At 36.6% G+C, this 72089-nt stretch overlaps 5 protein-coding genes across 5 annotated transcripts; 3 read left to right on the forward strand and 2 right to left on the reverse strand.

Moving 5' to 3' along the window:
• Window positions 1–4156: 4156 nt before the first annotated feature.
• On the forward strand, window positions 4157–7617 carry LOC143542249 (ribonuclease H2 subunit A-like). The gene is made up of 8 exons (XM_077034883.1): window positions 4157–4295; window positions 4369–4440; window positions 6464–6587; window positions 6676–6763; window positions 6840–6977; window positions 7070–7157; window positions 7234–7353; window positions 7439–7617. The coding sequence occupies exons 1-8, from the start codon at window positions 4211–4213 to the stop codon at window positions 7615–7617; spliced, it is 894 nt and encodes a 297-aa protein (XP_076890998.1). The 5' UTR covers window positions 4157–4210.
• Window positions 7618–15478: 7861 nt separating this feature from the next.
• LOC143542250 (small ribosomal subunit protein eS25-like) lies at window positions 15479–17103 on the forward strand. Its single transcript, XM_077034884.1, has 4 exons — window positions 15479–15502; window positions 15582–15656; window positions 16625–16759; window positions 16864–17103. The coding sequence occupies exons 1-4, from the start codon at window positions 15500–15502 to the stop codon at window positions 16975–16977; spliced, it is 327 nt and encodes a 108-aa protein (XP_076890999.1). The 5' UTR covers window positions 15479–15499; the 3' UTR covers window positions 16978–17103.
• Window positions 17104–18754: 1651 nt separating this feature from the next.
• Window positions 18755–21273, forward strand: LOC143542251 (gamma-tocopherol methyltransferase, chloroplastic-like). Its single transcript, XM_077034885.1, has 6 exons — window positions 18755–19085; window positions 20031–20200; window positions 20424–20528; window positions 20610–20813; window positions 20910–21012; window positions 21095–21273. Exons 1-6 carry the CDS (start codon window positions 18755–18757, stop codon window positions 21196–21198), a joined length of 1017 nt encoding a protein of 338 aa, XP_076891000.1. The 3' UTR covers window positions 21199–21273.
• A 695-nt stretch (window positions 21274–21968) lies between these two features.
• On the reverse strand, window positions 21969–24498 carry LOC143542252 (uncharacterized). Its single transcript, XM_077034886.1, has 4 exons — window positions 24325–24498; window positions 24181–24253; window positions 22383–22548; window positions 21969–22303 (listed from the first exon to the last, which is right to left on the reverse strand). Exons 1-4 carry the CDS (start codon window positions 24488–24490, stop codon window positions 22199–22201), a joined length of 510 nt encoding a protein of 169 aa, XP_076891001.1. The 5' UTR covers window positions 24491–24498; the 3' UTR covers window positions 21969–22198.
• A 39807-nt stretch (window positions 24499–64305) lies between these two features.
• On the reverse strand, window positions 64306–69574 carry LOC143542227 (uncharacterized; the record flags this gene model as incomplete). Its single annotated transcript, XM_077034864.1, has 15 exons — window positions 64306–64834; window positions 64933–65164; window positions 65788–65845; window positions 65924–65988; window positions 66076–66150; window positions 66239–66823; window positions 66912–66974; window positions 67072–67160; window positions 67246–67308; window positions 67385–67473; window positions 67557–68246; window positions 68322–68498; window positions 68578–68852; window positions 68981–69221; window positions 69303–69574. Coding segments are annotated over 15 exons (3393 nt in total), but the record flags the coding sequence as incomplete, so codon positions are not given.
• Window positions 69575–72089: the final 2515 nt, after the last annotated feature.

Here is a 72089-nt window from a genome sequence, read left to right on the forward strand (position 1 = left end):
GATGTCTGATTAACCGTCCGTCACTTTTAACGTTATTTTCACGAGATTAGTAAAATAACGTCAAAATTAGTGCAATTTCACTTTTGCCCACCCGAGGGTTCACACATATATACATCATATGTGCGCACCGCAAGCAGGGCTTTAACATATTTGCTTTTGGGTTCGTTGTGTCAGCAATATCTATGATCCTTCTGCCACCGCTTTTCAGCAGACGATTCACATAGACACGCCTAATCTGATTAAGTTCGACTTATGTGACATCTCCTGTCTCACCACCGTCAGGTATTCAATATATTTCTTTCCAATTTAAAGACTATCTTTCCAGCTTAAAATTGTTAATTTATGGTTTTCTTGCTTATCTGGTCGTCACAGTTGATTTGCAATTGGCCAGCAATTAGGTTATTCGATAGCCGCTCTTTCAGTTTATGATTGATGAATTTTATGACGCTAAGCCTCGTTTAATACTTTTTTTCAGCTTTCTATTAAGTAAATACGAGAAGATCTTATCAACCGAAAACAAAGCAACATAAGAAGGTGTTGTTCCTGCTGAGGCATCAACACTCGCTCTATGTGAGCCAATGGACATCATGCCAGTTGGTGACCGTTCTCAGTGCAAACACCCTTGGCGAGTGAGCTGGTTTGTCCAAGATTGATTATGACCGCAAGGCAAGGAAAGTGTTCTTACTTGTGAATGTTTCTTGAACATGAGCAACTAAACAAATAGAGCTTCTTGTTCGTGTTCGTTCGTTAAGAAAATTAATGTGTTAGTGTTTGTTTATGTTTTGTCTGTTAATAGTATACGTGAACGGTTCACAAACGTAAACAAATGGATAATGTTTGTGTTCGTTTTCTTAGCGTTAACTGAACAAACAATCGAACATGAGTAGCTAAACAAAGTTGTTTGTGCTTATTCTTTTTTAAAGCTCATATGTTCATGTTAGTTCATTAAAAAATATAAACAAATGGTTTATAAACATTGATGAACGAACATATCTAAAAATATATGAACAAACAAAACTGAGCTAAAACCAATTAAATGTAAATGTGAACAAAGAGTTGGGCCTGATAAAGTTATTAAACCTAGACTAAATTGTAGCGGGATTTAAAATTTTAATTAAAGCATGTAAACTAACAAACTTAAATAAATGCAAACGAGCGAACTTAACTAAATGAAAACCAAGAAACATAAGTAAACGTAAACTGACAACTCAAATAAATGAAACTAACAAACATAATTAAACGTAAACGAACGAAAATAGGTGAATTTAAATGTACAAGCTTCCCGACGAATGGTTCATGAACGTTGTTCAGTTCGTTTATAGGCCTAACACTATGTAACATATTTGTGACATCTCTTTTTAATTTCATTCTTATTTACAATTTCTAATAATTATGACTGACGTCATAAATTTACAATGTATACTATTATTCTTAATCTTTCAGTATAATGCAAAGAAAAAGGTATTTCTTGTTGAATATGAAGTTGGAACCGAAATCGTTTGACTTTCAAAAGTCAACTATGAACTCTTTTATGTTGGTGTTGTATTGTGAATTGGTTTCATAAAGATTATTTGGTTGTTGCGATTAAGTATAAAGATAGGCCCAAACTATTACTCGACACGACTTGATGTTAGCGGATACGAAATATGTGGTATTTTATGGAAATGCAGAAGCTGAAAGGCCAGAAGCTTACCTGGTTAGAAACTTACAAAGTTTGATAATTTTTTTCTCTTTCAGTTTTTGATAGAAGTTTGACCGTTTTGTTGACTTTTAAACATCTTGTTTCACTTTTGAAGGAATATTGTACAAGACATATCAATGGTTTCTTTGTGAATTCAGAAGCGGAGAGACAAAGGGTGATCCAATGCCTGTAAGCCGCCATAAAGAGTAGAGTGCCTGAGGTAATAATAATACTAATTAGCAGAAATATGGCACTTTCGGTCAACTCTGTAGAAGTCAAACGTCGTTTTCGACTTTATCTTTATGATCCCGAAAAAGAACCTGTATTAATACGTTTTTATGTAGTTGCCTCGTGTTGCCATTTGTTAACAAAGAAAGAAGTATTTCTTGTCTAATTTGTAGTTAAAACCGAAATTGTTTGACTATCTTAAGAAAACTATGTACTCTTTTTATATTCATATTTGTCATATTAAAACTATACACATTAAATAATTATGAATTTGATGATAACGAGGATTTATATAGTAGCTCATAAGTAACAATGTAATTGATGTTCTCGTTTACATGTAATTTATTTCACTCATTTATGTCCGTTTATGTTTATTCATCTATATTCAGTTATGTTAGTTCGTATGCATTCGCTAACCGTTCGTTTATACCGTTAATCGAACGTACATAAGCGAACACATACACTCACCCATTTTCTTAACTAAAAAAACACGAAATCCATGTTCATTTAATTTAGTTGTTCCTGTTTGATTGTTTCTTTTAGTTAAATTTAAACGAACAACACATGAACAAAACATGTTCTTATTCTTTCGGTTCATTTATTGGCAGGCCTATTTGTGCATTATCTATGAGAAAATTATTTTTTTGCTGTATGTTCCTAAGTATAACTTTCAAGTTATTATTTCTGCTTAGTTTTTAATATGAAAATTGCTTTTTTTGTTGGTCGGAGTAGATACTTTTTACCAAAATATAGGTGTTTTGCTAAAATATCAAAGCCTAAATTGTGTTTCGATAATGACCCTATAGAATCACCATATATTAATCATTAATCCTTATACAAATAACACAATTTAATAGTTATTGAAATAACACAATTATTATGTTATTTAATTTCTCATGTTTCGTATCGTAAACTATAACGAATAAATTTTTCTATGGTAAGTGCTGGTAGGATAACGAACCAAACCCATACAACCGAATCTCCGCTGCAGCGGAAAAGTCTCGGTTTTGCATCCAAGTAAAGCAATTACTTCTTTGCATATCTATTTATGAGAGATCTTGCTATGAGTTGTGTAAAAAGCTATATCATTCTTTATAAAAAAATATATTCAAAAGAGTTCTTCCTCTTTTGTGCTTGGCTTGAAGATCATCATTTGTCAATGTTAAAAGTGTATTACTATTGCTTTTTACAAGACTTGAACTCTACATTATAAAAGTATTAAATCAAATGTCATTTGTTCTCTCTCATAATGAAGTTTGGAGATTGATTAAACTAAACAAGGATTATCAATGAGAATCCTACGACCCTGTCACGAAGCGTGGCTTCAATGCTAGAAATATATACAAAAATAAATCGCATAAAACCAAATATGGGGTAACCAATATTTGTCAAATGCACTATGCTATAGTTGAATTTATAAAAGGTTTGTAGTTTGGAATTTGGTTAAAAGCAGTAGTTTGGGCAAAAGGGTCGTTTGCCTCCCTCCACCGGCAACTCGCAACTAATGTTGGCACCATAACGGATCAAAACGCCGTCAACCAATTTATGTTGTCCCGCCACAACGCGCGGACACTCCTACTGGTATAACAATATTTGTTTTTCAAGTCATAATATTATGGAGGAAATTAAGACAACTTCCATCATTTGAGCGAATTATGGAAAAACATTATCCACTATATCATAAGATTTTGATGTAATTTAATTTTTCTAAGTGACAAAGTTTTGACTGGCCCTACTTTAGCTCCTTACTAAGCCGCCGTTATATCTAAAAGCTAAAGCCGTTTAGAAAAAAGAAAAACGCATTGATCTCTTTTATGTCGTGATAAAAACTAAGTTTGATTAACCTTTTGTTAAATGACACCTACACTTTGTTTGTTGTATTTAGAAATTAAACTCATAATGATTTTTTTTAATTGTAACTATTTTATTGCCTTACTAGAAAAATAGTAGTTTTCCTCTTTTAAAGTAGCCTATTACTTTTGAGTTACTTTAAAAAAATATTTAACTAAATACTATTAAGTTTGCAAACATGTAAATATTTAAATAAAGAGTATTAAGTGTAATATTTTTTCTCTAGTAGATTAAAATTGTCCAACTCTAAAAAATAACACAAAATAAAATATATATTTTGTGTAAAAGAACTAGACCATGGCCCATCTTGAAACCCGCGGGAACAAGATACATTAATACCCCTTTATGGCGGGAACTGGGTCAAGAAAGATCGAGAGGTATTGCAGTGCAGTATTATTGTAAGTTTATAAGTATTGGACGATATCATCTGCTTGTATTGTAGCCGTTGAAATGGGATCGGAGGCTCAGATTCCGGACTGGGCTTCGACGCCTTGCATCATGGGCATCGATGAAGCTGGCCGCGGCCCTGTTTTAGGTTTTCTTCATTCATCAGTCACACAATGATTTGTGGTTGCTAATTTTAGTTTTATTGGATTGATTGATTTCAGGTCCCATGGTTTATGGATGCTTGTATTGTCCGGTTTCGTACAAGAACACTCTCTCTACTTTGGAATTTGCTGGTTTGATTGCCCTCTTACTTTTGTTAAATTATGAACCCTAAATCTGGATGTTTTATTGATCTTACTATTGTGATGATAAGAAAGATGATGGGGTTGTGTGGCAGAAAATGGATGGTCTTATATAGTTATATAGGGTTTAGGTGTGGCAAACGGGTCGGGTCAAGCGGGTCAGAACGGGCTCGGTCGGAAGGGGTCGATTAATAAAGGGTTAATTTTATCCGGGTCAGGTTGAAAAGTGTTTGGGTCAGAACGGGTTCGGGTCGATTAGAGAAGGGTTAATTTTATTTTCGGTTCAGAACGGGTTACGGGTAGGGCCGTCATAACATGTCGGACACGACACGATGACTTGTTGTGCTAAACACAAACATGACACGATAACTAATCGTGCCATTTTTTCCAAACACGAACCTGTATAGTAACAGGTTAACCTGTTAAGGGACCTGTTTAAAGACACAATTAATGATACGTTTGTAGCGAAACCAAAATTTTCAAAACGAGCATAAAAGTCTTAATAATTAATAGATAATTCATAACATATTTGAAACAAAAAACCACAAATCCATAACATACTAGAAACAAAAGACAACAAATACATAGCATACTTGAAACACAAAACCATACAAGCAAATCATAACATCCATAAAAAATATAATATCGGGTTCTGACGGGCATTAGTGAAATGTCGTTTGTAAGTATGACTTTAGGTTTAAGACTTTAGGAGTGTATATATATTTATTTTTTTAAGATAAAAATCTACACAAGGTACTAACAGGTTAACAGGTCTTTACCTGTTGGGACACAAATTTAAACATGTCTTAAACAGGTCGACCTGTTTAAGACACGGAAACCTGTTAAGCTCAAACCCAAACCTGTTAAAACTCCTGTTGTGTCGTGTTAACAGGTCCGTGTCATAAATTGACAGCCATAGTTACGGGTTCGGTTCAAAAAGGGTGTTTAAAAAATGGTTATTTTGAAAATACGTGCTTCTGGTTTTCGGCACCAATTAGGCAATTACATGGGTTCAGGCGTCGGTTGCACGTGTTTAATGCCAGTTAAGCGCATTCTAATGCCTGTTACGCCAGTGTTCAGGTGCCGGTTACTTGCGCAGCTTCTGTTACGCATGTTTACTCTTATACTCCTATTTTCTAATTGTGTTTGTTTTTGACCTATAAAACCTTTAAAGTTTATGGATGGTCTACTTGCCTCTTAACTTTGAGTTTACCTTTTTATAAAGTTAAATGATAGTTTTTTCCCTCCATTTGTGAGATTGGTTGATAATTTTACAAAACTTATAATCTAGTGAATTTTATGAAACCAACAATTTAGCAGCATAACCGTATCGAGAATGCGTGATAGGAGTGAATAAGGGATGTTATGACTACAGAAAATTATGATTAGAGCTTTCCGTTGAAATAATGATTAGACCATCTTATTATCTTGCAATGTATTTTACTCCTCACCAGTCACACCTGTTCTTATTTGGTTTAAAGGGTTTTAGTGTCGCGTTTCATTTGCTTACAGCTTGATGTACTTATATCATATTTTGTTTGGTAGCATTGTAGAGTTGCAGTGTGTTCAGATGAATGAGTAACATTTCTGATAACCTTGCAAGGCCGCCTATGAGGTCGGGCCGGATGGTCGACCGGCCCCGGCCCGACACCCTGATAGGCCGAGTTTTTATTTTTTAAAAAATTATATAATTTTTTTTTTTTTTGAAAAAAATGTGTTTTTAATGTTTAAACCCAATTACCCAACTAATTTAAGACCCAATTTCTTTTTCACCTTTGGTCCAAAATTTTTTCATGATTCTCGGAGACGGCCCTGTAACCTTTTATTCAGTAATGGAGAATTTTCTAATCTTACACATCATTTTCAGTGATGAATGTGAGTGATTTATTTCAGTTGCCATCACATCTTCATAAGCTTACGATGTTTAACGTTTTATCGGCATACCGCATTGCTTCATCTATAAGTTACTTGGTTTTAGTATATGCATTTAGTTTTCTGTCTATGTTTTATTCAGATTCCAAAACTTTAAAAGAAGAGAAAAGAGAAGAGTTGTTTGAAAGCTTAAAGGCTGATGCAACAATCGGTTGGGCTGTTGATGTCATTGATCCTAGAGTGCTCTCGGCTAAAATGTTACAAAAGTTAGTTAGTATGCAACTCTCTTCAATAAAAAATCTTCCAACAGTTAAATTGTTGTAACAGTTTATCTATTTTGGCTTGTCTTAACAGAAATAAGATTAACCTTAATGAGATTTCACATGAATCCGCCATGGGCCTTGTCAAGAAGGTGCTGAACATGGGACATCTTCTAACCGAGGTATAAATTACAAGATATTATCTAGACTTCAAGACTGATTGCGGTCCACAGTTCTATCAGTTATTTGCTTTTACAGGTATATGTTGATACGGTAGGAGATCCTGAAAAGTACAGAATTAATCTCACCGAGAGATTCCCGTCTATTAAGTTTGTGGTTGCAAAAAAAGCCGATAGTCTTTATCCAGTTGTTAGTGGAGCAAGTATAGTCGCCAAGGTAAACTTCAGATTAATTGATTGTCTTATTATATCTTCAGTTTCTCGTTTTTATATCTAATTGGTTATTTATTTATTTATTTATTTATTCAGGTCACGAGGGATCATGCATTGCAAAACTGGATCTTTGATGAAACTGCCGAAAATATGCATAGAAACATTGGATCAGGATATCCCGGAGGTGAGAATAATTTGATTTCACTAGTCTTCGTATTAGCTTGTTGTCGAATGGTTAATTACAGTTGATATTTATGTAGATCCCATGACCAAAGATTGGTTAGAACATCACAAACACTCGGTATTTGGTTTCCCGTCACTGGTCCGTTTCAGTTGGGGAACGTGCGAGTCTTACTTCAAAGGCGGTGTTGAAGTGTTATGTTGAGTCCTTGTTCAAATTTTCTAGAGGGCGGGTTGGTCAACTGGTCAAAGCGGGTTCGTTTTAAACATGTTTTTGTTTTTACAGGGAAGCAGATGAAGCGGATGACGATGGGCCTTCAAAAAAGACGGTTAAACGACAAACGAAGCTGAGTAATTTAGGGTTCACCGGGATGAAGAGGAAAAGTGAAGATATTGAGTCGAGTTGTAAAGGTCGATGCAAGTTTTTTCAGTCACGCAAAATCGAGCAGCTTTTTCAGTTTTAACACCAAGGTTGATGCATTGTCTCATTGAGTTTAGCTTTTTGTATCATTGATTAATTATTAATGTTAACCCTTCTATTTCGAAGCTTTTATGTTTCAAATGTTGTATGAATTGAGTAGAGTTTGTATAATTTGAGTGAATACCGAGTAGACATGGCGAAACGGGCGGGTCAGGCGGTGTGTCTGGTTAGAATAGGCAAGGTTAAGAGAAGTCTTATTTTGGTTTGGGTTAAGTGCCCGTCAGAACGGGCCGTATCATGATTATTCACCAACAGAATATTGTTTTTTCGATCATTTCTTTTGGTGTTCTCTTTGATCTTTTTGGTTGAAACATCCAACTTAAAAATGGCTTTTAGACTGGTTGTATTCGGATATCTGAAAAAAAGAAATACGAACCGAAATCAAAACCCGAATAATCCGATCCGAATTCTTATTCGGATTCGGATTGTATTCTGATAGGGATTTAAAAAAAATCGGATAGTCTGGATTATTCGGAATCCGAATAATCCGAATAAATAACATGTGCTTTACTTATTTTAAGTTTGAATCTATTCGTGTAATGTGTTAATTGAATAATAATTTCTAGAATCATAATGGATCATGGATTTAATTGGACTTATGTTTGAATTTTGACTTTTGTTTGTGTACGTTTTATTTTAATTTTATGGTTTTGTATTTTTATTTAATTAGATGTTTGTTATTCGGGTTATTCGAATTATTTAAGATTATCCGAAACCGATCAGAATCTATCTGACATCAATTCGGGTCAGATTCTGGTCGGATAGGAACATCCCTAATTCGGATCGGATTTTGGATAGGGTTCTAAAAATTTGAAATCCAAACAATCTGAACCGAATAATCCGCTATCCGATCACATCTTGAATAAATTCAAGGACATATTCGAAGAAATTCTGACCGCCGGTAGGAATGGTTTGTGGGTTCTGATCGACTAAAGTGGCTAAAGCTAATAAGATAGCAATTACAACCCAAGAAGTAATAAGTAATCGGCCGCGGACCTGGAAACCCCCGATTTTCCAATAAAAATGTTGGCCTCTTCCACACTGGATAGATCGTATAACCCATTTAGTGTGTTGATGGAACATGACAGAACATTAATATTGTCCTCTGAAAAAAGTAGAAATTGAAACAGAATTATTTTGATTCACTAATTGCAAATACTAATTTGTTAAAAATTAATCATATTGAAGATATAGCATCATCATTCGCCGGAATCGAAATACCTGTGAGATGAGGGTCACAATTTGTATCAATTAAACAAATTGTTGGAATTCTCAATGTGATACATTTTTGAAGGGCCATGGGTGGTTAGAAGTTAGATAGTTATATACATAAATTTCCTTAGGCTAAAAATTGCTTATGAGGCCCAAGTCAGTAAAGTCCGTTTGATATGTCCAGTCCATGTCTAAAGCCCAACGGAAAATTAATTCTTTTGAGACGACGTTATTCCAAAGCGAAGATTAATTAAATTATACGGAACTGAATTAGGTTCCCTTATAACCCAACAGCCGACGATCATCTTCTCCTCATTCCATCACCGTTCATTAAAACAACATCAAAAATATATATTACGATTATGACGAACGTAGGTAATGACGTTCTACACAGCATACTTACTCGACTTCCCGGAAAGCCTTTACTACGCTTCCGATGCGTGTCAAAGCATTGGAATGCTCTGATTTCAGATCCTTATTTTATGAAGTCGAGATCACGCCGAATGATCCTTTTACAATTTACCCAGCCTCTCGTGGCTATAGATGACAACGAGGCTCATCATGCGGTTGAGTTACCTCATTCTCCTTTAGAACACGAGGAAGGACGTATACAAGTTTCCATTGTTGGAACATTAGACGGCATTGTGCTTTTGGCTCTTATTTATTATACGTGGTGGCCTAGAACCTCACGTTTTAAGCTGGTCCTATATAATCCCTTAACTTGTGCATCGAAGACAGTTGCGGTAATGGGTCAACCATTAGTATGTCATCACCCCTATGTGTTTGGATTCGGTTATGGGGAGACTAAAGATGACTTAAAGATTGTTAGATTTGAATATTTTTCTTACCTTCCAAATGGTCGCCAGTATAAATTTGATGTTTTTGATCTTAAAACTTGTTCGTGGAGCACGCAACCACGAGACATCACAATAAAATATTACTTGCATTGTGCTGCCGGTATGTTTCTGAAGGGCTTTTTGTATTGGCTAACTTTTTCATCCAGTTCAGAAATCTTGGCCCTCAATGTTAAAGAGATGGTTTTTTCGAACATAAAACTGCCTGACGAACTCACATTAGTAACAGTGACTCTTTTGGGATCCATTGGCGGGTGCCTTTGCGTGGCTCACAAGTTTGGTGGCACTAGATTCGACGTGTGGTTGATGAAAGAAGAGTGCTCATGGATGAAGGCGCATTCGTTCACGTACCCTTTGGAAAGACAAAGACAGTATTTTTACCCCGTTTGTATTTTGGATAACGGACAAATTCTTATTAAAAGTACCTTACACGAGTTTATCATCTATGACACATCAAACGATTCACATAAGCCGCTCAACGGTTTTCCAACTCTTGATGATATTAAGGGGAAAAAGACGTCATCGGACATGAGATACATAATTTCTCATTACTATGATTTACGCGCCATCGAGTATGTGGAAAGTTTGGTTTCACCTTCTGATATGTGTTTTAATTAAATTGGTTTTCTGATACATGGTTCAATCTTAGGATTTAATGATTTGAGTTCTTTTCTATTTTTTGAATTCTGTTCCAATACGTTTTTTAACATGTGATATGATCTTTTCATATATTACGTTTCCTGAATGAGATTTTAACTTTGGTTTCATGAATCATGTGATGAAAGCAATGAGTTTGTTTTAATTTTTTTAATATCTGCTTTATAAGTCAACTAGCTAACGAGTGATATGTTTAAGAGATTACATGTAAACAAGTTTGCGATTATGAGTACGAAGAGTTTTGTAAGTTTACACCTCTCACCTATTAAATTCATATGAGAAAGGATAGCATTGTCCTTTTGCGCTTGTTTTTCTTTTTTTCTTGAGAAAACTGTTATCTTCGCGTCTTACCGGGTCATAGTCGGACCGGACGTTAAACTAGATGACGCCATAATTAGTTTTAAAATATTCAAATATTAAAAATTAAAGGTCGAATTTATTAATTGTAGAATATGAATCTAATGTAGTAGTCTCTTAAATCATGTTTCAGAATTAACCTTTTTTTTCGTGCAAACATACTGCATAACGGGTTTTGACTGTCCCATTTGCAACCATTTCCTTCACTCAATATTAACATTTGAAAATGATTTCATGAGCGAAAATCAACACTAAAAAAAGTAGGAAAAAAAAGGAAAATATGTTACGAACACTAGTAAAATGTGGTGTGAAAACTCGTGTCCATATTAGTTAGTCAACTCACAAGTAACCAAAAAATATTAGTCTTGTTTATCAATTGGGTCCGTTTCCACCCCAATCGCAAAAAACTTTGCTTCTCAAAGTTAACTTTGAGTTTGGAAGCAAAGACAAAACAAAATGTGTGGATCCAGCCATACTTTAGAGCAATGCCATAGATTATTTCTATCAAATAGTTTTTTCTTGTGACAACGTTTAAGGCTTCTACAACAATAATATAAATGAGTAACAAAAGTGGATCGCATTATCTCACGCTTCTTTTCTTTTAATCTGAGACTAACTTGTTTAAATATGTAGCCGAGGATAGGCATTCTGTCTACAACATTTTCTTCATGTGTAGGAACTGCTGCAGCTTGCTACTACCTTAGACACATACAACTCATATATCATAGTATCCATATTCAAGCACAACAAAAAAAAATGCCTCCTACAACAAATAAAAACAACATCAAAACACTAAATAATTTAACGGTAAGAACTTCATAAAGGCGCAAATAGAAAGCGAAAAACATAAAGAAGAGTGCTCATGGGTCATTGACAATGGGCAGTAAATGCGTTCAGGTCAATACAATTAATTTTTGTGCCGGTAAAGATTGGTGTTGGTGACTTCAGTCTTTCGTAGTAATCAAAGACGAACCGACATCTGTTCCGTCAATACCAGTTCGGTTCAAATTGAAGATAGGTCAATACAATTAATTTTTGTGCTGGTAAAGATTGGTGTCGGTGACTTCAGTCTTTCGTAGTAATCAAAGACGAACCGACATCTATTCCATCAATACCAGTTCGGTTCAAATTGAAGATTTAAATCCAATAATCGCAAATTTGGTACTGATTGTTTTATTTTTTTTTTAGTTTGCTATTGCGAACTTTACATTTAACCACAAACACTTTAATTTAGATAAAATTTGTTTAAAACTTAAATATGTTATCACCATGTTAATGACATGTCTAACAAAATTATCAACATTTATTTCCTCCATTGTGTGTTTAGGTATCTTAGAAGAGAATAATAATCATTTAAGTTATTATTCACCAATTGAAACATCCGACAGCAGAAAAACATACAACAGGTAAAAAATTAGGGGTGCAAACAAACTGAATACCCGAGACTGACCTCGATAAAATTGAGCTCCGCTCGTTTTGACTTTCAAGAGTTTGAGATCGGCTTTTTTGGGATATTTTTCTAAATCTCAATTTATATACATGTTAATTAGTTTTAAATATTTTGAGGAAAACCTTAAACAAGCGTCAGCTCGGGTCAGCCTCAAGAACAAAACAAGGCTTTATTTGAGGACCAAGCTTAGTTTGAAGCTCAAAGAAGATTATTACAAGTGTTGCATTTATATAATTACCTTTAACTGAAAGATTCACCAAAAAAGCATTCCCTCTATGCTTCTGCCAAAAGATAAATTGCTGTATGTTAAGATAAACAATCATATAAAAAGGAGGCCTTAAAAACTGTGTTTTTTTCTATTTTTGCAAAAAGCTAACGATCGCTGTGTGCATTGTAACGTAGTTGCTACAAACAGTAATTTTAAACATGCATAAAATGTTCACCAATTTTTAATGTAGCCAGAAAACGTTTTCAGTTTCATCTATTTTCTTCCCTAATTTCGTACTCGAAACACCTGTTTTGTAAAGTGGATACTAAAGCTCTCCCCTAATATTAAAGTAGCATGAGGATTGAGAACCTGGTGCACCACATATTCATCCGGGGTCCAAGAGATGACATCTCATTTGGTGGTTGTATTCTTGATAGCATCCAAAGGGTCAAAAAAAGCCACTTAAATAATAATACAAAACAATACTTGTACTATTTCATCATAAAAATTGACTAACTAAACAAGCCTGAGTCCAATATTTGCAATTTTTTAGTATGTTACAAAATATGGTTTCGTGGAGCCCGTTGTTAAGACTGTTTTACGGTTTGTGTAATGTTACCCAAATTCTATTGTAGAGCATGCATGTACTTTTGGTAGGTGTTTTGTTTATGTTCGTTCATTTATGTTCGTTAACCGCCACTTATAATATCAAGCAACGAAATAAACACATCCATTTTCTTATTGAACGAACATGAAGATGAAAACCCGGTCATTGAAGCGTTCATGTTAGTTTATTTGTTTGATTCCCTTACAGGCTGAAGAATTTGCAACAATAAAGAAATATTAATAAAATAAACCTTAAACTTTTGACTCATAAACAAAGCTTTAATTTCCTGTTTCGTAAATCTTCATCAACTCAAACACAAATAACAAATAGATTCATAGGTATTTTAGTCAATGTAATCCATCAAAACAAAATTTCTAGAGCATTCCTGTCCAAACAGAATATCAAATTGCCTTGATTTCAGGTTATAAAAGTAGATTGTGTAAGTAGCAATTCGATTCAAAACCTAATTGAAAAGTTGCAATCACAACAATTGAAACTACCTGCAATTAGCTCCAACAACAAATGGATTTGTGCAAAATTGCGAACACATACCTGCCATGGGCTGATGTTCAGCGACTTAAATACTGAAGAATTGAAACCACAAATGGATTTGTGAATGGTTGTAACGGCAAGAAGCAATGAATGCATATTAAAAAATGCAATGAATTGAGCAATTATTGTAAAATAGGCGTGAGTGGTGAATTAGGGTTACAGTAGGTATAAACACAGAGACCAATCGTCGGTAGGCATACAAGAAATCTAGCCATTGATTGCAGCAATTAACCATAGACAACGGACCTGCCTTCAATGATTGTGATTGGAATGGTTTGTTATTAATAACCCTAAATTAACGTAGCCGGAGATGGGATGGAAGGTCGCCTGAAGAGGAGTGATTTAATTTTAGCGGCGTCTCCTTCATTTATTTTTAACAGGGTCTTAAAAGTGTAAAATGACTATTATGTAATATAATATAGATATAGATAAATAATTAGATTAAAGAGCTCATTTTCGAGCTTTAAGTTATCACGTAAAATAAAGTAAACCATATAAACTAAAAGAAAATTGCAAGAAAGCTTATTTGTAGATATACTAATTTAATAATGTCTATTTCACACAATTTTTTACAGCTGTTTATTACATGCATTGAATCATAAGTATAAACTTTGTATTCACGTAATATCGTAAATATTTTGAAATATGCAAGTCCAACCAATATTTTTATCTTCATACAGTGATTTGTTATTAACATATCAATTTTAGTTTCTTAAACGCTGATCGAGTTGTATGTCATATAACATTTTTTATGCCACGAGATATAAAAGGATCTGTGAAGCTTGTTTTGGCGTACTTTATGACTATAGATGCTTGATGTGAACCTAAAAATTGGTTGTTTCGCTAACATGATTAATGACATAATAGTGAACTTAAAATTGTTCGAACATCATTTAAACTCATGTTATTTCACAACTCTTTTTTTTATACATTATAAAGTTGCTTTGCTTCTAGTAAAATTTCATATGTATTGGTAATTCCCTAAATATGTTTTTCTAATTAAAAAATAAAAATGAAAGTAAGTAATTGAATGGTTTGACAAATGTCAATGAATTGATGGTAGAGTATTAAGAGAGAGATTTGGTGTTTCATGTGATACCCAAGTTCAATTCCTATCCCCACAATGTGTTTTGGCGGTACCGGGTGATGATGGAGACTAAGCGAGTTGATGGCGTTCACTAGTTGGATCCTTGAGCTGAACGGATTTTACCTCACCGTATTGTTGTGCCTTCGGGCGAGTGTTAATGGCGTTGGCCTTGGGTGAGGGTATCTAGGGGTGCAAACGAGCCGATTCAAGCCCGAGCTCGGCTTGTTTAACTTACGCAGAGCTCAAGCTCGTTTCAAGCTCTATTTTCAAAGCTCGAGTTCGGTTGTGAGTAGATTTTTAAGCTCGAGCTTGGCTCGTTCACTATATATCAACTATTTTTATATAGTTAGAATTATTTATATATATATTTTTTTCTGTCATAATTTTATGTATAAAGTAATATATATTATTTAGTTATTTTTATTTATGTTTTCATACATTATATATATTATTTAATAATTAGTAAACATATATATTAAACAATTGTATAAATAGCAGGCTCGTTTAGGCTCACGAGCCGGCTCGAGCTCGATAAATGAAGCTCCGTCTCGAACTCGTTTATTAAATGAGTTTACTTTTGGGCTCGAGCTCAGGTTCGGACTCGTACTCGATTAAGCTCCGCTTAATTGAGTTTTTTAATGAGCCGATCTCAAGTAGCTCGACTTATTTGCACACCCATAAAGGAATCTTAATATAGTGAATTTAACTAATTGTCCATTTATAAGGTTTGTTGACAATAAAAAAAAGAATGGTTTATCAAATAACCCGACCCGATACCCGCAGCCCGCAAACCCTAGATATAAATACACACACAAACTCCGTCACTTGTTCTTCGCGCAGCTTCTTTCTTCAGACCCAAAACTTTTTATAGATCAGATTTCATGGTAAGCTTGAGTTTTTCACGTATCATATCATATTACTTTAATTCGATCGGTTAACAATGCCATCGTGTTATGAATCCAGGCTCCGAAGAAGGAAAAGGCTCCTCCGCCGTCGTCTAAACCCGCCAAGTCCGGCGGTGGAAAGCAGAAAAAGAAGGTCAATTTTCTACCTAATTAATATGATTCGTTTATAATAATTTATGGTCTTTATATCTGTTGAATTATTAGCTTGTTTACGCCTCCTTTTGTTGCATCTGCTTTAATTAGGGCTTGTTAGGTCAAATGAATGAGCCAGATTTAGCTATAATTAGGGCTGTTTACGAGCCGAGCCAGGGTGGTTGCGAGCTCGAGCTCGAAATTAAACAAGGCAGCTCAGCTAGGGTCGAGCTCGATTTTGAGCCTAAGATCGAGCCGAGCTTAGGTTGATTTTCGCTTGTTTACAAAAATGAGCCAACTCAGCTCAGGTTGTTTCAAGTTTTTTAGCTGAATTTATTTGAGCTTTTATCGAGCGAGCCTGAGCTTTGAGCTTCAAGCTTAGGTTGATTTTCGCTCGTTTACAAAAATGAGCCGGCTCAGCTCAGGTTGTTTCAAATCAAGTGTTTTTAGCTGAATTTATTCGAGCTTTTATCGAGCGAGTCACGAACCCGAGCTTTGAGCCTCAAGCTTTTTGAATTGAATTGGAATTTTATATGTATTTTTCAGGGATACCAAATTTTATATTTAGATTTTCGGTGTTGACCAATAGGGATTAATTGGTGATAAGTTTTGGTGGGGGTACCGACTAGCGATTAATTGGTATTTAGGTACAATTTTTACAACCATTCTAATAGAAACTAAACACAGGAATAATCAACTAAACTAAAATAAATGAAATTTAGATTAAAACGTGTTAAAATAATAATAATATGACGATTTAGGGTTGTAAAAATGATTATTAGTTTTTACTCTCTACTTGTGCTACTATTATGCTTCTAATTTTGAAGTTTCTGGCCCAAAAATTTGAACTAAAAAGATTCAGGTTTTATGAGGGTGAATGCCTTATAAGGCTGGATTTGTCCATTCGATTCATGATCAAGGTTATATCTAAAGGTGAAAAGCTTAATATCGTTTATGATTTGGTTTCAGAAATGGAGCAAGGGAAAGCAAAAGGAAAAGGTGAACAACATGGTGCTGTTTGATAAGGCCACATATGATAAGCTTCTTTCTGAAGCCCCGAAGTTCAAGCTCATATCTCCTTCCATTTTATCAGACAGATTAAGGGTAATAATTAAGTTCTTTTAGAACTGGTTCATGCTCTTTTTATAAGTGATTATCTTTTTAAAGTAAGAGTTTGGGTTTAGTCTATACTTTTGTTTTTGTTTTAGATCAATGGATCATTGGCACGAAAGGCGATCAAGGATTTAATGGCAAGAGGCGCAATTAGGATGGTATCTGCACATGCTAGTCAGCAAATCTACACCAGGGCCACTAATACTTGAGAGATGATGCCAAGGTGTACTAGTTTTTGTTTAGGCCTTTTCAGTTTCTGTTTCAAACTTTTGTTCATTGTAAGATCAAGTACTTTTACTTTTTATTATCCTAAGAAGCAATCTGTGTTTTGACTTTTGGTTGTGCATTAGTGACTATTATGTTCAGTAGAGTCATGAATCATTTTCCTTTCCTGTTCCTCATATTATCCATCATTAGTTGATATTACAGTTTTACAGGTATCTAGTTTATTTCTGTATGACCTATGGCGATATATGGTATATTTTATTAAGTGTCATAAATTTTATTGTGGTTAGCCTAAAATCCAAGCATGTTCTTGTCTAGTTTTTATATTTTTGGTTTGGTGCGGTTTGGTTGCATGCATCTTTCCGAGCCTAGCGCTGCCAAAAAATGTTGTAATTACGTAAATGAAATAATAATTATAAAGCTATTTTATATAGTGTCAGTGACGTTTATAAATTTGTGTTTCCTTATTGTACATCGAAAGACCAGGTATCTGATGAACCAACAGCCAAGCGTATTTTCGTTACCTAAATGCAACACCACTGCTTATTAACATTTATTTTAAAATTTTACCATTACTAGTAGTATTTTGTTTTACAGAAATTCTTTACACTGATATGCGTGATATGATCAATATATATGATTTTATTTTAATCTTTACGCCTTATCATATCTGTATTAGACCTCTATAAACAACATTATTTTTAGACCTCTTCATGGGAATAGTCTACGGATTATCAGAATCTTACATGGTTAAATCATAGTGTAACTAGTAAAGCACTCTAAAGGAGCACAAAATTATAAACAGTTAAATGTATTGGTCATCAGGAAGAGTAAACCGCGGTTTTCGTCTCTGTGGTTTATTCAAATCTACGATTTTAGTCCAATAGTTTCAAATTTGCGATTTTCATTCCTGTGGTTTCATTTGACTTGCAATTAAACCCGATCACACTAACCCCGTTAAGTCAGGCCGTTTACTTGAGGGGCAGTTTTGTCCATTTTCTCCCCAAATAAACTCCAACTCTAATTCGCAAGCCCCATCACTTGAGAGGCTGGGATGTATTTGGGATAAAAAAGGACAAAAATGCTCCTCACATGAGAGGCACGCAGATGGGTTTAACAGCCAAACTTAACGTGGTTAGTGGAATCTGGTTTAGTTGCAAGTGAAATGAAACCACAGTAATAAAAATCGCAAATTTGAAACTATTTGACTAAACCCGTATATTTGGACAAACCACATGGACGAAACCATAATTTACTCCATGAAGAATAATTAGGATATTTAGTAAATTCTTTTAAAGTTATTATATGTATTATTAAAACATAAAAATATACCTAAGTTATTGTACGTTAATCATCTACTATCAACAATCTTTATGTACCTGTATCTAAAAATGCAAGAATTTATATTTATTCTAACAAAATATAGAAACCAATAAATTATATATTGTTTTCAACAACAAATTTATTTTCACTTAAAACCCTCTAAGGATTTAAATCGAATCACCTCCATTTTGGAAGGAGGAGCACCTATTGCTAGACCATTAACATTAAGTCCTTTAATAATAAATATTTATATTACTTTTAATACCGAAAAATAAATAGTTTATTTCCAACTTTATATAATAATAATAATAATAAAGTAGAAGCACCTAACCGTCCACGAGTTAAGCAGCCTACCAACACTTCCAAACTGACTACGTGTTTGTACGAACTACGTAACTGTCAGCTTCAAGTAGCAGTAAAACAAAACAATCTTCAGAAATGAGTTCACTATCCGGCGCGTACGCTTCCACGCTCTTCACCACCACCATCTCCCGCCAATCCAGTCTCTTCAGCGGGAGTAATAAACGGCACCGTCTTAGAGGAGGAGGTGCTAGAGTCAAGTGTAGTTTAGCAGTTGATGAGGCGCAGCAGCGGTTGAAGAAAGGTATAGCCGAGTTCTACGATGAGTCGTCGGGTGCATGGGAGAATATATGGGGAGACCACATGCACCACGGCTTCTACGAACCGGACGCCGTTGTCGAAATCGCGGACCACCGGTCTGCTCAGATCCGTATGGTTGAACAGGCACTCCAATTCGCCTCTGTTCCTGGTATTGCTATTATTTGTTAAATAATTTATATATTGTTTTTTAACTGTTTTATATATTTTGAGAAAAACTTTGAAACAACCTAATGCTTTGTAGTATGAAATTATTACATAAAAGTACAAAAGATGGCGAACTTAAAAATACATGGAAGTAAAAGTACTGCAAGTAAAATAGTAAATAGTATTTCTACCTATCTTTTGCTTGTTTTGAGCTACTCTACTCATGAGTTGTTATTTCAAGCTGAGCTCGACTAGTTTATAATTTATTTATTAATTAATTTAGATACGATTTTTTTAATTATTTTTATATATTTTGAGAAAAACAACTTTAAATGAGCCTAAGCTCGGCTCGAACTCAAGCTCGTGTAGTAACTTAAACGAGCCAAAGCTCAGCTATTGAATGTGAAATTAATACATAGAAGTTCAAAAGAGGTAAAACTTAAAAAATACATAAGGCTCGATAACACTTGATGAGCCTAAACGAGCTTCCCGTACAAGGCTCAAGCTTGATTACTACATGAGTTTTATTTTAGGCTCAAGCTCGAGCTCGAAAAAGTTTGGCTTGTTTCGAGCTTTTTATAGATCAGAGCTTGAGTAGCTTGCGAGCGGCTCAACTGGTTTTGAACATGAGGAATTCGGAATTCAGTTTTGTTCATTTGAATTCTACCTACCTTTCGTTTCCTCGAAATTCCATTAACATTTTCGATTTATTCTCTTTCAGTTGGATTCAGTCGTCTGTTGTATAATTAGTAGATATTATTTGATTAAATTCATGAAAACGCTGTTCTAGGGAGACTGTGATGTGAATGATCAATAGCATACACCTTTCGAGAAGCTTAGCACTATTATTCACCAATTTTAAGAAATTGTTATTTTCCTTGAGATATCTATATGTTTTCAGCTTCACTGTAAGATGTGTTCTATGATCAATATACAACATTTCTTGCAGAGGACCCCTCAAAGAGACCTAAGAGCATAGTTGATGTCGGGTGTGGAATCGGGGGTAGCTCAAGGTACCTAGCAAGAAAATACGGGGCCCAATGTTATGGCATTACTCTCAGCCCTGTACAAGTTGAACGGGCTCAGGCGCTTGCGGCTGCTCAGGGACTTGCTAACAAGGTTTGTTCTTTCGTTTAAATACCGAGGACAAGTTTCACAATCCCTACAACAATACAACGCAAAACTTTATTCGTAATAAAGTTAGCAGCGATGATGAACATTTGTTATGCATTACTCGGCTATCTATATTATGCAATTTAGATAGAAAGTTATCTCATATTTTAGTGTGGCGGTGATGAAACTTGTTATATTTCAAGTAAAGTTTTGGGAGTTCATTTTGCAGGTCTCATTTCAAGTTGCTGATGCAATGAAGCAGCCATTTCCTGATGGGAAGTTTGACTTAGTTTGGTCAATGGAGAGTGGGGAGCACATGCCTGACAAACTAAAGGTTCGATTCACCAAGCGTTGTGCATATGAATAAATCTTCTCGTATTTTCACAATATACTTTTTTGGTTTCCAAATCAACAGTTTGTTAGCGAGTTGGCTCGAGTGGCTGCCCCTGGAGCCACAATAATCATTGTCACATGGTGCCACAGGGACCTTTTGCCTGCTGAAAAATCCTTGCGTCCGGAGGAAAAAGGACTTTTAGACAAGATCTGTGATGGATTTTATCTTCCTGATTGGTGTTCTACAGCTGATTATATAAAGATAATGGAATCTCTTTCTCTTAAGGTAAGTTTATCACATGTTTGACTCCATGATGTCAGCAGTATTACTAACACATTTTGAATTAAAGTTGGTTCATTTTGTATTGTTACTTGGATTAAGGATATCAAGGCTGCTGATTGGTCAGATAATGTTGCCCCGTTCTGGCCTGCGGTCATAAGGTCTGCATTGACCTGGGATGGCCTAATTTCATTGCTAAAAAGCGGTAATTTCTAATTAGCTTTCTTAATGAATGAATATGTGTGTTTATGGATATTATTTGACTTCTGGTTTGAATTTGGTAACAGGATGGAAGACTATTAGAGGGGCATTTGTAATGCCTTTGATGATTGAAGGATTTCGGAAGGGTGTAATCAAATTCTCAATTATTACATGTAGAAAGCCCGAATAAGTGGTGCCACTACGTGAAATTGGTGAATGTACTCTCGGATAATGTACTGCTTCTGCCACATTGGTAGCTTAAATACAAGACAAAATACAAAGGAAGAAAATTCTACATATAAATTCAATGGAAAAGATGATCACATCATAGATTTTGAATGGATTAGATGTATCTGTAGACATTGGTCCCATAGAGATCTAATGTCTTAAAAACAACACACTCATAGTAGTCTAAATATGGTATATGGGCGCGTTCGACATTTATAAGGAGGAGACAAGATGTGCCATTTGTTTACACACGAAAATAGAGCTTGAAGTTGATGGTTTTCTAACCTTCTCACATTCATTATTTACCAGAGAACAATAACTGTGTTTAAGGTATTTAAAAAAACAGTTGAAAGTAGCGGAACTTGGCATTTTTATCAAGGCCAAAATCAATCTAACGCAAAACGATATTTTTTATATATTAAAAGCATTGACAAAACTATGCATGTGTGTTTATAAAAGAAATTCAATTCAAAATATATATTCTAGAGGGTAAATACATAAAACTCAGCTCAATCACATTTAAGGTTTTTAAGCTCTAATAAAAGATGATAATCAGCTTTTTTTTTTAATCATCATTTTATCATGTTTTACAATTGTATTGATAATATAAAGAATGATTAACTAAGAAATCTTTAAAATGTTATATAACTATGATAATAAGCAACCCTTAAGGGTTCTGGTTCAAATTGATCTCAATGAAGATGTGTTATATCTCAGCCGGAAATAGGGCTGCAAAGTTTTAAATTTTGTTTATTACTTGTAAAGAATATCCTCATGATGCATAACCTCTATCAAAATAACTATCTAGAATTCTAGACACTTGCAGAATGATCACTAAAACAAAATAATACCCCCTTTCAGAATCAAAAGTTTAAAGAAAACACAAATCTAACGAAAATCTGGTCATTGTATATCCTTCATAGATCTTCATCGTCGCTTTTAATTGAGAATTTAAACTCAGCTTAGAAGGAAAGTCCACTTCTTGGAAGCTTTGTATCAATTTTCTGGACTCTTTGAGGCGGCCAGAGGATGTGTGTAACCCTTCCACGAATCAACCCCAACGGAATCTGCAAAAGAAATTAAAAATATCAACATTTTCAATTCAAATTCCAGTTAGATCTTTGTTTAAAGGTAAAGGCGACATACCGGACCAAAGGATCTGGAGTCAAAGCTGTCAATGGGATTGTCTCCTTCAACCCAACAATGGCCTTGAGGAATCTTCACAGCATCATATGAGAAAGGAGCACTGATCCAATCACCCGGCATGCCAGTTATACGTTTTATTTGTCTCTCCTTGTAATTTATCGGGGAGCTGCATAAACATACAAATATCAAGATTCAAATATGCAATAAAGAAAATTGAAGGATCTAACACCAACTTAGCACAGCTAGTTGCTGTCTAGCTGAACTGAAAAACACTAAGCTGGATGAGTCAAGTTCCCGCTTACCTCCTAAACGAGAACGTGATTATGAACTCCTTATCAAATGAGGAACTACCGATAAATCAGAGGCCGTACTGACGATGTGTTCACAAAAAAATGTGATAAAAAAAACTTCAAGAATTATGCATTGACTACAGAAAATTTAATGCAGCAGCCATTAAAAAACAGGTTTCCTGTATGCCTTATACGGATATTCGACACCTATACATGTGCCTTAAATTCCTCATGATACCAAAGAGGCCACTGTAGACACCTTTATGAGGGATAGAGAGGATACTATCAAGTAACTTAATCATTCTATGTTACAGCTCAAATTAGGATAAGATTAGGGGTGTTTTTCGGGTTTTTGGGTCGGGTTCTTCGGGTTTCAAAGTTTTAAGCCTTGGCCCGAAACCCAACCCAAATCTTTCACGGGCTTTAGGGTTCAGGTTTTCTCGGGTTGGGTTAATCAGGTTTCGGGTATCCAAGAAAACAAAAAAAATAAAAAATAAAAACTACAATGCTAAAATTAAAACAACATATTCTTATTCGCTCGTAACATAAATAACCAATAATAAATAAACATTAGCTAATAAAATAATTCAAAAGAAGAGTAAAACAAACTCCAACCATAGTCGTCTTTTATCAGGCGTGATTTGGTTGTTCGGTTACAGTTGCTATTAATCATAAATGGAAAACATAAATTAACAATAAATAGTCGATCCGTACTAGGTGGAATGACAAAAGTCGACTAAGGCCAGATTCTGCTAACTTAAGTGGCTAAAGCTTAACCTGTTATACCTAAAAATATATTTGGTTTTAAAACTAAAAGTTTATTCGGGTTTTTTTGGGTTGACCCAAAACACATCAGTCAGACCCAAGAACCAACCTGAATTACTTTGGTTCGGGTTCAGGTTAGTCTTTTCTTGGGTTCGGGTTTTTCGGGTCGGGTTAGTTCGGGTACGGGTTTTCTCGGGTCGGGTTTCAGGTAAAAGTGGCAACCCTAGATAGGATGAAGCAACTAGCGGACTTAAGACAAAAATGATAATTCATTTAATGTTGGCGCTTGGTTTTCCTCAAAACTGTATTCGTACTCCCAGTATACACTTAGACCTACTAGATACAACAAGCTTATCCTACTTTTCAAGTGATCATACCTAACCACAAGAATCTCGCTTTCACTGAAAGCCAGCTGCTATTATGGACACAAGGACGGTTAAAAGAGGGAACCGGGCAGCTGTTAAAGTTCTCGTTCGTTGGAACAACACACCATTGGAAGATGCAACTTGGAAGTTTTCAGATGAATTGCACATGAGGTCGAGGATGTTACACGGATGAACATTGTTAGAGCAACTTATAATAGTTGGTAGTTACTTCAGTTGTAAACCTACTGTACTTAAGCAACAGATTGAGTAATTAAGCAGCTAACGATTGAATCTGTTCTCTTACCTATCCAATTCAAAGCTCGAAATTTACATGCATAAATCAACAAAAAATAGCGAAAAAAGAAACCTGAATTATACCAGAAAACTACAACATCACCATGTGAGAACTTGTAATCCGTCAAGCGACGTTTCTCCACCAAGACATGGTCATCTGTAGACAAACCATTAACTCGATAAACAAAGTCAAACTAGCAGACATCTAAATGTTTATAGTTTACATACCGGTAAACAAGCCCAAAGAAGAGTTAACCGGAGGATTAAATGTCGGTGACATGGATAATCCCCGTACATGGACAACACTAGCAACACGGTCGGATACAGTTAGACCTATTAACCCAAACGTAAACGACGATTTACAAACATTCCAGATAAAATTTGTGGTTCTCATATTAGTATAAAAAAAATGAAAAATCAGGTTCAAGATGAAGCAAAATCCATCTGCAACAACAACAAAAACAATAAATCATATGATGAACATAATGTATCGAAAAAAAATTGTGCATATATAAAGTCAGCATTAATGTGCCCTAAATTAACAAAACTCCGTAATATTCAAATTAAACCAGTGTGACATCCCAAATAACTTGTATCCTAATGTTCTACTTCTACATATCGTTTATATAAAAAAATCAGGGGTGATATTAGCTTTTCTTTCTTAACAAGCAAGCAGGAAACGCATTGCAATTCAACAAAATTACAAGTCGTAAATCGTGAGTTTGCATTCGTATACAAAAAGTATTTAAATAACAGAACAAATTGGATGTATAGATTGAGAAAGTTGAGGGAAGACGTACTTGGTTGGTGATGCGGCCGTCTTCACAAAATCGTATTTTTAATGTTTCTTTCTTTTTTTTTCTTTTCCTGAAAATCGTCGAGATAATTTGGAGTTTTTTTTTTACTCATATGGTGTAGTTTGAAAATTATTTATTAAATTGGTACTCCGATGAATCAATGCGATACCATCCGAACAACATCTTAACCCTAAGAATAAAAGATTTCTTTTGGTGGTTTGTTTGGATGACTCGTAGCATCCCAAATTTAATGAACTTTTACAAAAAATATCTCCTAGATTTCTTTTTGTGGTTATGTGTTATTATAGTAATCAAAATCCACCAGGTAGCCCATTCACACAAAAAACAACAAATTTCAAACTTTGACCTATCAAATCCTCAAACCCAAAGTCAATCTGAATATGATGAGTTTGATGATTTTGAATTTTCAAAACACAACCTACCATTACCCAACAAATGATCCCTCAAACCAAAAAATCACCACCTCAAAACCAGCATGCTAGATTTCGTGTAGATGAAGAAGATGGGTGTTATGAGCTATGACCAATTTAGGTATTATGAAGAGTTCAATGAGTTTGTGCCTTCAGTGCCACAATTTAATCAAAGAGGTTAAAATCGAGTCAAGTTGGGTCAGCAAAGTTGTAATGGTGTTCAGCAAAACAATTATGGAGGAAAGCAGGGTCAGGATGATTATGTGGATGAAGTGCCTAGGGCGAATCACAAATCCCCAGTTAGAGGAGTTGCCAGCCATTTTGTGCTTATAGTGCAAAAGAACACCCCACGGATCACACCACCGCATTAGAATACAATATCCTTTGGGGTACCAATTCAGAATTTCTATAAAGGAGGTCAATGATGGATATTACCGAATCAAAAGAATAGGCAAACAGGTCACTATGGGTCGGATGATAACTCCATCAATGCAAAATTGGATACAATTATAGAGTTATTGATAGATATTCAGAAAGGTGATGAGATTAGGGACAAGGAGGTCAAGACATTGTCACAGCAGGTTGGAGAATTAGCTGAAGAAGTAGGCATTAATCAGAAGAGATCAAGGTAAGCTTCTTAGTGATACTTAGATAAATCCAGCTCACAAATCTTCTAACACAATGAATGTCCACATAAATGGGGTAAGTACCCTACCTCTTTCTGAAATATCTGTTGTTGAAACTCATTCACCACAATGTGTTGAGGGTGGGGTGAATAGTATAACTGAATCTAAGGGTGAGAAGGAACATGATCATGAAGTTAAAAGTTTTTACAAAGTCTGAAAATGATTCAAATAACATGTTTACTAAAATTAGTAATTTGAATGTTAAAGTTTCATTTTCCTTAGCTTTACTCGCACCCAAAAATTTTAAGTAAACGAGAACCACCTAAGGGTGAAAGGTGGGAGAGTTTTGAAAAAGTAAAAATAAATAAACCGTTGCTTGAACAAATTAAAGAGAGTCTTGATCATGTTGAGTGTTTAGAAGTGTTAAGTACCTACAAATGGCGTCACAAGTTTCCTAAACAACTCGATTTAACTACTAGTGTGAACGCCGTTTTGATGGGTACCTTTCCCCGAAACTTCAAGATCCAGGAACACCAATTATTTCGATACAAATAGGTGATGTTAAATTAGACAGGGTTTTGTTGGATCTTGTAGCTTTTGTGAGTATTTTATCGGCGAGTTTACATGATCAGTTTGATTTTGGTCCACTACAAAAAAATAAAACCACATTGGTGTTGGCTGATCAAACTCCTACGTGTCCCAGGGGGATTGCAAAGGATGTTATTGTAAAAGTTGGTGAATTCTATTATCCTGTGGATTTTCCTAGTGCTTGATTATGTAAAGAATACACAGCCGACTGTTATTCTAGGCAGACTGCTCTTAGCTACAACAAAGGCTAATTAATTGTGTTGAGGGAACCGTTAGAATGAGATTTAGGGTGAGGAAAATGGGTTTAAAGGTGTTTCCTAATTTATCTAATGTTTTGTGATTGACAGATTAAATGAAGAGAAAGTAAAGAAGTCAAAAAGGTCAACAAATCGATGGAGTTTGATTATTACAGAGAAATGTGTAAATTTTATGATCATGAATGGGAAAAAACTAATGATGAGAGTAGAATAAGTTTAGGAGAGGAAGGAAGCAAACACCCTACGAGACCACCATGAATGGCACATAAGGTATGGTCTGGTTGAAGACCTTAACAAAAACTTAGCACTGACCGGGAGGCAACCCGGATTTTTAGTTTATGTGTACATTTTAGCTTTTTTTTTATCTTTATATATTATTAATTGTTTATTTCAAGTGTACCGTAGCAAAAGGCAAGTGTGGGGATGCCACACCGAAAATCTAGGAGTTTGTGGTGTTCGATGAAGAAGCTATTGTTGCTTGGCTTGCTAGGTCTGTTTGGCTTGCTAGGTCTGTTTGGCTTGCTAGTTAATCCAGGTATGTGTATGTTTTGTTATAATTAAAACTTTGTGGGTGTAGTTTCCTACAAGCCCTCACGAGACCTTACCCGTCCACCCAGGCTACCGGGGGGGTGGGGTTAAAAGGCTTGTTGCATATGCTAAATGCAACCTGATTCCTATGAAAGTGAGTTAAGCTTTTAATATGTTTAACAAAACTCATTATGAAACTTAATATTTGGCTTTGTAATTTTATTTTTTTTCTATTAAACAAAAGAAATTAACAAAACTTTTAAAAGAGCTAAGGTATAATATTTGTGAGAAGCCTGCTTCTACATATTTTTAAGATTTGCAGATTAATACAAGTCTTTGGAGAAGATGGATCATCCCAAGCCAGCAATGGAACTACACTGCTAAATATCAGGTGATATTGTTTCATGCTTTGTTTTGTCATTCTAGTTTATGTGCTAAAAGTGTAATTGTATTATTATATAGCTTGTTTTGACCATCACATTAGGCGCGTTTTAAAATTAATAATATGTAATTTTAACCCTGTCCTCTTTAATGTTCTTTTAAAAACTAATTTTTAACATTAAGGACAATGTTAACCTTAAGTGTGGGGAGGAGGGGAAACTAAAAATTTTTATTGCCTTAGAGTAACTTGATTGTGTGTAAAAGCTAGAATTGTAAATTGTTAATTGCTGTTATCAATGCCAAGTTAGAGAGGTCTTTGGTCGTGGTTAGTTTTTAAGCTTCTCGAAAGTTTTCTCATCAAAAATTTTCAAAAGGGAAAATTAAAATGAATCGTTTTAATGGGGATAACGAGTCAAGGGGACGAGCACACATGTTCCATATCAGCAACTCATTTCCTCCCCCGTGAGTGTGAGTTAGCCTTATGAAAATAATTCCATGATTTAATTTCAAACATATTCGATTTTTATGAAATACAAAACACAAAAGTTCGTTTTGCCTGGGTGGCAAAGGTGTGTTGTTTTAAAGTTTTTTTGCTCATTTGTCCTGGTTCGATTTTTGGGAAAGTTACAGTAACATTTACTTTTTTCCGGGAAAGTTACATTAACATTTAGTTTTTCTCTTTATTGCATCGTTAACCAGGTGACATCAAATTTATTTTTTTGTTACTTTTTTTAACCGACCGAATTCGGGTATTCTCATCGCCTCAAATATTGGGACCAATAATTCTCAGGTTAGAACAACGCCCGGGTTTAGTGATCGCGCCACCCCATTGGTCCACTCAAGTTTTATAGATTTTTCAGTTTAGTTCAAGTATTGTGACGAATATGACCAAACGAATTTTTTTAGTTTTGGTACTGTAATGAGCACTACGTAAACCGACCAAAGTCATGTAGACTCGCCGCCTCAACGATTGTGACTGACAACGCTCGGTTTTACAGACACCCGATTTTAACGACTGACGACACCCCAACTGAAACCTTAACAGACATGACAAAAACTGTCCGAATTTGCGTAGACTCACTGTCTCAACGTCCAAGACCGAAAGCACCCGGGTTTTACCAACATTGCTTATATCAAACGTAACAGACACTGGCCGAATTCACTTCGATAACTGTCGAGTTTTACCATCCTCCAAGCATACTATTTTTTTTATCATGTTAATTTAGCGAACTTTTTTAGGTTTGGTTCCAATATCGTAACAAACGTAGCAAATATTCACCGAATTCACGTCGACTCACTGTCGAGTTTTACCAGCCTCCAAGCATACTATTTTTTTAACATATTAATTTAATGAACTTTTTTATGTTTAGTTCCAATATCGTAATGAACGTAGAAAATATCCACCGAATTCACGTCGACTCATTGTCGAGTTTTACCAACGTCCATACACACTCATTTTTTAACATGTTAATTTAACGAACTTTTTAGGTTTAGTTCCAATATCGTAACAAACGTAGCAAATATCCACCGAATTCGTGTTGAATCTCCGCTACCACCCTCGGGTTTTACCGATTCATTACACTGCGCAACACGCGGGTAATTTACTAGTTTATTAAAATATTTCATGACATTAGTTGGTGAAATTCTAGATCGCAAAGGTGGGCTCGTATAGTACTGGGTTTAAGTCAATTAACATGGCTCAATTATTGTAAATGAGTGGCCCATCAAAAGGAAATCATATGGCAGCCCACTACAGGTGAATTAAAGGAGGAGTGACGTACAAGTTTTGGAGGTTACAAACGGTTGATTTGGGAGAACGCAAGTTTTAGACAACGGAGGCTGGAGGGCAGATACGCAAGGAGGGCAGAGAGCAGCAGCCTTGGTTGCTAAACATGAAAATCAAGAAAGCAAAATCATGATAAGGCAAGGCTAATCTCATTGTAACCAGGGCCGGCGTCCGGTTGGGGCACATTTTTTTCGGGGGGCACAAAATTTTAAAAAATTCCCGGTGTTATATTATATAATACCTGAACACATATAATCCCACTATTTTTATAACACACACACTTTTTAGGACCACTCCACCTATTCGACTTTTCTCTTTCAATTTTTAATGACCTATAAGTCTTTAGGTAATTTAAAAAAATTGGGTCGGGGTAGATACACAAATCACTTTAAATAAAAGAAGTCGAGTAGGCGGATTGGTCCTACGATGAGTTGATTCACAAAATTGCTATCAAGAATGTTATGTGAGTTTCACAAATCCTCAGCTAGCTATTAGCTTATTTAGTATGTCATAAACTCATTTTAATACAATTATTTTGCTAATTGTTATGCTTATTGCCATACTTTAATCGTCGTTTAAAAAATTGTTTACATTATTTAGTACGTTAAGGCTTAGAGGGGCATATTTTTTTCAGTTCGGCCGGGCGCACGAATTATCAGGGCGACCCTGATTGTAACTTTCTTAGGGTGAATGATTCGTATAAGTTAAACATTAAACTTTGTTTTATTTATTTATGTATTCGATTTGTTTATGTGATGACAAACATTTGACAAATTGAAGTATTAGTTAATTACACAGCTTGTTGGTGTTTTGAGTTATTTCTTTACAACTATGTTCCGTTGATGACAAAACCTAGAAACAGGTTGGGTGACTAAATGCGGTTGACTTGATATTAGTATATTGGGTAATTGAATTGTATTAGTTTTAATGACAAAATTCTATCCCAATAGCTACTTTAACTACTTTCAAACACCATGTCTATGTGGTGTGCAATTAATCAAACGATTTCTGTGTGAAACATAAAACCTAAAACTCGGAAGAGGTTGCATTTTCCTTAAATTGTTTAAAATCAATCTTTCAATTTTCACTTGACATCGTTTGCCGGCCTTAGTTAAATTTATATAAAAAAAATCAAACAAACTTGTGTAACATCCCGGAAAATTTCAAATTTATTTTGGATAAAGTTGTCAATTTTGAAAGAGGAGGGATTAAAAATAATCTCAAAGATAAGTAATGAGAAAAATGAGATAAGAAAAATAAAACATCTCATATTAAGGAAGTAAGAAATTTCATCCCACATGAAAGGATGGAAGAAAGTGAAAGCATTCCACATGGGTATAAATATAAAAGATATCTTTCATCCCACATAGAAAGATGAAAAGAAATGTAACCTCTTTATAAGGAAGCAAGTTTTCATAGAAATATTCTTATGTGGCTAATCACTCTTCATAGTCCTAACGGAGGGAGTGAAGCACCCGATGCGTACGCGCACGGACTCGGACTCTGGCGATGGATGTAATGTGGCATTTTTGATGGCGCACTTTGTACGTCGCACGCTCGCATCTCCGCGAGCCGCATGAGGGCCGTTTTAGTAATTTTGAAAAATGGAAGTATGACCAAGAAGTGACAAGTTATCAAAGACAAGGGACTAACAAGTAAAATTTTGAATCCAGGAACCCATCGCGCTAGCGATGAGCCCAGGACAAGGACATCGCGCTACGCGATGGAGTGCTCTGACTCATCAACACGTGTCGCCACAGAGAGACACGCGGCAGAAGCTAGGGCTGAGTCAGCATGCCACGCGCCATTCCCCTGACATCGCGCTACGCAATGCACTAAGAGAAGGGACCATCGCGCTACGCAATGGTACCCAATTTCAGCTATAAAAGGGGGGGGGGTTCACGACACATTCCAACTCACACTCCAATCACACTTTCTCACACACTTAGCCTCGAGTTGCGTGTCGGCCTCGTAGAACGTGCCAAGCCCCGAAACTCTGACAGTCTAAGCTCTAGTATGCGATATAGAGTAGAAGTGCCGCTCGATCAATCATAGGCATTTAACTCCAAATGCCCGTGTGAGGTAGGGGTTCTGTTTAAATATTATTTTATTATTATTATTATAATGGCTTAGACCATAGTTAGTGGTATAGCCCAAACCTTGATCATTGTTGAGCATAATATAGCTTTTCATAAGCAAAGATTATAGTCAAATTATTGTTTCTTCATGATTAAGAAATGTAAACATTCACACACAACGGGTATAGTTAAAATAATATTTCTTTATGATTAAGAAATATTCATTCCCAAACGGTTATAGTTACAGTAATGTTTCTTCTTGAAGAAGAAACCCGATATAAATGTTTCTTCCTGAAGAAGAAACCTGACATATAACTGATAAACAAACAAAAGGACTTAAGGTCTAAATGTTTTATATAAACAAATGATTTGTTAAGGTTAAAGCTATACAAAATAGACTACGGGTCTAAAGCTAGATCGTTGATCTAGATATTTATATAAATGTTATACCCGTGTGAGGTCCAAGATAACAATCAATCAAGCAGAAATCAGAAAACAGGAATCAGTAGCAGAAACTGATTACAGACAGGGGTCAGTAACACAAACTGATCATAAACAGAATCAGTGTCAGAAACTGATTACAATCTTAAAAGGTGAATACGCCCTAAACTTTTGCAACACTTTTAGAGTCTGCCTGTTTGCATAGGATTCATGAATCCTTAAAACTTTGTGTTATAATAATAAGAAACAGGCATACTCAGATAAAGATTTGTCTAAGCCACTTCGTTTCTTGTTAAGACTATACATGTGTATGGATCCATTCATACATGGTGACTCGGAGTTTCCCCGAGGCTGTGCATATAATCAAACATGCCTCTGGAGGTCTATGGGACTATTCAGAGAAATGATATTGTGTATATGATTAATTGTACATGTCTTAGAGTAATTTTATCCCAATTGAGTAGGGCGCCTAATGAATATTGTCACAAAGGTATTATTATTTGTTTACACAATGGTATTGAATTGAGTCAGCGTTATTCACCGGCTGTGTGCTGACGTATTTTTCCCAAACATTTCAGGGAAACTGTAAAGAATAGAACTGACAGCCAACATAGAAGATTGGAGACCTAGTCATTAGAGGTGATCTGTGTAAGGCCCCGAACCCGGTAGCCCTACTTTAGCGTCGGATTTACTCATAAACACAGTTCTTCAAATCAGAGTTTATTAAAACTTTTCGCGGAATATAAAACATCCATCATTTGTTACAAAACATTAAATCTTTTCTTTGATACCAAAACACAAAACTTTATATTTAAAACATCTTTACTTCCTTCGCCAGATGCCAGCCGTTCAATCCATGCCATGTGCCATCCTCATGCTAATTCTATAGTCAGCTCACCTGCATGCATACTAAAAGTCAGCTACGCTGAGTGAGTTCTAGTTAATCAACGCCATACAATACATACACATACATACATATCCAAAGATACATATCCATACTTTACCAGTTACCTTTCTGTTCTACATACGTACTTACTACCATACATACATACATATCTACAATCACTAACCTCAGTCTACCGAGAGTACGTTCATAGCTCACCGTCTATACCTGTACTCAAGGTCGTGAACACGTACCAGGTTCGCAGTCCTTACCTATGTTCACCATTTATGGTACGTACAAGGTTCGCAGTCCTTCCCTATACCATAATACATCCACAACACGTACAAGGTTCGCAGTCCTTCCCTATGTTGCAACCTAACTCATAGCACGTACGAGGTTCGCAGTCCTCCCCTATGCTACAAAACCAGCACGTATAAGGTTCACCGCCCTTTCCTATGCTGACATACATTCACAACACGTACAAGGTTCGCAGTCCTTCCCTATGTTGCAACCTAACTCATAGCACGTACGAGGTTCGCAGTCCTCCCCTATGCTACAAATACAGCACGTATAAAGTTCACAGTCCTTTCCTATGCTGACGCCTATCTACATTTACATCTATCATCTACATCACGTATAAGGCTCGCAGTCCTTAACTACGCCATCACCTGCCGAGTCTATGTCCTACAGAAGTTAGAGGGATTTGCCATCCTAACTTACCATGTCGAACATAGAACTCACATGCCATTCGTGTACCTATATACACATACTTACATTATAACATAAGAACACTCTAGGCATTCTTTACCTCATTCATTTAACAACCATACCCCTTGTCGTTACGTGCAATATCCGAAGATCGTTCACGCCCCGACACGTATTCATTTGAAACATTCGAACATATTCCATATATAATATTCATACCTTCATTTACAACCTGACAGTACGCGCAATATCCGAAGATCGTTCGCGTACCGACAAGAAATCATTCATACCTAACACATATATCACATATGACATACACTTATCACTTAGGATAAATGTATTAACAACACATCGAGTATGCATACAGCCCCGGAAACATAACAAGGAATGGGGCTAGAAACTCACCTGGATCCTGTTACGCTCGCCGTTGATCGTAATTCCTTTCTTTAACTGGGCTCGGCTAACTGTATAATATTTACACATATCAATTAACTACTGCTACTCGTTTGTATTTCTATCAATTAACTACTGCTACTCGTTCGATCGAATAGGAACACGTTCGATCGAATAGGAACACGTTCGATCGAATAGGAACACGTTCGATCGAATAGGAACACGTTCGATCGAATAGACACACATTCGATCGAATAGGAACACGTTCGATCAAATACAACACTCATTCGATCGAATACAAAACTCATTCGATCGAATGAGTTGGAGACCATTCGGTTGCTTCCCTATTCGGTCGACTGGACTTGTTCGATCTACACATTCGATCGAATGGACTGATTCGATCGACTGGTTCGATCGAATGAGTCTGATTCGACTCCTTCAAGCTGGGCGACGGAGAAAACTACGGGTTTTCCAGATTTTCCAGATTTTTGACCCAAAATCGAAGTTTTTGACATGGAAATGCTCGGGATTGAAAGGGCTATCGATTCCTAGTACTTTTAAACACAAAAGCTTCATTTTGACACCAAAACAAGGCGGTTTTTTTGACCCGAAAACTCAAGTTACGAAAATGGGAGTTTTTGCTCGATTTGAGGTCGAAAATGGTTATGAAAACGGATGATTTTCGAGAGGGACTTACCAAAAACGATTAGGAACAAGATTGTGGACTCGGATTTGTGATTTGAGAACTTTCTCTCTCTAGTTTCTCTCTCTAGAATTGAGAGTGTTTGGGTGTGGGAGTGAAAGGGAGTTGGTGAAAAATGGTGGAAGAGTCTTGGTTCTCGATTATATACAAAAGATAGGTTTTGGTCAGCGGTTTATCCTATCTCAATTAATCCAAGTCCAAGACCCATATCCATTACCCAACACTAGCCCGACCCATACCAACCCCTATTCTATTATTATTTCCTGATAACCCGAGTAAACTTTTCATCTATTAATAAGTAATATAATTAATATTACCTTTGAAATTTCGGGATGTTACAAGTCTTCCCTCCTTAAAGAGGTTTCGTCCCCGAAACCTAGCTTATTCCCTATAAAAGGAAATCTTCTTACATTTACACGCTATATAGAATTGCCTTCGCTTTCTGAGTTACCCTTCCTACTTCCGACTTTACAGCCATCGAACGGTGGTCATGTGTTTTAGCTATTTAAGGTAGCTTGTCCATGAGACCCTCGATGTATCAAGACTCATCTCATCCTTCTAAGGATTTCGACTAGTACTTTTAACACTATTGTCTAAAACAACATTTCATCATAACGTAATAATCATTCATAACCAAACTCAAAGTAATTACACGTCACAGATAATCATAAGTTTTAAACCTTAACACAAAACAAGTTCTTAGGCAAAAGTAACTTAATTAAACCATTGCATGAGCAATTATTTCTTCATCAGGGGTTCCTCTCTGCAGTTTCCCAAAGTCTTCATCCTTTCGCACCTACCGCCCCTGATTCCTTGCAATCCCTAGCCATGTGGTCAGTCTTTCCGCATTTGAAGCACTTTGGACGATCAGGGCAGTCTCGAGAGTAATGCCCACCCTTTCCGCACCGGTAGCACCTGTCTGTCCCAATCCTGCATTCCCCCGGGTGCACTCGCCCACACGTCTTACACGCATCCTTGTTCCCAACCTTGGCCTTCCTCTCATCAGTTGTTGTCACCATCTCGCCAGACCGCTTAGCAGAGGTAGCCCATTTCTTCTCCTTCTTTTCCCCCACTACCACATCGTCCTCAGCCAGGTCAGCATAAACCACTTCTGCAAGTTCAACAGCAGAGTCAAAAGTAGCAGGTTTATTTGCCCTGACCAACATGCGGACTTTTTGTGGCAATCCCCTCACATAACATTTAATCCTTTTGATCTCAGTGTCAACCATCTCAGGCACCAACCTAGATAGTCGGTTGAATTCAGTGGTATACTCACGATGCGTCATCATACCGGCCTTTAAATCCAGGAACTTCATCTCCGTCCTTTCAACCTCGGCGTCAGCACAGAACTTCTTCATCACCATGTCCTTCAGGTCATTCCATCCCATTGCCTTGATCTCTTCACGGGTCTTCCTCTGCTCCACACTCTCCCACCAATACATAGCCTCATCTTCAAATGATTGAGTAGCATAACCGACAGCTTGGTCAGGACGGCACTCGCTAATGCGGATAATCTTGTCCATAGCGGTTATCCATTGGAGAGTAGCGATTGCGTCTCCCAACCCGGTCAGCTTTGGCGGGTCGCATCCCTTGAAGGACTTATAGCTGCACCCACCCTGTCCTCCTCTCCTATCATCGACTTTCACCGACTTATCCCCACTCGAGACCCCTCTTTCTCCTTCCCCATCCTCCCTACCATCACCACCCGCCCCTTCAGCAGTTTGTTCACGGTTTCCAGCAGATCCTTCGGGATTCAGGTTCTTCACAGCAGCAACTACAGCTTGAACAATGGCTGCTTGAACTGCAGGGCTAAGTTGAACTTCTTCGTTGTTGTTCTGGTCTCCTCCAGCTGCGCTTCCTTCATCTTCGGTGTGGGAAGCTTCTTCTACCGAGGGTTGCCAGACAAGACGAGGCCTGCCACGACGCCCAGCGCGACCCCCAGTTTCAACAAATTCTCCAGCTCCCGCCATTAGTATTCAACAAGGGAAAATACAAACATCATCACTCAAGGAACTATTTAGTACAAGGATAGTAAGGCTAATAGGTAATAACAGTGGCCAGTTGTGATTAGCTGATCACGTTACTTTCCGTGTCCTATACACTTCCCTTTATGAGTCTATTTGTGCTGGTTCTACTTAAGCAGTTTGTCAAAGTAAACAATCAATTATTCCTATCCCTACCGTTCACATACCTTTTCTTTCTCATTAACATATATCATTTAATCATACACTTTACCTTTACTGATCTTGCTTGAGCGACACATGGCATTCTTGAACTGGCATCTTCTTTCTTTTCTTACTTAAATCCCATTCTCTGTTCGAGTCTAAGCATGTAGGATGCTTAAATCTCTCGAACTTTGCTCTGATACCAACTTGTAAGGCCCCGAACCCTGTAGCCCTACTTTAGCGTCGGATTTACTCATAAACACAGTTCTTCAAATCAGAGTTTATTAAAACTTTTCGCGGAATATAAAACATCCATCATTTGTTACAAAACATTAAATCTTTTCTTTGATACCAAAACACAAAACTTTATATTTAAAACATCTTTACTTCCTTCGCCAGATGCCAGCCGTTCAATCCATGCCATGTGCCATCCTCATGCTAATTCTATAGTCAGCTCACCTGCATGCATACTAAAAGTCAGCTACGCTGAGTGAGTTCTAGTTAATCAACGCCATACAATACATACACATACATACATATCCAAAGATACATATCCATACTTTACCAGTTACCTTTCTGTTCTACATACGTACTTACTACCATACATACATACATATCTACAATCACTAACCTCAGTCTACCGAGAGTACGTTCATAGCTCACCGTCTATACCTGTACTCAAGGTCGTGAACACGTACCAGGTTCGCAGTCCTTACCTATGTTCACCATTTATGGTACGTACAAGGTTCGCAGTCCTTCCCTATACCATAATACATCCACAACACGTACAAGGTTCGCAGTCCTTCCCTATGTTGCAACCTAACTCATAGCACGTACGAGGTTCGCAGTCCTCCCCTATGCTACAAAACCAGCACGTATAAGGTTCACCGCCCTTTCCTATGCTGACATACATTCACAACACGTACAAGGTTCGCAGTCCTTCCCTATGTTGCAACCTAACTCATAGCACGTACGAGGTTCGCAGTCCTCCCCTATGCTACAAATACAGCACGTATAAAGTTCACAGTCCTTTCCTATGCTGACGCCTATCTACATTTACATCTATCATCTACATCACGTATAAGGCTCGCAGTCCTTAACTACGCCATCACCTGCCGAGTCTATGTCCTACAGAAGTTAGAGGGATTTGCCATCCTAACTTACCATGTCGAACATAGAACTCACATGCCATTCGTGTACCTATATACACATACTTACATTATAACATAAGAACACTCTAGGCATTCTTTACCTCATTCATTTAACAACCATACCCCTTGTCGTTACGTGCAATATCCGAAGATCGTTCACGCCCCGACACGTATTCATTTGAAACATTCGAACATATTCCATATATAATATTCATACCTTCATTTACAACCTGACAGTACGCGCAATATCCGAAGATCGTTCGCGTACCGACAAGAAATCATTCATACCTAACACATATATCACATATGACATACACTTATCACTTAGGATAAATGTATTAACAACACATCGAGTATGCATACAGCCCCGGAAACATAACAAGGAATGGGGCTAGAAACTCACCTGGATCCTGTTACGCTCGCCGTTGATCGTAATTCCTTTCTTTAACTGGGCTCGGCTAACTGTATAATATTTACACATATCAATTAACTACTGCTACTCGTTTGTATTTCTATCAATTAACTACTGCTACTCGTTCGATCGAATAGGAACACGTTCGATCGAATAGGAACACGTTCGATCGAATAGGAACACGTTCGATCGAATAGACACACATTCGATCGAATAGGAACACGTTCGATCAAATACAACACTCATTCGATCGAATACAAAACTCATTCGATCGAATGAGTTGGAGACCATTCGGTTGCTTCCCTATTCGGTCGACTGGACTTGTTCGATCTACACATTCGATCGAATGGACTGATTCGATCGACTGGTTCGATCGAATGAGTCTGATTCGACTCCTTCAAGCTGGGCGACGGAGAAAACTACGGGTTTTCCAGATTTTCCAGATTTTTGACCCAAAATCGAAGTTTTTGACATGGAAATGCTCGGGATTGAAAGGGCTATCGATTCCTAGTACTTTTAAACACAAAAGCTTGCATTTTGACACCAAAACAAGGCGGTTTTTTTGACCCGAAAACTCAAGTTACGAAAATGGGAGTTTTTGCTCGATTTGAGGTCGAAAATGGTTATGAAAACGGATGATTTTCGAGAGGGACTTACCAAAAACGATTAGGAACAAGATTGTGGAGGATTTGTGATTTGAGAACTTTCTCTCTCTAGTTTCTCTCTCTAGAATTGAGAGTGTTTGGGTGTGGGAGTGAAAGGGAGTTGGTGAAAAATGGTGGAAGAGTCTTGGTTCTCGATTATATACAAAAGATAGGTTTTGGTCAGCGGTTTATCCTATCTCAATTAATCCAAGTCCAAGACCCATATCCATTACCCAACACTAGCCCGACCCATACCAACCCCTATTCTATTATTTATTTCCTGATAACCCGAGTAAACTTTCCATCTATTAATAAGTAATATAATTAATATTACCTTTGAAATTTCGGGATGTTACAATCTGATGACTCACATATTTTATTCAGAATATTATTAAAGAACTATATTTTCAAAAGACAAGTAATTGAAATATAAAACGGGGATTCAAATCCCAAGTTTTCTAATATAATAATACTTTATCATACAATATTCAACGGGTATAATAAACCCGACATTTTATAAAAAGAATATTATTTTAAAGACTTTCGCTAAAACAAATCCGCAACTCTGATATATTTACAAAAAAGATACCAACTAACGGGCGTCGCACCCAGGCCCTAAGTCGAAGTGTGACACTTTGTAATACTGACCATATGATACTTGTGGATACGATACCCTACTTACTTTATCTATATAGTTTAATTAGGATTTTGAGTGACTAAAACGATGGTTATCAAAATGACGTCGTTTGCGGGAGCTAGTGCGCTTAGTGTTGCATTCCTTGTTTGACTAAAAATAAAAAATGACAATATATATTAATATATATCTGTATATATATAGGGGATTTCAAATGAGAACCACTTATATATATATATATATATATGGTTAGGTTAGAATAAAAACCCACTTGAGTTGTGAAAACTTTGAAAACTCATTCTCAACCACATGTTTTTAATTAAAGTTTGAAATTTGTGGTTCATAATTTTCTCTCTCCTGAAAACTATGTTTAAAAGTTAAAAAAAAATGTAAAAAAAAATAGGCAACATTTTTTTTTTCTCATTGTTTTGTACTAAATGTAACAACATATATTACACATGTAAAAAAAACCGATGTTACATAGAGTTTTCACGGGTTTTCTCAGTTCAAAAGGGTTTTCAAATTATACTTCTTCTATATATATATATGTATATATATATATATAGGGATGGGTTAAAATAAAAAGAGATAGTTTTCTAGGAAGAGTAAAAATAAATCATAACCATTAGATCATGTTAATCAATGGTTGAGATTTAAATTTACCAAAAACCGACATAGTTTTATAGAATTACTCTTTCACCTTTATAACCGACATAGTTTTATAGAATTATTCTTTCACCATAGGTTATAATGTCATATGTCAAAAATCTATTAGTTCTTACCATTCTTAGGAAACTTCTTGTTCTTATTTGAACTTTTTTCTATATGTATATGTATATGTATATTTATATGTATATGTATATGTATATGTATGTACGGAAAATGGTTTAAATAAGAATAAAATGTCTCCTAAGAATAATAAGAACCATTAGAAAAATGACATGTGGCTTTACTTTTAACTTGCATTAAAGGGTAGTTAGGTAATTTTCTCTATGCATTTTAGTATATTAAAAAATAAGAATAATTGCTTATGAATTACAATGAAACGGATTTTGAACGTGATTATCTTTAAAGTATTTATGAATTATTGATAAATTTGATTGATATAGTTAAAATTCCTGCCTTCAATCATCCATTTCAATTGACTTTAGAATCTTTGTAACCTGTTCAACGATGGCATACACTAATTTACGTTATAAATTTTCATTTCAAATTAATCACTTTTTAATCAAACTAGTTATCAGTGAATGACATGGGTAGTGGGTTGGTAACTAATTAAGAAGAATTAATTGTTTTATCACACATAGCCCTATTTGTGGTGCGCGTATATAATGTATATATATGTGGGCCCTTGAGTGGGCAAAAATGAAATTGCACTAATTTTGACGTTATTTTACTAATTTCGTGAAAATAGCATTAAAAGCGGCGAAAGGTTAATCAGGCATCATGTGGTAGCGTTGATAGCGGAAAGACAAGGGTGCATGCACCAACCAGCTGGGGTACTGGAAGCAGCCTCTCTATTCCTATGGAGTAGGGGTAAAGCTGTCTATATCTTACCATTCTCAGACCCTATCATAGCTTTGTTATTAGTTGGATATACTGAGTACGATGATGATGATGATCACACACCAATTTACTTTGTGAAGATCTGAGCGTTTTTCTAATTTTGAAAATTCCTTGATTAAAACACTACATGCAAATTAGAACACACTTTGGACGAAATTAGCCCTAGAAGTATTAAAACCAACTTTCAAAATAAAACACTATATGGTTTTATAAATTTAGGTCTCCACCATTAAATCCTAGATCTAAGGGTCCATGTTTATTCCTACTTTTCTTAGGAAACACTCTATTCTTACAATAACCCCACCATACGCGCGCACACACACACACACACAAGGGTTTAAATAAAAATAAGGAATTTCCTAGGAATTGTAAGAACTAATAGATTTTTGAAATGTGGCATTAAAACCTATAATAAAAGAACAATTCTAGGAAACTATGTCGGTTATAATGGTGAAAGAGTATTCTAGGAAACTATGTTGGTTTTTAGTAATTTTAAATCTCAACCATTGATTAACATGATACAATAGCTATGATTTATTCCTAGTCTTCCTATGAAACTACTTGTTTTTAGGATAACCCTTCCCTATATATATATATATATATATATATATATAGGGGTGAGTTCTAGTGAAAACTCCTCTTAAAGAGAAAACTTAAAAACTCCTAAAAACTTCTAAAAAACTATTTTTAAATTTAAAAAAAAAAATTTAAGGTTTCTTTTTTTCCATTATTCTTATATGTTGTTATTGGTTCACCGAAAAAAAAAACATTGTCGGTAACCTCGTCGGTATAGTGCGCGTGTGTAATAGTGTGCATTGCATATATGCAAAAGTGTTTGTATTGCATAGAATACAACACTATTGCACATATTTGATACACACTATTGTATATATGCAATATAAGACTAATACACACATCGAATACACATTAGTACGTATATGTAATACAACATTAACACACATGTGCACCACATTGACTTTTATTTTATTATTATTATTTTTCCATATAATACAACACTACTACACATATACAATACACAAATATTGAATATATGCAATAAAACACTATTAAACTAAAAAATACATAGTAATACACATGTGTAATACAACGGTATCGCACAGTAATACGTATGTGTATTACAGCGGGTTTTTTTTATTTTTTTTTATATTTTTTGAGTGAAATATAAGAAAATATAAGAATAATGACTAAAAAAGAATTTTGAAAATATTTTTTTATTTTTAATTAAAAATAATTCTTTAGGAGTTTTTTAGTTTTCTTTTTAAATGTGAGTTTTCTCTTGATCCTATCCATATATATATATATATATACTAGAAAGGTGCCCGCGCAATGCGACGATATACAAAATCCTACTAATCATGTAACAATTATGGATGCTCAAGGTTTGTTTGAAACCTTGAAAACTTTTAAACCAATCACCACTTTTGTTCAGCTGGTTTCTAAATGTTCAAATCATAGGTTTGGTTTACGGTTTATACCGAAACCTGACCATATGAAATCGTGCAGGACTGTAAACTTATTATTGAAGTTCAATGCGTGAAACCAAACCGTTAGTAGCGATTTAGTTTAAATTTTCAACGGTTCAGTTTCAGATTTCAATGATAAAGAATCAAACCAACGGTTTGGCTCACGTTTTAACTTAGAAACCGTTAAAACCGAATTGTGAATGCCCATATATAACGTGTTAATTTTTTTACTTGAAAAAAACTATAGCAATACCATATCCAAATTAAAGACAATAAAATGCTCATTTTTATGGTGCAGTTTTTAAAAAAATATATTATCGTATGAAAAAGTTATGGCCGTTGAAAAATCGTTGGTGTGAAGTTGGTTTATAATTAAAATCAAAAGGAATACATGGTAAAGATGAAGGTTCAAAGTTGTAACTATTTTTTAAATTTATAAAAGTTGAGTAAAGTTGAGAGGGCAATGCTTAACTATTTCTATGCATATTTTCTCATAGACAAGGTTGCTCTTATCTTACATGCTATAGAATGTGTACTTTATGCTTTAAAAGTTGTAAATTACTTAAAAAGTAGGTGTCTTAATTTGCCCATGTCTCATGCATTATATATATATATATATAGGGGTGGGTTATTGTACGATAATATATTATCGTACATTACATACGCGACCTTCCAGAGCGTTGGATTAAAAAACACGCGGTGACAGTTTCGTAAATTACCCAAACTAGTTCATGATCAAAATCGTCGATTACAAATTCATTCTGATCCAAATTCTGAACTTATCGCTCTATCTCATCCAATTTATAAACCCTAATCAAAGCTTAAAGTATGAAATCTCTAAAGTCAAAAACCAAAATCAGCGTTCAAGTTAAACGTTCGGACCAAAAGCGAACACATTTAAACATTCAAGTTAAACGTTCTGACAAAAAACGAACACCTTTAAACATTCAAGTTAAACGTTCTGACAAAAAGCGAACACCTTTAAACGTTCAAGTTAAACGTTCTGACAAAAAACAAACACCTTTAAACGTTCAAGTTAAACATTCTGAAAAAAAAAACGAACACCTTTAAACGTTCAAGTTAAACGTTCTGAAAAGAAACGAACACCTTTAAACGTTCTGAAAAAAACAAACACCTTTAAACGTTCAAGTTAAAAGTTCAGACAAAAAATGAACACCTTTAAGCGTTCAAATTAAACGTTCAGACCAAAAAAGTTTAGAAGTTCTGTTTAGAAGTTCAGAACCCTAATATGAAATTAAACGTTCTAGACAAACCTTTAAACGTTTAGAAGCTCAGATATGAAATTAAACTATCTGTAACATGAAATTTAACGCTAAAATCACTTCATATAATCTAGTAATCATCAAGAAATCATCAATCCACCATTCGATTTCATCATATGAACAAATCTGGAACGTATTTAAAGTTCTGCAAGTGGTGTGTCAGCAAATGGTGTATTTCAGTTCAATTCAATTGAAGTGGTGATGGCGAAGGAGGTGTGCTGATGTCGGCGAGTGGTGGTGGAGACGGATTGAAGGAGAAGGACGGACATATGAGTGTAATTGTGCTTTTGGGTTTTTGAAAATCAACGGTTCGAAGTTTCACGTACGTAATGTACGATAAAGGATTATTGTATTATAGATCTTTTATCTATATATATATATATATATATATGTATGTATGTATATGATTAGTAGCATTTCAGAACTTCAAAACAGTTAAACAATTTCTAGGAACTCATAACAACAAAACACTTTTTTGATTTTTTTCAAATATTAACATGTTTGAGATTAGTTTTACCATATTTATATATAATTTTTTTATTACATATATAAATCATAAGTTTACATATGTGTAAAATTTATGTAATAACAAACTTACATATATGTAAAAAATTTAGATATGCGTAAAAACTAATTGTCATAACTGTAATAATAAATATAAATATAAAAATTGATAAAACTACAATCAAATAACATTAACTTACAAAAATAATTATAAAAAACGTTAGTTATTAAAAGTTCTTTCAAGTTCTTAAATAATTTAAGAGTTCTGTAATGATACCCATCATATATATATTTATAATAATATATACAAACGAAACCTTTAAAAGCTCTCCGGTTGCTCTCTAAATTCTCTCAAACCACCAGATTGTTTTATTTGTAAATGAATGCTTCTCATGTATTTGACCCAAATTCATTGGTATGGGCTCACCAAACCCAGATAGCTCTTAAATGGGTAAATTAAAAATTAATCTTACTAAATATTTGATATGAAAATCCTATAAAATAGAGGGATATACTAAAAATCAATATCCCACTTAAAAAAAAAGATATTATTTATAATTAAGAAACAATTTTATAGTAAAACAAAAAACGGGTCATGAGTCAATTTTTTAATCAAAATAGTAGCTTTAATATAAAAAGAATGATTTTTAGATATCTGACAAGGGAGTAAGTGGGAATTAGGTGTCCAGCCATTGAGATGGCTGGATTGAATTCCTCTCTCCTAATAGAAATCCACGTAACCAACGACGTGGAAGTGTATGGTGACTGGATCAGCCATCTGAGATGGCTAGATCCAACCTTATTCCCTTACTGGCACGTGGCAGCACCATATGAGACCAGCTATTTTTTTTAAACGACGACTTTCTTGTGTTTAGGAAATGAAGAATTTGAGCTAGATTTTGCACAAAAGTTGTCAGTTTAAACCCTGAGCCTACCCGAGTTTTCGTCCCACCGTTTGTTACACCAGAGAGTTATCGCTTACGCTTCACCAGCCGTTTGTACCCTCCAAAACTTATGCGAACTCCTCCTTTAATTCACCTGTAGTGGGCTGCCATATGATTTCCTTTTTGTGGGCCACTCATTTGCAATAATAGAGCCATGTTAATTGACTTAAACCCAATACTATACGAGCCCACATTTGCAATCTAGAATTCTGGATAGCCTGCACCAACTAATGACTCTCTCTAACCATGAAATATTTTAATAATATTTATAAGGATGCACATGACAGCTACTCGTGATCTTTGTTTCTTTTCTGCCATTTAACAAAAATTAATTATTCTTTCATTTATAATATAAGTACATGGCGTTCAATAGTTGATCACTAACATATGATTTATTGTTCTTTTTATAAAATACGCCAATTTAACATGTTTTAGCTCGTAACCAATAAAATATAAAAACAACCCAATATAACTACATTTTAATAAATATTTAAACTAAAAAAGCAATATCATTAACAATTAATCACAGCCAAGCATGAAGCACCCACTCATCACGTCATAAATAGGCAGTTGGGAAACCAGGTAGCTGATGGTTTGTACATGTGGTGTTTGATTATTGGTATAGAATAATAGACGGACCGGACGTATTTGGGCTGGACATGATGTAGCCAGTGGGTTTTAGATGGATATTTCTAGAATAAGGTTTTAAAGTGGACACTCTGATCATTTCCACCCTTTTTCCCCCTTTTCTAACGGCACTCAAATAGGCATTACTTGTTTTTTTTTTTATTTTGGAAAGGTGGGATATATTTTATAAAAAATTAAGAAAGAGAAAGAAAAAAAAATCCTGTTTATATTTCTTGGTAAAAATAATTGGTTGAGCCAATATTTTTTAAGGGGCATTCCCTTAAACTTGCTTGCCAAAGGTGAGAATATCCCGTGTAACTGGAGGTAATTAATTCTTATTACACCACAGCCTGATGTGATATGTCAATCAGGTTAAGTCCACACTAGTGGAAGAGGTTTTGTTGTGATTAATTGATAATAATATTGAACAGGCCCTGGACTAATTGCAGGTACCTAGAATCATGAATTTGTTATGCGCATCAGCGCTCCTTACCACCACGGTCCCACACCAACCTGGACTCTTCGGCTTGAGTAAACGACAACGTGCAGTTAGAGGAGGGGCTGTTACTGTTAGAGCCAAAGTTAGTTTGGCAGTTGATGACCAGCGGTTAAAGAAAAATGTAGCAGAGTTCTACGATGAATTGTCGGGAGCGTGGGAGAATATATGGGGAGAACACATACACCACGGCTTCTACGACCCCGACGACGTTGTAAAACTCTCTGACCACCAATCTGCTCAAATACGTATGATTGAACAGGCGCTCCAATTCGCCTCCATTCCTGGGTTTGTTGTGGGTCAGGCTGCGTTGAAGGCTGAATCGGACAAAGTTGTTAAACACGAGAAAGCTTGTTTAGATAATCAACATGTCTTTCTACCATTTGCCTTTGATACATTTGGTTTCTGGCTCCAGAGGCTGTGAAATTTTTGAGTAGGGTTCAGCGCGTCGTACACGGAACCTCTTCAGCTTCTAGGTCTCAAAGCTTCGTTTTTAGCAGGATTGGCTTTGCTGTTTAAAAGGAGGTTGCGGCGCAGCTTGTTGCCCGTTTGCCTGCCACTTTATTGTAATCGTTTTATAGTAAATTATATAAAACTTCGATTATTTACCTAAAAAAAAAACTACTTGATAGATTGCATGCAAAACGCTTCCTCTATTGTATTTTTCCAGTATAAGACATGCATTAAGGGTTACTCGCCCCACCAAAATACTTGTGAGCAATGCTTGCACACAGCACCCCTACGCAGTGGAGAAGGATAGTGACGGCCAGGGGTGGTGTAAATTTACCTGTTTTCATCCGAAATTTTTATATGTAGTGTAAAAGTGTCTATTTTGATCGAAAAATTGAGCTCGGATCCCCTCGTTTATGATTTTTTTAATACATTTTGAGTCTCTCCGTGCGGCCCTCACGTCCAAGCTCCGCAACTGCCCCTAAGTGCGAGACTGCGAGTAGCAGAGATCGGGATGACTAGAAGACACCTGCTTAATTCATATTTCATGAATTCACAAATATCTTTTCTAACTGCCCACTTATTTTAATAATAATTCATATATTATTTATTTATTAAATTACCATTAGGTTAGCCCACGCGATGCAACTAGCATCACTGAGGCTTTTTTGGAGAACGCAATTTAATCCCGACATGCCTTTAACACTAATTATATTTTGATATTGTTATTATTAATCTTATTATAACTATGTAAATATTTAGTAATCAAATGTATGTATCTCTACTATATATAATGGAGGAGTCAATTTTAAGAGATTCTAATGCTTCATGTACATCAACAATGCATTAAAATTTGAAAATTTAGGGACAATATTGTATTTTGGTCATATAATCTATACCTTAACTATTTGGTTTCAAAATAATAACAATAGTAGTCCTTCAACTTTAACCATTTTTTAATTTGTAATATATTTACACTTTTACCCCTTATTCTAAACCAACTACCCCCACGACTTTTTAATGGCCATAAATTTTTCACACATTAATGTTTTTTTTAAATATATACCATAAAAACGAGCATTTTATTCTCTTTAATTTGGGTATGGTATTGTTATACTTTTTAATTTTACAAAAACTAACATGTTGCGAAATTACGAGTTAGGACCGACAACGGGTCAAATAGGGTGGGATTTGGTCATGTATAAGACCGTATTAGGGTCGGAACGGGTTGATACAAAAAATTGTTGATTTGGTTCAGGTCGGGTCGGTACAGGTCTGGGTCGAAAGGGGTCAAGTAAGAACGTTTTGAGTTAGAGCGAAGACAGGTCGGAACGGGATTTGAGTCAAAATGTTGGTTTAAAGAAATGATTTATATAAAACTACTACATATTTAAGCTTTGCTTTTTGATTTTCGCCACATATTGCATGCGTTCAGGCAACTGTTACGCGGATGACATTGTGTCACGCACTTACCGACACCGGTTACAAGTCTGACGTCACGTTGTGCGCATACCGTCATTGGGTTATCGTTGTTCCGTTGCAAGGTTATAAACGTGTTGACACTGGTTACGCGTTCGATGTTGTGTTTGCGTACGTAACCTGTAACACCCCAACCAAAGGCGGATTATACATCGGGGCGCCACATTATTGTTTCATTACTCGCGACACTATTTGGTGTCAATACTTATAAATACACATTTTATCGCGCACGCGCAGCGCAGGAACACAAGAACAGGATAACATAAATCAACATAATATAATTCAAATATTCAAACAACATAAACTTGTCTTGATACATTTTAATCTAGGTCCAAAATAAAAACGTCCTACGTGTCCTCAAGCTCCAAAACAGTTACTGCAAACCTGAACATGTGTTAAAATAAACGTCAAACACTTGCGTGTTGGTGAGAAATCAAGTTTAATACAATACATAGATATCAATAAATCTGCGCGCAACATGTGTATGTCTGGTTTTCAACAAGGGTGTAATCAGATTGTGACCAATTCTAAGATTCATAGTTCATAGATCAAAGCGTGCTCCCAATTGAGCACAAAAACAAGAAAACTGTGCAAGTGTAAACAAAAGAGAAATCATAAACGATAGTTCTCCCGTGTCTACCAATGGTTACCATGAGAACTTCGGAATAGACCGACAAAGCGGTTAATGATCCACACATACAAATAAACAGCCAAGTCTACGTCCTCAACACATGGGATACTGCGCGACTAAAGTTCATAAACACGTTTAAGACTAAGTTTGTATGAACACATGAACATCCCAAAACATTTAAAATAAAAAAGGGATTAGGTACGAGATTACTTACTTGATAAAGATGCGATGAAAGATAATGTAAGATTCAACTCAAGCAAAGTTAACCTATAATTAAAGATTATAGTTTTAACAATCGGTTTTAAATCTCGGTTATAAGTTAGCATAATTAATAAGTAAATTATTATATATAATATATATTACCGGAAGGTCAGAACAAGGAGGAAGACGGAGGCACAGAGAGAGACGGCAGAAAACAACGGCAGAGAGCAAGGAGAAGAAGGGGAGTTAAAGTGTTTGTAGTGTGTAGTGTTAGAAAAGTAATGTTATTATTTATAGGCAAACCCTAGGGAACACAATCCCATAAAAAGAGGAAAAGATCTCAAAAAGTAAAAGATTCCAAAAGCAAAAGATATCAAAAGATATGGCAGCTGCAGGGGACAAAGGAAAAGCTGGCAGGGAACAGTAAACAGGCATGGGAGAGTCAGATAAAGGTACTGGTCAAGCATGGAAAAGCAGATCTCAAAAGATATGTCAGTCACTTTTTCTGTCAACCAATGGGGTTGGTGCGCATGCTGCGCCAAAAGTGGCTTTTCAGACATAAGATAGGTTAGGTCAAAAGCACAGAAGATAAGACATCACAAAAGTAAACGGCTGGATAAAACTGAACTTAAAAGGTCTAGCGCGAGAAGGTTGAGTGCGTGAGCGCGAGGGCAGGCACAACAATCCTTAGCGCGCTGCGGGAAGAATCACAAATCCTTCGCGCACTGCGGGAAGAGCTGCAGTCCTTAGCGTGCTGCGGGAACAGTTCGCCTTGAACATCCTTAGGCGGGAAGAACCAAAGGACAAGCAAGAAGGGATTCAAGAAAAAAGGGCGGGACGGAGAATAAGAGGGTCAAGGAGGCGGAAAGAAAAAGAAGAGAAGGCGGAACGGCGGGAAGGAAAAGAGAGGCGGGAAGGAAAAGAGAGAGGCGGGAAGGAAAATATTATTATTATTAAAAAGTAAAATATAAAATAAATAAATAAATCATAGCAGAAAGAAATCGGGTCAAAGAAACGGGGACCTGGGTCGGGTCGGATCGGGGCAGATGTCACAGTCTCCCCTACTTTAAGAAATTTCGTCCCGAAATTTATCTCGAAGTAGGTTGCGCAGAGAACAGGTGCGGGTACTTGATCTTCATTTGATCTTCCCTTTCCCATGTAAACTCGGCTCCGCGCTTGGACTCCCAGCGAACTTTAACGATAGGGATACGACTGCGCTTGGTTTGCTTAACCTCGCGATCCAAAATCTCAACAGGCTTCTCAACGAAATGCATGGATTCGTCAACTTGAACTTCATCAAGTGGAATGTGAAGGTTCTCGTCCGCTAAACATTTCTTGAGATTGGATACATGGAACGTTGGATGCACATTGCTAAGCGCGGGCGGCAGGTCAAGTCTGTAGGCAACTTTTCCTACACGCGCGAGAATCTTGAATGGACCAACATAACGAGGAGCAAGCTTACCTTTCTTCCCAAAGCGAACAACACCCTTCCAAGGCGACACTTTGAGGAGAACAAGATCACCAACTTTAAATTCGAGAGGCTTTCGCCTGCGATCTGCGTAACTCTTCTGTCGGCTTCTAGCAGTCAGCAGATGATCACGGATCTTGGCGATTTTATCGGTTGTCTCTTGAACAAGTTCGGGTCCTGTGATTTGAACTTCACCCACTTCGCTCCAACAAATCGGGGAGCGGCACTTACGACCGTAAAGTGCTTCAAATGGGGCCATACCAATACTAGAATGATAGCTGTTATTATAAGAGAACTCAATCAAAGGCAGGTGCGAGTCCCAATTACCTCCAAAATCGAGAACACAAGATCGGAGCATATCCTCAAGAGTTTGAATAGTTCGCTCAGACTGACCGTCAGTCTGAGGATGATATGCCGTACTCATGTCCAAGCGAGTTCCTAGCGCAGATTGGAGAGATTTCCAAAAGCGGGATATAAAACGGCCATCGCGATCGGATATGATGCTCAAAGGAGTACCATGGCGGCAGACAATTTCCTTGACATAAAGCTGTGCGAGCTGCTCAACACGGTAGTTTTCACGAATGGGCAGAAAGTGGGCAGACTTAGTCAAACGATCCACTATTACCCAAATACTATCATGTTTGCTTGCTGTCAAAGGTAACTTGGTAATAAAGTCCATTGCAATACCTTCCCATTTCCACGTAGGAATTTCTGGTTGTTCGAGCAAACCAGATGGGCGTTGGTGTTCAGCTTTTACCTTAGAACAAGTCAGGCATTTAGCTACGAACACAGCAATATCCTTTTTCATACCGGGCCACCAATAAGTAATGCGCAAATCCTTGTACATCTTATCAGCGCCAGGATGAACAGAATACCGAGATTTATGCGCTTCACTCAGGATATCAGCGCGAAGATTCTCATCGAAGGGAATCCAGATGCGATTAAGATAACACAAACTCCCATTCCGATTAGGGACAAAATGTGCTTCCGCGCCACACGCTAACTCGGCGCGAAGGTTACCACAGCTGATTGATGCGCGCTGCGCGTCATGAATGCGCGATTCAAGGTTGCTTCGGATCGGCGCGAAGTGAAGCTGCGAGCGCGGCAAGATACAGTTAAGCTGGCAGGGTTTACGGCTGAGCGCGTCAGCTACCACATTAGCTTTACCTGGATGATACCGGATCTCACAATCGTAATCGCTGATGAGTTCGTTCCATCGGCGTTGCCTCATGTTAAGTTCCTTCTGATCAAAGATATGCTGAAGGCTTTTATGGTCAGTGTAAAGGATACACTTAGTACCATAAAGGTAGTGTCTCCAGATCTTCAAGGCAAAAACAACTGCGCCTAACTCGAGGTCGTGAGTTGTATAATTCTTTTCATGAACCTTGAGTTGCCTTGATGCGTAAGCGATAACCTTGCCTCGTTGCATAAGGACACAACCGAGACCTTGGTTGGATGCATCGCAATACACGACAAAATCTTCATTACCCTCAGGTAGCGCAAGAACAGGAGCTTCACACAACAAACGCTTGAGCGTCAGAAAGGCTTCTTCTTGCTTCGAGCCCCAAATATACGGTTTACCTTTGTGCGTTAGAGCTGTTAAAGGCAAAGCGATCTTCGAGAAGTTCGAAATGAAGCGCCGGTAAAAACCAGCTAAGCCTAGAAAGGAACGGATCTCGGTAGGAGAGGTCGGCGTAATCCAGTTCTTGATTGCTTCAATCTTGGATGGGTCAACATGAATACCCATCTTATTAACAACATGGCCAAGAAACTGTACTTCATCAGACCAGAATTCACACTTAGAGAGCTTGGCAAAGAGCTGCTCGGTTTGAAGCTTTTGCAACACCAATCGAAGATGTTGCTCATGCTCGGCCTTGGTCTTAGAATAAATCAGAACGTCATCGATAAACACAATCACGAATTTATCCAAGAAAGGCCTACACACCCGATTCATAAGATCCATGAAAACGGCGGGTGCGTTGGTTAAACCGAAGGACATGACCAAGAATTCAAAATGGCCATAGCGAGTACGAAAAGCAGTCTTCGGAACATCTTCATCGCGGATGCGCAACTGGTGATAGCCAGAGCGAAGATCAATCTTCGAGAAACAAGAGGCACCTTGGAGTTGATCAAAGAGGTCGTCTATGCGCGGTAAGGGATACCGGTTTTTAATGGTGAGTTTGTTCAACTCGCGGTAATCAATGCACATGCGAAACGAACCATCTTTCTTTTTAACGAACAACACCGGAGCACCCCAGGGCGAAGAGCTAGGGCGGATGAATCCTTTGGCGGTCAATTCTTGAAGTTGACTTGCCAATTCTTGCATCTCAGCGGGTGCAAGACGATAAGGAGATTTAGCTACGGGGGAAGCACCAGGGACAAGATCAATACGGAACTCGACTTCACGAGCGGGAGGGATACCAGGAAGATCATCAGGAAAAACTTCAGGGAAGTCACGCACGATAGGAATATCGCGAAGTTTCTTCTTTCCTTCATCCGGTTTGACCACATGGGTTAAAAATGCAACACATTTCTTCCGCATGAGTCTCCGGGCTTCGGCGCAAGACATAAGCTTAAGACCGCGGGAGGGTTTCTCGCCGTAGATATGAAGATCACCATCTTCACGAGGAATGCGAATCATCTTCTTGGCGCAAATAACTTCGGCGCGATTATGCGAGAGCCAGTCCATACCAATAATAATATCAAAACTTCCAAGAGGCATGGGGATAAGGTCGATCAGAAAATCATTTTCGTTAAGGTTAAGCGTACAATCCTTGATCACGGAGTTAATTAAAACAGTTTCACCATTAGCCAATTCAACTGAAAAATTTTCTTTTAAGTCGTTGCGCGGTCGCGCAAGCTTCTGCTCAAACGCGCGAGAGATAAAACTTCGATCGGCGCCAGTATCAAAAAGTACTGAAGCATAAAATCCGTTAAGCAAAAATGTACCATTAACTACGTCATTATTCGCTTGCGCTTGGTGCGCGGTTATGTTAAAAGCTCGTCCGCGCGTCACTTGGTTCGAAATCTGGTTCACCGGGTTCGCTTGCGTGATCTGAACTTGTAGCCTCGGGCACGCGTTCCGGAAATGACTGGGATCACCGCAGTTAAAGCACGATCTGGGTCGTGGGTTCTGGTAGGTTGGTTGAAGGTTCTGCGGGTAGACTGGTGGCACAATAGGGTTTGCGGGTAGGACTCTACAGTTTTCAGCAGTGTGACCAGCGCGGCCACATCGGTTACATTGTCGACATGGGATTTGAGGTGGATGATGAAGTCTACAGGTTGGGCAAAAGGGTTGGTTTCCTGAGTAGGGTTTCTTAGTTGATGGGGCAGGGAGAGCTGGATTGGTTAAGGCATAGTTATGGACTACAGGGGGAGTTGGGTAGGTTGACAGTGGGTTAGGCGCGTAAACTGGAGGTTGGTAGGTGGGTTGCTGGACAATGGGCGGGTTGGTAAGCGCATAGGCTCTGCGTCTACGTTTCTGGTTGCTATGGTTTGAGGGTTCGGGTTTGGTTTCTGATGGCTCAGGGGCAGTCTTGGTGGGTTTGGTCTTCTCAGTTCCCCGCAGGAACAGGGTTCCTGCTCTGACATGGTTGTCGCTGAGCACAGCGGCCAACTCTATGGCGTCAGAGAGGGTTACTGGGTTTCTGGCCCATACAGAATCTTGAATTTCCATGGGGAGACCCCCAAGGAATTTCTCAATGGCTCGGCGGGATGGGGTAACTAAGTGCGGAACAAGCAAGCTTAGTTCATGGAAACGCGTCGCGTACTCGCGCGCTTCACCGCTGTACTGCTTCAAGTTCCATAATTCTTCCTCCAGGCGCTTTACTTCGTTGGGAGGGCAGAATTCTCTTGTCAGGATTTCCTTGAATTCCTCCCAGGGCATGTTAGAAGCAGCTTCTGCGCCACGCGCATGAGCTACTCCATTCCACCATGTAAGCGCTCTAGATTCCAGAACACTAGAGGCATAAAGGGTTCGTCTGTCTGAGGGGCATTGGGTGTGGAGGAAAGTGTTTTCAATCTTCTCAAGCCATTGGAGCATCACGGTGGCTCCTTCAAGACCTGTGAACTTTGGAGGGTTACCCGCATTAAAGGACTTAATGTTGTAACCAGAGGAGTTGGCATTGTTTTGGCTTAAGGCTTGGGCTATTGCGGCGGCCATTTCCTGGGAACGTTGCTGCGATCGTCTGCGCGCGGCTTCTTTCTTTCTAAGATGGCGAGCTGATAGCGGAGGCATTCTATAAAAGTTTTAGTTTTTAGTTAATATCTTGGTTTTAGCACAAAGTATAACCTCGAAAAGCTTGGTTTCACGGAGTTAGATACTATCAAACGTTAAAGTAAAATAAATGACTATGAATGCAGACTTAATGAAGGTAACAAGTTCGAATCAAGAACCGACAATTCCCGTATCACCGTGACTTTCCGAGTTCCCAATTTAAAATATACAAGCAAATGGGTATTGGAGATTGACCATTCATGTATCACCATGACTTTTCAATCCTCAATATAAAATATAAAATATACAAGAAAATGAGTATTGGAGGTTGACAATTCATGTATCACCATGACTTTTCAAGTCTCCAACCTCAGAACATAATCGTAAATGGAAATTGAAAATCAACTATTCATGTATCACCATGACTTCTCGGATTTTCAATCCCAGCAAACGAATATGTAAGAAAATCAATAAAAATCGAAATCCAACAAAATCGAAATATCGCGAAATAAAATCATACACTGCGTAGGCGCAAGCATATCTATAAATAACGAGTAATAAACAATAAGCGCGTAATCATGAGATTTCTCTCATGCGCAAGGGGGACTCTTAGGTATTCTAGGCCGTTACGTCTAACCACCTATCCTAAAGTCACGAGCTCTGATACCAATCTGTAACACCCCAACCAAAGGCGGATTATACATCGGGGCGCCACATTATTGTTTCATTACTCGCGACACTATTTGGTGTCAATACTTATAAATACACATTTTATCGCGCACGCGCAGCGCAGGAACACAAGAACAGGATAACATAAATCAACATAATATAATTCAAATATTCAAACAACATAAACTTGTCTTGATACATTTTAATCTAGGTCCAAAATAAAAACGTCCTACGTGTCCTCAAGCTCCAAAACAGTTACTGCAAACCTGAACATGTGTTAAAATAAACGTCAAACACTTGCGTGTTGGTGAGAAATCAAGTTTAATACAATACATAGATATCAATAAATCTGCGCGCAACATGTGTATGTCTGGTTTTCAACAAGGGTGTAATCAGATTGTGACCAATTCTAAGATTCATAGTTCATAGATCAAAGCGTGCTCCCAATTGAGCACAAAAACAAGAAAACTGTGCAAGTGTAAACAAAAGAGAAATCATAAACGATAGTTCTCCCGTGTCTACCAATGGTTACCATGAGAACTTCGGAATAGACCGACAAAGCGGTTAATGATCCACACATACAAATAAACAGCCAAGTCTACGTCCTCAACACATGGGATACTGCGCGACTAAAGTTCATAAACACGTTTAAGACTAAGTTTGTATGAACACATGAACATCCCAAAACATTTAAAATAAAAAAGGGATTAGGTACGAGATTACTCACTTGATAAAGATGCGATGAAAGATAATGTAAGATTCAACTCAAGCAAAGTTAACCTATAATTAAAGATTATAGTTTTAACAATCGGTTTTAAATCTCGGTTATAAGTTAGCATAATTAATAAGTAAATTATTATATATAATATATATTACCGGAAGGTCAGAACAAGGAGGAAGACGGAGGCACAGAGAGAGACGGCAGAAAACAACGGCAGAGAGCAAGGAGAAGAAGGGGAGTTAAAGTGTTTGTAGTGTGTAGTGTTAGAAAAGTAATGTTATTATTTATAGGCAAACCCTAGGGAACACAATCCCATAAAAAGAGGAAAAGATCTCAAAAAGTAAAAGATTCCAAAAGCAAAAGATATCAAAAGATATGGCAGCTGCAGGGGACAAAGGAAAAGCTGGCAGGGAACAGTAAACAGGCATGGGAGAGTCAGATAAAGGTACTGGTCAAGCATGGAAAAGCAGATCTCAAAAGATATGTCAGTCACTTTTTCTGTCAACCAATGGGGTTGGTGCGCATGCTGCGCCAAAAGTGGCTTTTCAGACATAAGATAGGTTAGGTCAAAAGCACAGAAGATAAGACATCACAAAAGTAAACGGCTGGATAAAACTGAACTTAAAAGGTCTAGCGCGAGAAGGTTGAGTGCGTGAGCGCGAGGGCAGGCACAACAATCCTTAGCGCGCTGCGGGAAGAATCACAAATCCTTCGCGCACTGCGGGAAGAGCTGCAGTCCTTAGCGTGCTGCGGGAACAGTTCGCCTTGAACATCCTTAGGCGGGAAGAACCAAAGGACAAGCAAGAAGGGATTCAAGAAAAAAGGGCGGGACGGAGAATAAGAGGGTCAAGGAGGCGGAAAGAAAAAGAAGAGAAGGCGGAACGGCGGGAAGGAAAAGAGAGGCGGGAAGGAAAAGAGAGAGGCGGGAAGGAAAATATTATTATTATTAAAAAGTAAAATATAAAATAAATAAATAAATCATAGCAGAAAGAAATCGGGTCAAAGAAACGGGTACCTGGGTCGGGTCGGATCGAGGCAGATGTCACATAACCGCAGCATCGCGCGGGCACTCACCTAGTATACCACTAATGGGCAAATTCCACTAATGGGCAAATTAAGATGCTTGCTTTAAGTAATTTACAATCTTTTATGTTTGAGGTACAACATTCAATAGTAACATTAAAGTTTTAAAATTTGTCCATGATCTTTTACTTATATATTCTTTAATTTTCACTTTTAATCTAATTACCCCACGATTTTTAAACACTCATAACTTTTTCATACACTAATATTCTTTAAAATAAATGGCATCATAAAATGAGTATTTTATTGTTTTTAATTTGAGTATGATATTGCTATAGTTTACGAAGTAAAAAAAAAACATTTTATACAGAACTGTTTGTGGTTCGATTTTGATGGTTTTAAATTAAACCATGTGCCAACTTTACGCATTTTTTTTTGTCGCCGAAAATCGAAACTGAACTGTTAAAATTTAAAACCCAACTAAATTGAACCATTACCAATTATCAGGTTTCGATATAGTTTGTACTTCGATAATAAATTGAGTTTAATATAAGAATTATTAATCTGTCTATACCTTCACTTCAAACTAAGCACCAACTAATTCGTTACTTAAGAGAATCATCATATGAACAAAGATAACTTTGGTCACATAATGATAAACCTTATTAGAATAAATAGAAGACGAAATCATAACAAAAACAAATATTACAAAAAAAATCATACTGAAAATTGAACTAAATTAAAGTTATAATAAACGACTTTACTTGTATTAAATAAAACTTTGTTTAACTATATTTTACCAGTATCTAAAATATATTATAAAACATATCTAATACTAAATAAGTAAATAATTAACATTTCTATATGTACGGTCAGCTCCGTTTTCAACCGTGAAACCAAACTAATGAATGGTCTCACAGTTTCATATGGAATAATGAACACTCATAAATTTATTACATGATTACCAAAGTTTGTGTTACTCGCTGCATTGCGCGGACACCCTTATGGTATTCTTTTAATGACGACTTTCTTTTGTGTTAAGTCATCGCAGTCTTCAAATTTGAAGAGTCCCGTTATTTCACTCCTATCAGACTTTGCTAGCAATCATATACTTAAGTAATTAAATAAGATAGTACTCAATTAAAATAGTATTTAGTTATAAAAATACAAATTTAAATCTTAATTTAAAGTATTCAAAATAAGGCATACTTAGTATAGTAAAATAGATAATCTTTTTGCATTAGTGTGCATTAAAAAATATATTAGTTAGAAGAAGTTTATTAAATGGGATCATGTTAGAAAAATAAAGTTGTCTTAAATGCATCAAAAGTTGTAACATCTTAAAATCTAATATAACTATACTATTAAAAAAATTTATTATTTATATGATATTCAATTAGCCCTTCATATAAGATTGAGTATAAGTCATGTCAGTTATTTTCTATTATATCATGACTCATAACCCGTTTTTTATTGTAACCCATAACTCGTTTTTCATAGCAATATGGCTTTATAAAATTTGAAAAATATATTATTGTGTGAATATACAAGTTTCGAGCTCAATACCTCATGTTTCAAAGTAAATATGTTTACCAACTCCATTTAAGTGGTAATTGTGTTAGATTTCTCGACTTAAAATATATAAATATGTTTTTTCTTCAAGTATGAAACCAAAATTATGTTTAATTATTGGCATTTCCATAATTCACAATATACAAATCTAACAACACTAAATGTTTGTGGCTTACTATATCAACTAAAATGATTTGATGTTGGCATTCTTTTTCCCTTAATAGGTATAGATTTACAACCTTCTATTTTGATCGATTTCTTTTAATATTAAAGTACAAATTATTTTACTAATCTATATATTCTATAATGTTTATTATGTAATTCACATATATATTTTTGACGTTTTCTAAATTTTTCACCCATGTATTACACGGGACAATAACCTAATAAAAAATAAATTAAAAATATATCATTTCTAAATGCTTTATCTAAAAGTGTATATATAAAATATGTAAAATAAATATAGTATGACATATATACATTAGTCCATTAAGCATTCCATTGTTCTTTACTTAATAATAATACAAATTTGTAAATCGAAAGTCATATTTCCTTTGGTAGACTTCTAATAGATTTGAACATCATCGATTAGTTAAAACACACTATATACTACGAACATATCTCGTGAAACACATTGCATGTTGTCACACCTCGACTAGCCGCAGCGGAAGCATAAAGGAGATGCAACAAACACCTCTGGTATCAACCACAACGTTTATAAAGAAACATTAACACACTAATTTACATCATATTACATTAGTTGAACTCCAGTTACATACTAGGTGTAACACGGCATCATTCAGCTTTTGAGTACCACTTTGTTTTCTAATAGCGTTTTTGCATTTATTTACAACTAGTGGGCTGACCCGCCGCGATGCGGCTAGGTATGCCTCCACAAAGTCACCATCTCTGGCCGCCAACACCAGCTGTTTGGCAGAGGCTGAGCGGCAAACGTCAAAATGAGCATCATCGTGTTAGTTGTCACAGCTAAAACTGCTTCTACAATAAGCCAATTTCTATAACCGTAGCAACTTATTTGCTTGAATACATGACGAGGAAGATATCTAATTATCTATTATCTAAAATTAAAAATAAGAAAAGAATAAGTGTGTATTTATGCCAATAATAATAATAATAAAAAAAAACTAACATGATCAAATGTATGACCAAAGTTTAATAAATATTACCCTCAGTCAAACTCTCTTTCTCATGTTGAGATACAACTTTCATTCCATAGCTTATGCAAAAGCATCAGGTCCCTGCAAAGATATAAAATAATGAAAAGCATGCATAATTCACATAAAATTATGCATTTAGAAGGATTAAATTGTTAATCTTTTCACCTGGTCATATATGCTTGTATGTTCTTTTCTTGCCATTCGAAAAAAACAAAGAATCTCTAAATAGCCCATACTTTAAGTTCAACAAGCCCAAATGCAATTCTCTTATAAGGTGATGTGTAGGTGTCTATGAACACACATTGTGCCCGATAGAATGCAACAGTAATCAATATTTTCCCCAATCTGTGATTTATTTTTGTTTAGGCCACCGGAAATTATTTGAATATTTTGCTGACAACCCATCCTAACCCGGAGCCACCTTTGACCTATGACCGAAGCATGCCCAATTTACCCAGCCTTATGCGAATCTATTTTGGTCAAAACACGTGTCTTGAGAGCCATTCGTGTGCGCTGCCACTACAAAAAAGATTGGTATCTGAGACTGAAAAATTAGTCTCTGATACTCCCTAATCAGTACCTAACGGTTGTTCGGGACTAATTAGCCAGTCCCCAGCCAGTTCCAGATGCCTAGTCCTAGATAGTAGTTTCTGTAACTAAAAATCAGTCGCTATTGTACGCCACCAACAGGGACTAACGATCAGTCTTTGATACTAAAAAAATTGGTCCTTAATTTGTACCCTGATACCATGTTATTTCAGTCCCTAAAACATTTCTTTAATGACTGCAAATCAGTCACGAATATTATGATTTTTCAGTTCCTACTGTATAGCCTTAGGGATTGAAAATCAGTCCTCTAAACAGCATTATATTGTCCTTGATATGCTTTATTAGATTCATATCTTAGTATCAATTCAGTCTCCAATATATGCTTTAAAGACTGAAAATTAGTCTTTGGTACCAATTTTAGTTGTGAATGTCTCTTTTAAAGACTGAAATTGTTCTTTAATGGTATGTTATTGTAGTCCATAATATGTGCATTTAGAGTAAGATAGTCGGTCTATAATAACAGTGTGTTAGTCTCTATTATGTTTATTAGAATGATACTGTAGCCCCTAATATATTTCTTTTAAAGACTGAAACTAGTTTTCGTTGTCAAATTTAGTCAACGCCAAATATACGCTTGTATCTAATACACTACAATTTAGGACTAAAACAAATATGTGATACAAAGTATCATTCTCAATATATCAAACCCAAAATATCATCACACTTCAATTACAAATTTTAAAAACAATAATTGATCAAACAAAAACAATACTTGGTTCATCATACTTCATCACCAACTATTCCAACTTCAACCATGTTGGGTCAAGCACAACCATTATGTAACCCGTAACTGTTTGAAGAAAAATATGTGTGTATTGCTCGAGATGTTAATAGCTCATTTCTCTCGAACACACTTAAGAAGATCCAGAATTCCTCGCTCGGCTTCGGTTATGGCAAATATTGGAGAGGCAAAGCAAGGCATGCCATCGCAGTTATGCTAAGGGGTCCACATAATAAAGGGGCTACAAAATAAACAATTCCCAAACCTCTATATTACAAATTACAAACTAAGACTGCAATAAATTAATGCAAATTGTTTAGTACATACAAATACAACATAATGTCTTACCAAGAGACCACCTTGTGCTAGAGTTACACGGATCCCTTAACTCAGCCAACATGAACATTGAGCCCACAAACTACCATCACCCTGCCACAAAACAAGCTCTAAGTAATCAACTCGTAAGTTAAAAAAAATGTAACCTAAACAACTACTAATAACTTTTTTTTGTGCGTCAAACAAATAAGCCCTAAAATATTAAAATAATCACAATATATTTGACCAAAAAAAAAAACTCAATCCAAGTTGATAAAAACTAACAATTGATACAGATGAATAAAACCATATTTTGTTACAGGAAGAGTCAAATTCTATTTGTGTAGCAACATCTACATTTTTTTGCTTCTGTGCTTTTAGATCCGGGTTGTATCATAATACAAAAAATCATATATGGAAAAATTGACTGAGGTTATCAAATTAACAATATTAAATGTGAAATTAAAAAAAAAAACCCTTAAGTACCTACAGGTGTATGGCGAGAAAAACACTTTGTGTTGCTTCTTGATTTTAATCTATGCTTTCTCTGCAAACATGTCTATCTCATCAACATGCTACTGCAAAATTTACAAAAAAAGATGATATAAGTAAAACAAATCAACATTGTTCTAGTCTAATGTACTTCACATCATAATAAAACTTTCGAACTAATCAATTTTGATAAATATTGCAAACAAAAAAACAAGACTAACTTGTTTCAAGTAACGCATAAATAAATGTTGAAACATTTGTTGACAATAAACTTAATTACCTTCTTGTTTAGTTTGTGTTACCAGTCAAAAGGAAACTATAGAAGGATTATGATAAGTAAATACACATCTCTACTCTAACCAATGTGGAAATAAAAGTGATCTACCAGCCATCCATGAGTTACAGTAATCAGATGAATTGCTAATTATACTGTTGGATTTGCAGATTGTTCATATACCCCAATATTTATAAAGCCCTAACTCTTTATAAGAATTCAAGAACTTCATTAAAGGGTGGGTTATTTAATGGATTGATTTGTTCTCTTACCTCTTAGTTTCTTCTAAGTCATCACCTATCGGATTCAAAGCTTGAAATGCAATAAAATAAGTTGAAATACATAAATCACATGATGGGCATCTTAATTTGGTGCACAGCATTATGCCATTATCACAATCTAAGAAACTTGGTTGTGATTTAACACCTTAGATCTGCAGTATAGACTTTGGTTTCATACCTACTAAGTAGGTTTGATGTACAGAACTGAAATTGATTTTATGTAAAGCCAGCATTGATGTATCTTATGCCAGTAAGCAGAGCCGGACTGGGGCATCGGGCAACGTGGGCGACCGGCCAGGGCACTTAATTTTTGGGAACACAAAATTTCTTTTATATATATATTTTTATGAAAAAAAAATATGTATATTTAATGTTTTCCCTTATTATACAATAACTAGCTTGGTTCTAGTCTCACTTGAGACGTTTCTAAGCTTATTTTTATACAAAAAAAAATTTACACAACCTAAATTTAAAAATTTAATTGTTTAAAGCAAACAAAAAACCATTTACATAAGGCCTAAAATTTTTTTTGCTCATATTATTTCATTACTCGTTAGGGTCTACAGGCCTTTTTATTTCGGCTCAGCCAAGGCATAAATTCTCGAAGACGGCCCTGCAAGTAAGGAAGGAAGTTGTGACCTAAACTATTTCTTTTCTGAAGCTCAAAATAACCCCAAACAATTCAATTAACTTCTATCGAAATGTTCTTCATCTCGTTTTTTCAAAAAATACACGATAAATCAAGCACAGGAAGGTGAAAACGCTGAGATGAGCTTTTCTTTCATCGCAATCATGAAAAACGCAATTCAACAAATTAGATGGGCAAAGCTATATAGAAATACCACTAACGTGTCATACAGGTCGTATCACCATATGGCCCACATAGGTAGGGTAGCAGGGGAAAATTATCATGCAGGTCGTATTTGAGGGCCAAAAATGGTCATATGAGGTGGTACGAGATTGTGATGTACAAAGCTGGTGTTGTGTTACCACAGCAGATCCCATTTAGATACATCATCATAGATCGATAACTAATGCTTCGTTGTATTGTGTTGTGATGTACATATGGTGGTGTAAAACATCTTTCATGGTGTTATATCCATGGCTTCATTTAGACAGTAACAAAAAAAGCGAGTGGTTATGTAACGGGTCAAAACGCATGTGGTTCAGGTCAGGTAGGGTAGGTTAGAGTTGCTGAATTCTTAAACCAGGATGTGTAAAACTATAGCCTAAACCAAACAGAAAACCGTAATCAGTCATTTGCAGAGATATCTAAAAACATCGTTCCATTTACTAATTTGAAAGATATAACGGAAGTATCAAATGGCAAAACAAACATGCCATTAGTTTTGATCAATCCTTCCAGTTCTAAAATAAAAAAGATGAGAGATGATGAAAGAATAAACCAAAAAGGAAGACCATAATTACAAATGATGAGTTGGTTACATGGCATCTTACCTTTCCTATATCATCCAAATAATATACATTTGCACTATTTAACTTCATACTATATCAAAACATATTCAATTCTGTAAGATCATCCATCGGTATCTCAAGCCCCGCTGAAAAATGATCTTGTAATTCATCATCATCAAAATTCAGAAACGAACTCAGATCCTGCGGACCACCTACCCCTAATTCATCAATCGGGTCCAACTCGTTGAGCGGGTCAACGTTTTCCCTGGACGTATCTTGACCATGTGACAGCATCCGACTTTCCCTAATTAGTGAAGGCTGTACAGGGTGTAGCGTTCTTGTTGATTGGGTCAGTGCTTGACCCGCTTTTTGTTTGGTCGTTGCTTTCATTTTTCTCTCGCCCTGGTAAGCACGTTTTCCTGTGGCTCCGCCATAGGCAGTGCCTACGTCATCCAGTAAAAGATCTTTCTTCTTTTCTCTGTTTGATATTGGTCCGTTCATGGCAAAGGCCTCATCTGATGCATTATTAATATGTTAGGAAACACACACACACGCATAATGAACAGGCTCGATATTAAGCCAAATTGGTAACTGGTAAGTGAATCAAACGTACCAGACGATATCCTTGAATCTGGGTGGGGATTTTGGAAACCGATATACTTGGTGGGAGGCTCCAACTCATAGTCCGGTGGAGCAAACAGGATATCCTTAAGTGGGGCCACGTTAAAGCAGCTTACGCCTGACTTCCCAAACTTGCGACATCTGGAAAGAGTTCTCCTTCCGAATGCCAATGCAACATGCTTTGGAATCTTTGGGGTCCCACCTCTAGAAGGTCCTTTAGAAGCCTGCAAAAAATTCATGCGGATTTAAAAAAACTATTTGACCCGTATTATTAGTCAATTGGCCAATAACAAGAAACTAATAGCGCGGGTTCAAAGTTTTCTTGATGTGTTCGTTTGACAAATGAATTGATAACGGCGGAAACATTTTAGTTTTTTTTTTTTATATTTTGCGTTATGATTTTTTTATTATTTTTTTTTTTGAATTTTTTTAAGGTTTTCTATTAAGATAAAAAACCCCTCAAAAAAATATTCAAAAATAATAAAAAAAATTCATAACTCAAAATATAAATCGAAAACTAAAAAGTAAAAAAACTAAAATGTTTTATTCGTTGTTCTAGTTTAAAAAATAAATAAATTAAAAGAAAAATCTCGAGAAAAGATTCCAATGAATTCACTTGAAATCCTCCACATTTTGGAAGGATTTAGAATCTCTTTATTTAAAGGAATTTGAAGGAATTGAATTCCAATTCCAATTCCTTGACAACCGAACACACCAAAACGGAATTAAGATTCCAATTCCAACGAAACGAACACGCCATGTCATGGGATTTTAATTCCAATTCCTTTGAATTCCCACGAATTCTGTGAAACGAACGCGCCCTAAGGGTTAAAAGTTAAATACTTACCAGAAGTTTTCTGTAAGCTATCTCCACCAATCTATCCATTGCCAGTTGCTCAAGATCTCTGCATAAAAACCAGATGATGTTTAAGCTTAGAGACATCATACATTGACGATAAGAGATCTGTGTATAATGTTATTACCGTCCTTCAAAGCCATATCCAACACTTCTACATATTTTCTCCAAGTACGCCTTCTTTTTATAATTCTGTATCAAAAATGGAAGAAAAATAGTAAACATCGGTGATCATTGTGGATGCTATAGCATACTATATTAAGTTTTCATTGTAATAACCTGTTGTCGAAGTTTTGTCTTCAGTTGGTTGAGTTCTTGCTTGATTGCTTCATCCTCCTTGTCATCCAACTTTGGCTGTTTTTTTTCATTAATGAGCCAATATTGTTTTAATAATGTGATACAAGAGGTAAAGTATATATTAAGCAAACGAGTACGAGCTTACCACTAACTCAGGATATAGACCAATGCTGTGGAGCTCCAAAAGAAGCTTGTCATCGAGACGCATTTGGTCATGCTGATTATTATCAAATGAAGGAATGCCAAAGCCTTCCATGTGCACCACTTGTGGCCTGTTGACCAAATTCTTTGAGATCCCAGCTAACGCCACGTCACCACATGGAGAATCGTTTACAGTTGGGCTTCTAAAAGTGTTGGTGGTGCATCCGTTGCTAGAAAAAGACAGCTTCACAGAATGCGTGCTTTGAAACACAGTCTCTTGTTCAACTTCCGTTCTAGCCCTCTTTCTCGGTTCGTTGAAATCATCATGGTGAAACGTGTCATAAGCTGACTCACCAAAACTATCTTGAAGTTGTGTGTTTTCGGTATTTTCTCCGTCTTCAAGTTCGTTGACGGTATCTTCTATAATGAGTGCTGATAATACTCTTTGGAACAATGGGATGAATTCTTTAGATGTTTTATCTGAATCGAGTCTTCCAGAAAAAGACTCGCTTCCCTGATGTTTCACATGCATGCTTCTTTCTGCAGAACCATTTGCGTCATATACACAGACTTCATGTGTAACACTCATCTGGTAAAGCAAATAAATATTAAAAAAAATGTTAAAACCCCAAAAATAACGCTAAACAACATAACAAGTATTCAGGCAAAAGAAGTACCGCGACATTATTTGTACGGCCATGAAACTGAGGAAAGTTTTCTTGACAATCAGGCTCTTTTAGCTGCTTGAAAAGCATCACGAGTGATTGAAAAGTTAAAGATCAAGAATGGATATTGAATATCTTATGATTAAACAACATTTGTTACAAAAGTTCCCACCTGTGTGGATAAATATGTTTTGTCTTTTGTACTGACCGGAGCAAATATAGGTTCAAACTTTTTCCAAAAAGTGCTTGAACATGCTAGGTCTACACAGGGCAAAAAAATACCATATGCTAAATTGCTTTATTATTTTACAACCTAAACTAAAGAATATTAAAGTAATTGTCTTACAACTAGCATTACGAGCATGATTTGCAGCTGCCAACAGTTCTTCACGGTCATCATCAGATTTCCCTAAAATATCATATAAAAACTGTTACATTTTGTAGAAAGATATATATATATTTCCTTATATCCCATGGCACCATACCTGTACTCTCAGAAGCACCATTCTGCAAATTACCAAGACGTGAAAACCCCTTGCGGTCCGAGAGTTTTTTCAAAGGTCGTCCCGACTTACTGGCAAAAAAGATGCATCATTTTAAGAGTTAAACTAAACAGATCAAACAAAAACTGTTATTTCAATAAACAAATTCTAGAACCTTTCATTCTTCTCAGAAGCAGGCTTATTGCTTCTAGCTGCTTTAACCATGGGTGTATTATCCAACTTGTTCCCGGTTACTGAAGTGCTAGCTCTTGCAATTAACGGGCCTCGTCCACCGCGACCCTGTTTCTTCACTCCCTCGCCACTTTCTTCCTTAATCACAGATTTAGCCTTCATTCCAACTGCTAAAGAAGGTCCAACAGTTTGACCACCAACAGATTCTTCACTTTCAGACACCCGGTATGGAGATTGAACCGGTTCTAGTTTAGGTTTTAAGGGTTTGGAAACAACAGGACCATTGGTTCCCTCAGAAGCTAACCTAACACTAACGTCTGAGTGCGAACAGCTGTCAGATGATAACGGTTTTTGTTCTTGATTTGAGACCGGTGACACCAAATTTGCCCTCCTGGTTCGTAAAATCTTTTGTGGTCTCTGGCCACCCCACTGAGCCATGTTAGGAGAAGACGGGCCCGTAGGCATAGCCCGTTTCCGATTTATAGCTCCACTGGTTGACGGGATCTTACTGCCACCTGTCACATTCTCCCAGCTTTCTGGAGTTCCAGATAAGCGAGGTGTACTTGGTGTTGAGTTGGCTGGCACCATGGCACCGTTACGTGAAGTCCTTGTAGCCTTCCCTTTTGTCACTAAATTACCACCGGGAATATAATTATCATCACGAGCATTTAACCTGCAAATAGAATATAGTTAAGACAATATAAATGCCTAAGCATAGTAACAGGTCAGATTAAAAGTAAGCACATACTTAATGTTTCCTTTTGTAAGTACTCTTTCCTTGTTTGGTCCACTAGTAATATCTCTGGTGGGCCCCTCGAGTTCATTTCTGGGAGACAGGCGAGCACGAGAACCATTAGGCAAAGACGACCCTTCTGACTTGTTATCCGATTTGTGACTGCTGGTAGTACCATTCGAAGCTCCTAATCTGCAATATAATCTTACTGATTATTATGAACCCATTGTATGATGCAACCGCATACATTTCTTGATAATAAATAGGCTACCTGTAAGGGTGAGTGTCATTTGATTGCAAGACAGGTTCACTAGCAACCTTGTTTTGAACGGTTCTTTTTGGTTCATTGTTATCCATAGGTCTAGTACAAACCGTTCCAACTGAACGTTTTCTTTTCATTTTTTTATCCCATCCTTCCCCGCCTACAGGCAGCCTCTGAATTTTATCTTCTGAAATATCAGATTCGCCAGCATTATCCTTGACTGAATCTCGATCTTTAGCCACCACAACAGGCTGCTTTCTTAGACCATTACTCCGTAAGTCCGACTATTTTAAATTTGGAAAAAGGAAACATTTAACAAGCTTCACAATTCGTTAAATTCTAAGTGTGCATAAGAAGCTAATAAAGTAACAAAAGAATTAATATGATGTTCCAAGACATATAAGAAGCAAACCCTTGTTTCTGCAACGGAAGTGCGAACACGTTTGTTCAAAAGAACATTCTTGGGACGATCTTCTACTCTTTGATTTACAAGTTCTGCAGGATTTCTGTAAACTTGAGTTCCGATCTTTGAGTTTGTAGAGCCTGCTTGATCATTAGTCATCAAATCATTTCTCTGTGTTTTCTTTGTGTTTACACCATCACAATATTTATCCAATTTATGCAAGCGTTCATCCAATTTGCTCGCCCTACCCCTGTAAAAAAGTTGCATCATGAAATATCAACCTAATGAACATATTCGTAACACACCAAAACAAAAGGGTAACAAAAAGTACCTAGCTGTGTTACAAGTATCCACAACACTCGATCTCAAACGCTTCAGATCCTCTGCAACATTCGGAGACGAAGGCTTCGAATTCGCCGAAACAGCAGCACCAGAAGACCCATCTTCATTTCCACTTCCAGCAATAATACCCATAACCCGTTTCAACTCGCCCGACCGATCACTCTTCCGATCACCCATCTGAATCGGCTCAAGCGACAAACACTGCGACAACGGCGGCAAACTCCTCGTCCCCGATTCCACCGCCGCACCACTTCCACTTCCACTTCGCGTTACAGCAAACCCCGAATTAAACATCCGAGTCTCCGCTCCCTCTCTACCTTCCCGAAAGCTCCCAGGTCTATCCAAACTCCCCCGTTTCCCATTCAAATACGGTCCCGAAAAACCCGGCTCAGACGAACTGGCGGAAGCCGATTCGAATCTTGCATTGGCAGCCATAACTTAACACACTTCCAACACTCCACTCATATGTAAAGTGTTAAACTTTATGCTGAATAAGATTAAAAATCACGTTTTTATTCAATAATCTTGATTTAATAAAGACAGATCAAGAAACAAAAAGTCAGCGTTTTTATCATGTGGGTACTACACATTCCGGCCATACACTAACTACAGCTACATGAGTATCTCTTAAAACAAGCAAATAAAGCAACCACATTTCGTAATTGAACCAACAAGCACCGAATTGAAGAATTGTGTACCCTAGTTGTTGGCGGGACAATTGGGAGCAAAATTGGTAGGTGAATTTTGCAATTGAATAGGGGAAATGGTACCTGAGATAGTGAATTTGAGGCCGGAGAGAATATCCGGTGGGTGGCGGTGGTCGTCTCCGATTCCGTCGTGGTTGGTTTCGTCCGCGTTGTGTAATTTGCCTTCAGAAAGAAAGAAGTCGACTGATTGTGAAAAGGCTGGGCTTTTTGTTTTACGGGTTGTTTAGATTGCGGCGGAACGGGCCTTGTCTTTGTGTGTATGTCATCACATTGGGCTCGTTTATGAATTTAATTTAATATTATTAAGATGTATTTTACTCCTATGTTTTCATCATTTTGATCAAGGTAAGAAGTTTATTATTCTTTCCGTAGTGGGCAAAAAATGGGTTGGATTTTGGGCGATAACACCGCCCCTGGTGATATTCAAGCAATTTTGAGGGGGGGGGGGGGGGGGGGGGGGTTGGGCTACAAACCACTACACTCTTAAATGAAAAATAGTCTCTATGTTAACGTGGCGTCACGTGTTGAAAAATATGGATGAGCTTGGTACCGTACCGGTACCAAAAATAATGATCCTGAAATTTACAATACCGGGACGGTACCGGTATTGAAGGTAAAATTTCGGGAAATACCAGTACCGGTACCGTACCTATCCCGAAACTCAAAACTTTGGTACCGGTACTGAATTTGCTCATCCCTAATTGAAAATCCCCTATTTTGTAGCCTTCCACTGCACATAGCTTTAGAGTGTGTGTGATAAGTGAAAACTTTCAGTTTAGTAGGTTACATGATGTGTCCTGTTACAAAAAAAATTGTTACTTGAGTTGTCATGTATACGTTATTTATTTTTTTACAAGAAAAGTTATATACTATTAGAGGGGTAAAAACCGGGTATTTTTAGAAACCGGGTAGAAACCGGTTTCGGGTGTGATTAACAAAAGTCAAAACCGGGTTAGTAGGAACTGGTTCTAGATATAGTCGGATATTTGACCGGGTTTTTTTGGGGGTTCAGGTAGGTCGGGTCGGGTTTTGACCAGGTATTTCCGATTCCGGCGAGACCAATTCGGTTATGGGTACAGCTCCGAGGAGAAATCCTATACTAGGTTGTACCCGTTGGTCGGGTACGGGTAGAAACCGGTTCTGGGTCAGGTCTGGAACCAGGTATTTTGTGCACCTTTATATAATATTTGTTAGAAAACAGGCCCAAGAACACAGACACAGAATTTTATCTCAACCAAAATCGACTCTCTCTCTTTTATTATAATTTTTTACGCTTTCAAATTACATAAGCCCTAACCATCTATTTATAGTACATTAGCAACTTGTAAAACAAGATAACTTATTCTAGGCAACTAAATAATATTTAATATTCTTACCATACTAAATAAATGTATCAAAATAAACTTACCAAAAATGTTTCACTTAACCCCTTCAATTTTTCGATGAACCGTTTCAAGATTAACTTCCAATAATATTGTGTTGGTATATTAGTATATGCTACATTTTGTAACACCCTAATTGATAATGTGTCATTGTTATCAGAATATAAGGAACAAGGTGTGAGTCGTAATATCTTCCATTTCTTTTCTTTGAGATGTCTATTTAAGTTGAGGGAATCTTCTGTAAGAGGAAAAGACCCAACATCAACCTGTGGTAAAATAACACGCATATGAGAGTAAAGTGTCTAGAAGGTGAAATGTTTTGGAAAGTGTATTTGCGTCTTAAGAAAATGCAAAAGCAAATCTCCTAATCTTGTGTAAAGCCTTTAAAATGGGTAATGGTGCAATGAGAAATTTCCATGTTGTTTATGAAGAAACGTAGATTTACTCGCTCGTAGCAAATCTACCTTCCTCGGGTGTAACTGTGCGATTTCACCGATGATCTTCCGGAGCTCGAGATCTGTTACCTACAAAACGAACAACACCGTGAACTTACCCCTCAGAAAGGGACAGAGGGGTCCTCTTTGGGGTAACCCTCCGGTGTGAGAATAAGAGTTTGTAGGAGAATATGTAATAATCTGAGTATATGTTGGCTTAATACAGCCTAATATCGCTTGATATAGTATAATT

The sequence above is a fragment of the Bidens hawaiensis genome, unplaced genomic scaffold (genome assembly GCF_021521415.1).
Source record: "Bidens hawaiensis isolate Kalapana, Puna unplaced genomic scaffold, B.hawaiensis_p1.1 tig00012813_1, whole genome shotgun sequence".
NCBI lineage: Eukaryota > Viridiplantae > Streptophyta > Magnoliopsida > Asterales > Asteraceae > Bidens > Bidens hawaiensis.

Coding starts and splice junctions, on each gene's coding strand:
- LOC143542250 (XM_077034884.1), top strand. Junction 15,657..16,624: donor GTGGAAAGCAGAAAAAGAAG/GTCAATTTTCTA, acceptor ATTTGGTTTCAG/AAATGGAGCAAGGGAAAGCA. Junction 16,760..16,863: donor TTTTATCAGACAGATTAAGG/GTAATAATTAAG, acceptor TTTTTGTTTTAG/ATCAATGGATCATTGGCACG.
- LOC143542252 (XM_077034886.1), bottom strand. CDS start 24,490: ATGAGAACCACAAATTTTATCTGGAATGTTTGTAAATCGTCGTTTACG. Junction 22,549..24,180: donor GGTGATGTTGTAGTTTTCTG/GTATAATTCAGG, acceptor ATGTTTATGCAG/CTCCCCGATAAATTACAAGG. Junction 22,304..22,382: donor ACTCCAGATCCTTTGGTCCG/GTATGTCGCCTT, acceptor TTTCTTTTGCAG/ATTCCGTTGGGGTTGATTCG.
- LOC143542251 (XM_077034885.1), top strand. CDS start 18,755: ATGAGTTCACTATCCGGCGCGTACGCTTCCACGCTCTTCACCACCACC. Junction 19,086..20,030: donor CCAATTCGCCTCTGTTCCTG/GTATTGCTATTA, acceptor CATTTCTTGCAG/AGGACCCCTCAAAGAGACCT. Junction 20,529..20,609: donor ACATGCCTGACAAACTAAAG/GTTCGATTCACC, acceptor CCAAATCAACAG/TTTGTTAGCGAGTTGGCTCG.
- LOC143542249 (XM_077034883.1), top strand. CDS start 4,211: ATGGGATCGGAGGCTCAGATTCCGGACTGGGCTTCGACGCCTTGCATC. Junction 4,296..4,368: donor TGGCCGCGGCCCTGTTTTAG/GTTTTCTTCATT, acceptor GATTGATTTCAG/GTCCCATGGTTTATGGATGC. Junction 7,158..7,233: donor TGGATCAGGATATCCCGGAG/GTGAGAATAATT, acceptor ATATTTATGTAG/ATCCCATGACCAAAGATTGG.